At 34.0% G+C, this 72,089-nt stretch overlaps 2 protein-coding genes, 1 long non-coding RNA gene, 1 other non-coding gene and 5 pseudogenes across 4 annotated transcripts; 8 read left to right on the forward strand and 1 right to left on the reverse strand.

Moving 5' to 3' along the window:
* Positions 1–3,668: 3,668 nt before the first annotated feature.
* LOC149491582 (L-type lectin-domain containing receptor kinase SIT2 pseudogene) lies at positions 3,669–5,668 on the forward strand (annotated as a pseudogene).
* Positions 5,669–10,208: 4,540 nt separating this feature from the next.
* Positions 10,209–18,009, forward strand: LOC149491583 (L-type lectin-domain containing receptor kinase IV.1 pseudogene; annotated as a pseudogene).
* A 2,920-nt stretch (positions 18,010–20,929) lies between these two features.
* On the forward strand, positions 20,930–34,322 carry LOC149491584 (L-type lectin-domain containing receptor kinase SIT2-like; annotated as a pseudogene).
* LOC149491585 (uncharacterized) lies at positions 26,705–32,964 on the reverse strand. The gene has a single exon (XM_089717200.1). It carries the CDS (start codon positions 32,254–32,256, stop codon positions 26,881–26,883), a length of 5,376 nt encoding a protein of 1,791 aa, XP_089573326.1. The 5' UTR covers positions 32,257–32,964; the 3' UTR covers positions 26,705–26,880.
* On the forward strand, positions 31,565–31,671 carry LOC119371555 (small nucleolar RNA R71). Its single transcript, XR_005179192.1, has one exon. It is a non-coding gene; the product is annotated as a small nucleolar RNA R71 (small nucleolar RNA).
* Positions 34,323–44,371: 10,049 nt separating the features above from the next.
* LOC149491586 (L-type lectin-domain containing receptor kinase IV.2 pseudogene) lies at positions 44,372–46,372 on the forward strand (annotated as a pseudogene).
* Positions 46,373–58,382: 12,010 nt separating this feature from the next.
* On the forward strand, positions 58,383–59,852 carry LOC149491587 (putative L-type lectin-domain containing receptor kinase I.5 pseudogene; annotated as a pseudogene).
* Positions 59,853–61,043: 1,191 nt separating this feature from the next.
* LOC119369864 (L-type lectin-domain containing receptor kinase SIT2) lies at positions 61,044–63,336 on the forward strand. The gene has a single exon (XM_089717201.1). It carries the CDS (start codon positions 61,162–61,164, stop codon positions 63,193–63,195), a length of 2,034 nt encoding a protein of 677 aa, XP_089573327.1. The 5' UTR covers positions 61,044–61,161; the 3' UTR covers positions 63,196–63,336.
* A 4,202-nt stretch (positions 63,337–67,538) lies between these two features.
* Positions 67,539–70,109, forward strand: LOC149491588 (uncharacterized). Its single transcript, XR_016319365.1, has 2 exons — positions 67,539–67,817; positions 69,894–70,109. It is a non-coding gene; the product is annotated as an uncharacterized LOC149491588 (long non-coding RNA).
* Positions 70,110–72,089: the final 1,980 nt, after the last annotated feature.

Genomic DNA, 72,089 nt, shown 5'->3' on the forward strand with positions numbered 1-72,089 from the left:
TATTAATTCTTAAATTTTAAATTCATTGGTTTAATTCAAAACTTGGATAAAAAAATGAACTTATATTTCATTTTACCAAACACAATTTCTTTTTATCATTCACATTTTCATTTTTTTCATAATTTTCGATGTGGAATCTATTGATGGACAAAATTAAAAATATTTGGTAAAATTAAAAAAAATCAAAATTGAGACTTTTTTATTATTAAGTTTGTATATTATAATAAATAAAGCAATCAATGGTTTAAACCATCAAATTCGTTATTTTTCACTTTTAAAATATTTCATATTTATCAACAAATGATTAGATTAATAGAAGTAATTACATTTCTATGCGAAGTTTATTTATAAGATCAAGTGATTTAAAATTTGAAATTATCGAAAGATTGCTCTAATCCAAAAGTGAGGATAAGAAATTTATTTCAAAAACTCCACAGTTAAGTCCACCATAAATAGCTAGACATACAGTACTCAGTTTTCATAACTCAATGGTCTATAAGAGCGTGTATTTCCCGCGCAGCGTGTGGAAAACGTTGACACATTAGCTTAAAAGCTAATGCTTTTTTCTTTTTTCTTTTTTTTTTTTTTAAGGTACAACTAAGGATGAAAGTGTCATTTTATCGAGCATAATGATGTGAGTCGGACTTTAATGAGTTCTAATATGCAACATCAGGTTATTCATACTCATTTTCTTTTTTATTATTCGTGTTTGTTGAAAATTTATTTAAGTACTCGTATTTGAATTCATTCAAAATTTTATTATACATACTCATTTCAAAATTCAGCTAAAATAATATTCATAAATTTTAAATTATTCAAATCCAAGATTATTTAAAATTTTATTAATGATGGTAAGATATAATGAGTACCATGACCAGATCTATTTAATATAGCGGGTGATGAATAACATGTATCAAAAGACTTATATATATGTACTCTAATTATCCGTATCTGACATGAATGTTAATTTGATTATCTGAATCTATTCTGAATCCACTTATAACTATCGTACTCTTATTAAATGGATTGAAATAGAGCAAACACCCTAAAATTCATGTCCACTTACATCTTGATCTTCCTTATGTGAATGAAGATTGTTTCAAAAACTCCACATTTAAAGTCCACCATAAATAATTAAATAGTACTCAGTATCATAGTTATTAAATTTGGCATGTCAATACAAAGAACCAATGAATCAGTTTCAAAGTCGAGCCGATTTTTTTTTTGAACTATTTAAAAAAGAGAAATTATATTGAACCAATTAACTTATGGTTGAATTAGTCAATCCGCGAAACCCGATTAGACTGATTTTTTGATATTTTAAAATTATAATTATTTAATTAATATAATTATTAATATTTTATGATCCACTAATTGAACTACTGACTTATTGATTAAACCAATGACTCGTTCACCCAATTCTTTAACGAGGTCAATATATGAGCTGGATTTAATAACACTGCTGAGTATCACAAGTCAATAGTCTATCGAGTGCATTTTCTCTGCAGCCTAAGGAAAAAACTATTTGTTTAATTATCCTAATTTATTCACTAATTCAGCTTTGATGTTATTCTTGCAAATTATTTTATCACCAAAAAGGACACTAAAGTTATCGTCCCCTAAATCACAATCGATTTACAATTTTTAATGCAATTTCAATATTTTGAAATAAAAATTATAATTATAATTCCTTAGTTACCTATTTATTGTTTTATATAAAATTTTTTTCATAAAATTTTAAGCACTACAAAAAAAATTAGTATTTACCGAAAAAAAAATTTTCGGTATTTAGTGATAAATTAACAATAAATTACTGATAAAATTTAATTTTAAAATTAAAAAAAGATCATTTAATATTAGTGACAAACTAGGATCAAATTACCTACAAAATTTATCTTCTCATATGTATATTTATTGAATATTAATGTCAATTTTATTTTGCAATTTATAGAAAAAAGGAACTTACAAAATGTAAAAAAGAAAAGTGTTATAAAAAATTAAATTGATTGATGGGTAACTTTATATTGATGAAAATTTGGTTTTCAAATTATACATAAATTTTTATTATTTTAAATATGTTAATTTTTATCAATTTAATTAAGTAATGATTTTTTTTTTGTAATAAAAAACATATATATATATATAATCCTAAAGTAAAAAATAAGTTCAAGATGCTCTCTGCGTTCAGATTTTTATTTATCTTTTTTTATAAATTTTTTATTTTTGTAAATTTTATTTTATTTTGCTATGATTTAATTTGTTTACAAATTATCTACAACAAAACAATATATATTTTGAATTTAAAAGACTATGTTAAATGAAGAACCCTATCCTATCCTTTTATTTATTTTTATTTTTTTTGGTTTTTTATAATCTCTTTATAATAATCTTTTTTTTCTCTATTCAGTGCCTTTTTTCAGTTTTTTTCTTCTTTTTTTTAAAAAATTGGGGAAAGGGATTTGAATTTTGCTTTTAGTGAGTATTTGTATGTTATTGTATATGATGATTACTCATCATGTGATTCTGATAAAGAGAACGTTGGGATTAAGACTTGTACGGTATACTATTTATGTAAAAAAGCTAATGCACCTAAGCTATTCCCAACAAACAACAAGCTAATTTAGTATTTTGATTGATGCTATGCAGTAATATGGATGATAGTTTTGCGGGTTTAAGATTGTTCTATCATTTTGACAAACGAGAAAAAAAGAGAATGAAATCAGTGTAATATAGATGTGCATATAATTTTTATTATTTCATATATAGAGAATTGATTCTTTTAGGGTATTCATAAGTTCATAATTGATTTATAAATAATATTTATTTATATTGAATTATTTTGAACTGTAAAACTTTATATGTACATAATTATTTTTTTTAGGGGATTTATATAGAATTATTTATAATAAGATATAATGTTTAAAATTTTGAATTATAAACTTTAACTAAAGCTAGACATGATTAATTGAATTTTATTTAATATAAATTAAAGATATTACAATTTCTATAACAAAATAATTTAGTATAATATAAAAATAAATATTTTAATAATATATTAAATACAATTTATAAAATACAATGTATAGCAACAAAAAAATAAATTTTTAATATGTATTTATAAATTATAAATTATGAAAACAATCCGTGTAGACCGCGTCTTCACTTAGTTAAAAAACTAAATTTGAAAAATATTTTCACAACCAAACATTTTGTAAAACAAAAAAGGAAAAATATTTTTAAATAAACTAGAAATATTTGAACTCAATTAGTAATCTTAATATTCAAAGAAGGATAAATATTTTAATTCAATGATGAGTACTAATATTTAAAAGAAATAAACAAAAATATCAAGAAACTTATTATTACATACTCATAAAAGTTAATAAAATATTTTAAAAAATAAATATTTTAACTCAATTAGAAATACTAATATTAAAAGAAAACATGTATTATGAGGTTTATTATTATGCTTATAAAAATTAATCAATCGTAAAACAACTTTTTATTGGACGGTGGGTCATGCAAGGCACGCGTTTTAAAAAACTAATAATTAGCTAAAACTGTTCTAACCTTGACTTCTGGGTAGCCTGCTGGTTCATTGAATTTACAAGATATCCTGATGTAAGTAAACAGGCTAGATAACAACATAATTCCTTCTTTTACTTTCTTCAATGGCAAAATTGATTAAATTACTTATCATTTTGCTAGCTTTTCTTGTTTTCTTGGCCTTATCAGAAGGGATAACACAATTCATCTACAATGATGGCTTTATCAAAGCCAATCTAAGTCTCAATGGTATCGCCAAAGTCCTTCCTAATGGTTTGCTAGAGCTAACAAACACTTCACGCCGACAAATAGGTCATGCTTTCTTTCATCTCCCTTTGCAATTCAATAACAATTCAGATTCTTTCTCTTTTTCTACCAACTTTGTGTTTGCCATAGTTCCTGAGCCTTTAAATGGAGTAAGTGGCGGCGGCCATGGCATTGCCTTTATTATCTCACCATCTACACCTTTCAAAGGAGCACTAGCAACTGAATTTCTTGGGCTTTTTAACGCTTCTACAATAGGCTTACCATCCAATCATTTACTTGCCATTGAATTAGATACTGTAAAGAACCTGGAATTTGGAGATATCAATGACAATCATGTTGGAGTTGATGTTAACAATTTGACATCTATCGAATCAGCTCCTGCCTCCTACTTGCTGCCAAATGAAGCCAAAAACAAAATCCTAGCACTTAACTGTGGGGATCCAATTCAAGTATGGATAGACTATAATCAAATGGAGAAGCTAGTTAATGTAACACTAGCTCCATTACCAATCAAGAAACCAGAAAAGCCTCTTTTGTCAACAAGAATTGATCTTTCTTCAGTTTTCTTGGATTCTATGTATGTTGGTTTCTCTGCATCTACTGGTTCTAATTATGCAAGTCACCATTATATTCTTGGGTGGAGCTTCAACGATAGCGGGCAAGCGCAAAGTCTAGATCTTTCAAAGCTTCCCAAGCTTCCTCGTGAAAGAAAATCAAAATTAAAAATTGTACTTCTATTAGTGACAGTAACTGTTTTGTTTATCATTAGTATATTAGCAACTATCTTTGCAATGAGGAAGAAAAGTTATGGAGAAGTTCTCGAAGATTGGGAACAACAATATGGTCCTCAAAGAATTTCCTATAAGGATCTTTACAAAGCTACTAAAGGTTTTAATGACAAAGAGCTTCTCGGGTGTGGAGGTTTTGGAAAGGTTTATAAAGGAGTATTACCTTCAAATAATGTACAAGTTGCAGTCAAGAAAGTTTCGCATGATTCTAAACAAGGCATCAAGGAATTTGTAGCTGAAATTGCAAGCACAGGAAGGCTAAGGCATAGGAATTTGGTTAGACTTTTAGGCTATTGTCGGCGAAAAGGAGAGCTTTTTTTGGTTTATGATTATATGCCTAACGGAAGTCTTGATAAGTTCTTATTTAGCAATGGAAAACAAAATCTTGATTGGATTCATCGATATCAAATCATAAAAGATGTAGCATATGCTCTTCTATACCTTCACGAAGAATGGGAACAAGTTGTTTTGCATAGAGATGTTAAAGCAAGTAATGTTTTATTAGATTCTGAACTTAATGGAAGATTAGGGGATTTTGGGCTTTCTAAGTTTTATGATCACGGATCAAATCCTCAAGCAACTTGTGTAGTAGGAACGGTAGGGTATTTAGCACCGGAGCTTATAAGAACTGGCAAGCCTACTACTAGTAGTGATGTTTTTGCATTTGGGAATTTTATGCTTGAAGTAGCTTATGGAAGGAGACCTGTAGAGCAAGAAAGACAAGAGAACGTGGTTGTTTTGATCGATTGGGTACTCAGTTGTTGGAAAAGAGAGGTTATTCTCGAGTCTGTTGATCCAAGATTGGGAAGTAACTATGTCGTTGAAGAAATGGAGTTGGTTTTAAAACTTGGTTTGGTTTGTACACATCGTTCCCCGGCAGCTAGGCCTACATTGAGGCAAGTTCTGCAGTATTTGGATGGAAATGCTAAATCGCCTGATATCAGTTTAGTTTCAGGTAGCTATATAGCATGTACAGATTCAATTACTTTTGTAGCGTCTACCAATGATGGTGCTTCCTATTCCTTGTCTGATATAAATTCAGTTCTCATCAACGGCCGTTAGGTCTTTTGCGGATCAATATATATATTCAAATGAACGAGGTAAAATATTGATTTGTTTGAACAGAAACGAAATTATTGAAATAGATTGAACAGAAATGAAAAAGGAATTCTTATTCATAATAACGAAAGCGACATTGAAATTTCCTCTAGGCTTAGGACACCAGAATATCCAACCATGAACGGAATTTTTTTTTTTTTAATATTTAATACCAATCTAAATTTCTAATTAATACGTTTCATTTTAATTTTATTCTCAGTATCTCAAAAATTTCCACGTAAAAAATATCAATTTAACATATTAAAATTCATAATCTCACTATAATTAAGAGCATAGTTTCAGTCTTTTTGGGCTGATGGTGGTATTTTAAAGTTAGATCATCGGAAATACTTATGTAGAAATCTGGAAGATTTTTTACATTAAGGCTTTGCTCATGGGTTCTAACCTTGGGCTTTTACCTTTTGGACTTGTTTTTGAGTCGGCATCAACATTATCCTCTGCACATGGACCATTTTGGTGGCTTCTTTTTAAAAGCCACGTATACACTCGGGCTATATTTAGTTAGATTTAATGCTATATAACAAATGTTCCGTTTGTTTTTAAAAAATAAATTGTAGGAAAATAATTTATTGAAAAATATTTTTTATTTTCAAATGATTTATTTTTCATTATTTAGTTGTAATATTGAAAATTAATTAAAAATATTAAAGTTTTTATCTCATAAAACCATAATAAATATTAATAATAATAGAAATTTTATAATTTAAAAATTTTATTATTAAATATGAGAAGAATGAAAAGAAAATATAAATTATGAAAGTCGCCGGTGGCCGGCGGTGGTGGTTAAATGATGGTCGGTGGTAAATAGTGACTAGTGGTAGTGACTGTGATGATTAATAAATTAAAAAAAATATGATAAGATTTGTCAATATCCGGAAAATGTTTTACCCTCTCGAAAATGGAAAGTTATTTTCCTTAAAAAATGACTTAATTTTTCTTTGACCAGGAAAATATTTTCCGTTGACTTATTTTCCTGAACGCCACAAACAATGAAAAATTATGAAAAATATTTTTTTACAAGTTTATTTACGGAAACGAAAGGAGTCGTGGTAAAAAATGTAATGCAACGAAAAATGTATTGTAATGGAATGTAATTAATATTTCATTATTATATTTAGTCGTGTGATTAAAAAAACTTTATAAACGCAATCATCATTCCACTTTTATATTTTTTTATAAATATATATTGTAATCAGTACACCAACACTCCACCACTACTAAGGATCGGAACAGGTCGAATACCTGCTAAAAATGCACTACTCGTACTTGAATCCGATTATAAATTGGATGCTCGAACCAACTTAAAAATTCACCTTTACTACTTGAACTCGTCCCGTACCTGATTACAATTACAGTTTAAATATCTGAACTCGTTTAAATACCTGTTTAGCATTAAAAAATTTTTTGTTTTTATTTTTCAAAAATAAATATTAAGTAAAAATTATAAATTATTATTTTAACTTAATAAAAAAATAATATAATATTAAATATAATTATAACATTAATTATAATTAAAAAGGTGTACATAATTTTTTTTAAAATAATTATTTTAAATATTTTCAGAATATTAATTTATTTCCACCAAACTTTATTTATTTTAGTTATAAAGAATTAATTACAGGATAATTTAATCAATTATCATTATTTTTTATAGAATTGAAGTGGTTGAATTTTTTTTTTTCCTAATCTTGTGAAATATCAAAAAGTGTAAAAAAAAATTAATGAAACGGTGATAGTAATAAATTTATAGTATCAATGAAAAAAATTTTGATTTCTTTTTTTCAATAATTAATAATCCGAATAATAAATTTATTACACTGATAATACAATTCTTTAATTTATTTTTCAACAATTAATAACCACATAATAAATTGGTATATGCCATTTTTCTTAAAACTTCTCTATTTTTATTTTTAATTTAATTGTCTCTTAATTTAAAAAATTATTTTAAAATTGTAAAACTTTTCATTTTCTTTTTAATTTATTTCACTCATTCACTCTAAACTATAGACTATTACATTATTGTACCTAAAATTTAATTTTCATATAAAAATATTCAAATTTCTATTAGCATATTGTAAAAAAGGATCTTACAAAATGTGATTATATGTTATAATAACCTTAATTGTTTCTCTTCTCCTTCCCTCTCCTTTGATTTTCTTTTAGATTTTGTTCTTCGAACCACCTTTTCGTACTTTTTCTTAATTTATTTAATTTTTTTCCAATAAATTCTAAATTCCTTATCTTTTATAACAATTATTAGATTCAGTGTAATACCCCGAATTTTTATTTTCGAAACTTTTGCATTTTTATTAAATCAAAAATCGCAAATTTTGACCGCGTGGGCTGCAAATATAACACAGTCTTAATTCGAGCCCAAATTTTTGAATTGGGCCTAAGCCCAAAATAATTCATTCGGAAATTTTCGATTTGAGAACAGTTAAAATTTTCAAGAAATAATATAAAACACCAGCGATTAATCTATTAGAAATATATATAAATTAATTATTCTAAATTTAAAATCATTACTATTAATATTTTTATTATCATTAAGTAAATGGAGGAAATGTTACAGAACCTAATAAAAATAATTAAAATAAATCGAATCGGACCCGGGAATTAAATTGATTTTTCGAAAACTACACGAATAATCCGAAAACCAAGCGAAAAACCTGCAAACCGAGCAAGAATCGAGTCAAATCATTGAATTAGACCGAACCGGTTCGAATCGAACCAGAATGGTCTAGAAGCGTTAGCCTTCTTTCTTTTCTTTCTTTTTCTTTTCCTTTCTTTCCTTCTTCTTCTCCAGTCGCGCGATCCCTCCCTCCTTCCTCTCCTTTCGTCTCCGGCCACCAGATCGACAGTGAGAGGTGGCGATCGCCATCCCTGGAGCCTGCGGTCCATTTTCCGGCCTCCTTCCACGCTGGTAGAGCCTCTAGTGACGCGAAACGAGGCTGTCTCCATCGACAATCCTCATCCTTCGATTTCCGGCGATTCTGGTGACGTGAAGCTTCAAGGTGAGCTCCGATCGATTCCTCTGTCTTGTGTGAACATTTTCCATCCAAGGAACTATGGTTTTGGTGGAAGGAACTGGAACCACCATGAACGGTGGTGAGGGGCGGCTGTCAGCTTGATTCGACCGACTAGAGGGTTGATCTCACTAAACCAACGCCTGAAATGGACTCCTTGGGGAATTTTGAGTTGAATGGTGTGATCGTTGCAAATTTCTGGGCAAGGATGATTTTTCCGGCCACCGTGCACGGCGACGACGGCGGTGGTCCAGTGACCGGCCTGCGAGACTCCGGTGAGCCTTCAAGAGGCAGAATGATCTCCTCTTCGCGTGGATCACGAAAATAAAATCCGATGTTCGATCAGTACATTATAAGGCCTCGTTACTCATTTTAGGTATAAAGTTCAAAATGTGAATTAATTAATTAATTGAATATAAGATTAATTGAATTAGTAAAAAATTGGAGTTTTATGAACTTAAATACAGATAATTGAGAAATGTAAACATCCAGTAAGAACCGGGCTTCAGTATAATTGATGGACAATAAGGAAAATAACAATTAAAACATATGGGTGGTATAAATCATTTATATCCTAATGTGTGAGTATTAGAACAAATCTAATTGTTTTAAGAAATGGAAATAATTCTTAAAATTGTTGGTATAACTAATACTACGATTAATGATACGTTTATTTTGATTTACTAATATTATCATTATTATGAACTATTAAACTTACTAAAGACACTTATATTAAAGAAGTGAATAAAATAAATGAATAAACAAGACTACTGTAATTAAATAGCTTAATAAATTAAATAACGACTGTAATTGTCTAACGATTAAAGATTTAATTTCTTGAATTAGAATTCTTACTTAGAATTTCCTTTTAGATACTGTGAAGCTGCTGAACGTCGAAACAAAAGCTGAGAACGGGCAATAGTAAAGAGGGTTCTATTAAGAACAATAAAGAACTGTGAGTAGTGTTAGATAATTCGCATCATCCGCCTGCATTCATGCATTCACGGCTAAATGTTATCATGCATTATTTTGCTTAATTGCCATATTGTGCTGTATTACTGTTCTGATTACGAATTGCTTGATTACTTGTGTTGTGTATATATATACTGTGCTTTGTTTGTGTGGAATTGGGATGAAGTGGGTCACCATGGGTTTGTGAGGATGGTCGGTAAATTATGGATCCTGATTATGATGAAATTGTGAAATTGGACCGTCGGCCGGGTAAATGGGAGATCGGCGCCCCCGTGTGCACCTGATGATATGATATGAATGATATGCAAAAGAAAAGAGAGAATGTAAAAAGAATGAGAGGACTAGTCATGTGAGGATTAGACCGGTCGGTCAGATATGGGGGATTGGCTCCCTGAGTGCACACGTTTGAGAGGATGGGCCGTTTGGGAAGACGGCTCGTCGGGGGTTTAGGTAACGCCACTGACTAATTTCCACGTGATGTGATTATATGAAGGTGATAATAATTGTGATTGTTGTTGGACTTTTTAACTCTACTACGATAGGCTTACCTTCCAATCATTTACTTGCCATTGAGTTAGATACTGTTAAGAATCCTGAATTTGGAGATATCAATGACAATCATTTTGGAGTAGATGTTAACAATTTGACATCTATTGAATCAGCTCCGGTCACATATTTTTCAGAAAATGAAGCAGAAAATAAGAGGTTGGAACTCATTAGTGGGAACCCAATTCAAGCATGGATAGAATATAATCAAATGGAGAAGCTACTTAATGTAACAGTAGCTCCTCTAAAAAGTAGAAAGCGAGAAAAGCCTCTTTTATCAACAAGTATTGATCGTTCTTTAGTTTTCATGGATTCCATGTATGTTGGTTTCTCTGCATCTACTGGTTCTGTTGCAAGTAACCATTATATTCTTGGGTGGAGCTTTAACAATATTGGGCAAGCACAAAGTCTTGATCTCTCAAAGCTTCCTTCACATCCTCATGAAAGAAAATCAAAGGGTAAACTGACAATTATGCTTCCATTGGCAATTGTAATTATTTTTTTGGTAACTATTTCTGCAGTTATTTATATGGTAAGGAAGAAGAGATATGGAGAAATTCGGGAAGTTTGGGAACAACAATACTGTCCTCAAAGATTTTCTTACAAGGATCTTTATAAAGCAACTAAAGGTTTTAAAGACAAAGAGCTTCTTGGTTGTGGAGGTTTTGGAAGGATTTATAAAGGAGCACTACCTTCATCTAATGTACAAATTGCCGTAAAGAAAATCTCACATAATTCAACACAAGGAATGAAGGAATTTGTAGCTGAAATTGCTAGCTTGGGAAGGCTAAGGCATAGGAATCTTGTTCATATTTTAGGGTATTGCCGGCGAAAAGGAGAGCTTTTCTTAGTTTATGATCATATTGTTAAATAATCTTTAATATAGCCCAAATCTATTATTCATAGAATTTGTTTGATAGAAATAGACAATAAGCGAAAGCGTACCTTGATCCATAACAGCAGATCTATGTTATGGGTTACCTCGTTGCGGCAATTCGATTCTCACCGTAACAACAGATCTATGTTTCTTTCTCTGGCCTTTTGTCCGTAAGTTTTCCCTCAATGGTCAGAGAATAATCAACAGCTACGGGAGTTTCTTTTATGAGCTCTCTCAAACAAGCTATCACCGTATATGTTTGAGGCAGCCGTCACACTCTCTATTTTGTTTTCTTTTCTGTGTACACCTTAAGCTGTCGATTACTTTTACTTTTATAAGGCAGAGGAATGGTATTAAAACCCTAACTGGCTCTTATTCATTAAGTCCAATAACCATCATCTTGGGCCACCTTAATTAGAACCAGCCCTTTAATCACATGGGCCACATATAGATTATTAAATAATCTAACAATCTCCCACTTGGCCCATGTGCATTTCTTGAGTCTATCATGTTTACCTTAATTAGAATTAAGATGATCAGATTATGGCGGTCACAAGTCATTAATTGACATGATTCCTTCCATATATCACAAACCACTTCAATTCATAAACTTTAATGGAGAAACTATTCAACAAACAATACATTGTCACAATCAAATGTTATTGTTATCTCACTCAAACCATTATTGTATACATCTATAATGTGGATAACACATAAATAAGCAAAAACACATTTTTAATTGAATTCACAAATGTCACAATAATATGAGCAAAATAACCATATGTATATATATATATACAAGTTTAAACATCATGCTAACAAGGACTTGTCTATAATGCCCATCCTATCAACATGGCCAGTGAAGATTTTGGGCGGTAAGCCTTTAGTTAGCGGATCCGCTATCATCAGATTAGTACCGATATGCTCAATTAACACTTTGCGTTTTTGTACTTCTTCTTTCATAGATAAGTACTTCAAATCCATGTGCTTTGCACCCTTAGAGTACCTATAATTCATAGAGAAGAAGACAGCTGCGAAATTATCACAGTAAATTCTCAATGGTCTAGCTATACTGTCGACAATGCCTAGACTTGAGACAAAGTTTCGCAACCACAATGCATGAACAGTGGCCTCAAAGCATGCCACAAATTCTGCCTCCATTGTGGAAGTGGCAATGACAGACTGCTTTCCACTTTTCCATGATACTGCTCCTCCAGCTAGGAGAAACAAGTAGCCAAATGTAGACTTTCTTGAATCTACACAACCGGCATAGTCTGAATCCGAGTATCCCACCACTTCTAGATGGCTGAACTTTCTATAAGTGAGTATATGATCCTTAGTGCCTTGTAAATACCTAAGTACTTTCTTTGCAGGTTTCCAATGGTCCATCCCGGGATTACTTTGATATCGCCCTAACATTCCTACGGCGAAACTAATATCCGGTCGAGTACATGTCTGAACATACATTAAGCTCCCAACCACTGACGCATATGGAATAGACTCCATCTCTTTACGTTCCAAATCATTTTTAGGACATTACATTTCGCTGAACCTATCTCCTTTCTGAATTGGAACTATTCCTGCGGAGCATTTTTCCATTCTGAATCTCTCTAATACCTTATCAATGTAAGCTCTTTGAGACAATCCTAACAGTCCTTGTGATCTATCACAGAATATTTCTATTCCAATCATAAAGGATGCCTCTCCCATATCTTTCATTTCAAAGTTCTTAGAGAGAAAACCCTTTACATCATGCAACAACCCAACATCATTCGTTGCAAGAAGAATGTCATCAACATATAGGACTAACATAATGAGCTTGCTCCCACTAACCTTCATATAAATACACCGATCAACAGTGTTTTCTATAAAACCATATGAAGTGATGGTATTATTGAACTTAAGATACCATTGACGGGAAGCTTGCTTCAGTCCATATATTGACTTCTTTAACTTACACACCAAGTTTTCCTTTTCTGTGTACACAAAACCCTCTGGTTGGTCCATATATACTTCCTCCTTTAAGTCACCATTAAGAAAGGTTGTTTTTACATCTATTTGGTGAAGCTCTAGATCATACTGAGCCACCAAAGCCAAAATAATTCTTAAAGAGTCCTTTTTGGAAACTGGAGAAAAGGTCTCTTTATAATCAATGCCATCCTTCTGAGTATAACCTTTAGCAATAAGTCTGGTCTTATATCTTTCAATGTTGCCCTTAGAGTCCCATTTGGTCTTAAAAACCCATTTACAACCAATTTATTTTGACCTCTCAAGCAACTCGACTAAATCCCAGACTTGATTATCACTCATTGATTGCATTTCTTCCTTCATGGCATTAAACCACTTTTCAGAATTATCACATTCCATGGCTTTCTGGAAAGAGATTGGATCCTTATCAATGCTCAATTCACATTCATTCTCAAGTGAGTAAACCACATAATCACTAGAAATAGCTGGCCTTCTTTGTCTTTGTGACCTCCGTAATGCTATTTCTTATGAAACCACTTGATCATTCGTGAATTGTTCATTATTTGCTGGTTCATCATTTATATGGTCATTTTGTGGGGTCGGAATGTTGCTTTATTATTCAACCATGTTGTTAAACCGTGATACAACAAGTGGAACAACAACCAGAGAAGAGACATTAGGAAAATCCATTTGAGTTGGATTTTCAATCTAAATCTCTTGCACATTCACCTTACGTGGTTCACTGCTCCCACTAATTTGGCCATTTTCAATAAACCGAGCATTACCAGACTCAACAATTCTCGTACTATGGTTAGGACAATAAAATCTGTACCCTTTTGACTTTTCAGGATATCCTATGAAAAATTCACTAACCGTTCTAGCATCAAGCTTCTTTTCATATGGATTATATATCCTTACTTCCGCTGGGCAGCCCCAAACATGAAGATGCCTCAGACTAGGTTTCCTTCCCGTCCACAGTTCATAAGGGGTCTTAGGAACTGCCTTACTGGGAACCCTATTAAGTAAATATGCAGTAGTCTTTAATGCATGCATCCATAATGATAAAGGTATAGTACAATTACTTAGCATACTCCTAACCATTTCCATAAGAGTACGATTCCGCCTTTTAGCTACACCATTCTGTTGAGGTGTACCTGGCATTGTGTATTGCGCACAAATGCCTCGACTTTCAAGGAGCTTTGCAAATGGACCTGGACATTGTCCATTTTCATTAAATTTACCATAATATTCACCACCTCTATTAGATCTCACCACTTTAACTTTTCTATTTAACTGCCTTTTTACCTCATTAATGAATATCTTAAGGATATCCATTGATTGAGTCTTTTCATGCAGTAAATATACATAACCGTACCGTGAGAAATCATCGATAAAGGTAATAAAATATTTTTCACCACCCCAAGAGGGAACATCAAAAGGGCGGGCCACATGTATCAGTGTGTATAAGTTCAAGCAATTCACTGCTTCTTGTGGCTGGATTCTTTAATGTGTGCTTAGTTTGCTTATCTTTAATGCAATTTATACACAAATCCCAGTCAGTGAAGTCCAATTGAGGTAAGATTTCACATTTCACTAACCTCAAAATCCTTTCTTTGGATATGTGATCTAACCTTTGATGCCACAAGAAAGCAGAACATTCATTATGTGCACTACGTTTATTACCTATATTGTGTTCAACATTAAACAGGGATTCAATAAATTCAGCATCAAGATTAAAACGATACAAACCATCAATCAAAGTACCAGAACCATAATAGTACTTAAGTTTGTATTAATGAAAATGTACCATTACAAATCTTAAAACTGAAACCAACATAATCCAACCTCCCTACAGAAACTAGATTTCTAGCACATTCGGGAACATAGAGACACTTTTCAAGATCCAAATAACAACCAGTGTCCAGGATCAATCTATAAGTCCCAATTCCTTCTATTCGTGCCTTCATTATGTTTCCCATGAATAGGAACTTTTCAGTTTCATTTATGAGTTGATCGAAAGAAATCCATGTATAATATGAGACACATGAGTAGTTGCACCAGAATCTAACCACCAGGTATTATTAGGCACTTCAATAAGATTTGATTCAAAACATACTGAAACATAAAGTATACCTTTCTTTTCAAACCAAATCTTCCTTTTAGAACAGTCCTTCTTGAAGTGACCATTCTTCCTACAAAAGTAGCACTTCAATTCCTTACGGATTTGGCCCTCATTAACCTTCATTGGGGCATGTCCCTTTTCTTGCCTTTCTTCCCTGATTTGTTGTTGCTGCTGCTTGTTCCATTATGAAATTTGAGATTGACGGAGTGTTTCTTCAATTTCTTTAATCTCCTTTCCTCTTGTATCAACATGGCCTTGATTTCCTGAATGTTCCATTTTTCCTTAAGGGTGTTGTAATTCACCTGGAACTGACCAAACTCAAGAAGAAGTGAGTTAATAATAAATTGAACTAAAAAGGATTCACTCACATCCATTCCCATTGATTTTAGTTTAGCTGCCAAATTCTGCATGCCAATCACATGATCATGAATGGATTGTGACCAATCAAACTTCTTGGTCGTCAGCTCACTCATCAAGGATCCTACGATGGATTTGTCAGCTATGTCCGATTGGGAGTATTCCTTAATTTTCAGCATGTACTCTTTCGCATTGTCTGTTCTGGGCATTGATGGCTTAACATTTTCAGCCATTGTCATCCTCATTAAGTTCAAGCTTAGCCTGTTAGACCGCTCCCAAGCCTCATAATGAGACTTGTCAGCTTCAGTGCTGGTCTCTGTAATGGCTGCTGGCTTTTTAGAGACTAATGCTAGATCTAAGTCCAGAACTCCTAACTGATAATGGATTTGTTCAGACCAATCAACATAGTTCAATCCATTGAACTTAATCAACCTAGTGCCCATAGCAAACATGTTAAAGGAAGCTGCAACATTACACATATACTCATACGTTAATGCTTTGAGTAAACATAAAATGGATTCAAACAAATAACAACTTTAATTATGCATTTAGATTCACCTTTGGGTTATATTTAAATGCATAGCTTTAATCAATAATAATGCCAAGAAGAAAAATACTTTAATAGACTTTCATTGTGGAGCAACTTACGAGCCTTTATGTAAGTCAGAGAGAAGCACGCCCGTGCTACATTACAGCACGCCCCATGCTCCTTTCTGGAATCTAGTTATGTTTTTTTTTTTTTTTATTCCATTCAACTATTCAATAATGCTCCATACAATATGCATGTTATCTTGGATATACATTCATATTAATTAATCCAATGATAAGTCTCTTTAATGTCATTGATTATAATTAATGGTCTACCTTTGGGTAACCTAACAAATCATAATCAATGATCTCAATTGTTCAATTTTAACTTTCATGTCATTTAAGGCATCACACAAACATGAACAATTGAAAGCTGCATAATCAATGTCTAAACTAATCCAGACAAGGCCACTTTGGTGACTAACAAGTTTTCCATTCATTAAACATTGATTTATGGAAAACTTTTATGAGATTGAATTAAGATCTCAAAACTTTAACGACATAACCTAATAATATGCCATAACCATCTCTATAAATAACAGCATAATAATTTATAGAGCATAAAGAAAACAAACAGTTTTCAAATTTCTATAATTTGGGCTTCGTTCAATCATTACAATACGAAATTAATTTTCCATAAATTAAGCCAAACAAAATGCTATCAAACAAATCTAGAACAGGTACAGGCTCTGATACCACATGTTAAATAATCTTTAATATAGCCCAGATCTATTATTCATAGAATTTATTTGATAGAAATAGACAATAAGCGAAAGCATAGCTTGATCCATAACAGCAGATCTATGTTATGAGTTACCTCGTTGCGGCAATTCGATTCTCACCGTAACAGCAGATCTATGTTTCTTCCTCTGGCCTTTTGTCCGTAAGTTTTCCTTCAATGATCAGAGAATAATCAACAGCTATGAGAGTTTCTTTTATGAGCTCTCTCAAACAAGCTATCACCATATATGTTTGAGGCAGTCGTCACACTCTCTATTTTGTTTTCTTTTCTGTGTACACCCTAAGCTGTCGGTTCCTTTTACTTTTATAAGGCAGAGGAAGGGTATTAAAACCCTAATTGGCACTTATCCATTAAGCCTAATAACCATCATCTTGGGCCACCTTAATTAGAACCAGCCCTTTAATCACATGGGCCACATATAGATTATTAAATAATCTAACACATATGCCTAATGGAAGTCTTGATAAGTTTTTATTTAGTAATGAAAAACCTAGTCTTGATTGGTTTCAACGATATCAAATCATTAAAGGAGTAGCATATTCTCTTTTCTACCTCCATGAAGAATGGGAACAAGTTGTTTTACATAGAGATGTGAAAGCTAGCAATGTTTTATTAGATTCTCATCTTAATGGAAGGTTAGGGGATTTTGGACTTGCTAAGTTTTACGATCATGGATCAACTCCTCAAACAACCTCCCTAGTTGGAACCATAGGATATCTTGCACCAGAACTAACTACAACAGGAAAGCCTACTACTAGTAGTGATGTTTTCGGTTTTTGGATCTTTGTGCTTGAAGTAGCATGTGGAAGGAAGCCTGTAGAGTTAAAAAGATCCCCAGAGGAGGTCGTCTTAGTAGATTGGGTTCTTGAATGCTGGAAAAGAGAGGAAATTCTTAGTGTGTTGATCCCAGATTGGAAGGTAGTTATGTTGTGAAAGAAATGGAGTTAGTTTTGAAGCTAGGTTTGCTTTGTGCACAACGAAAACTAGCTTCTAGGCCGAAGATGAGACAGGTGCTGCAATATTTAGATGGAAATTCTATTCTGCCTGATATACCATTGTATGGTTCAGGTTGTTGGGATTATAACTGATCCCGAGTGGGGCCTGCAGAAAAATACCGATGGTAAAAGTAAAATAAAATTACTATTACCACATATACCTCCAATAATTTCGTATTGGATATTGACGATCGAATCCACCAGAAATAATAACAACGGTAAAAATTAAATAATTACCATAAATGCCAGATGAAAAATAAGAACACCGAGATTTACGTGGTTCACCCTTCAACTGTTATGGGCTACATCCACGGGACAAAAACTCCGAATAATTCTTTCACTAAAAAATAGTAGGTACAAAAGAGATTACAAAAATAGTGACACTTTAAGTGTTTCCCAAAAACACCCCAAAATTACAATCCTTATTATTTTCTCTCTTTCCCAATTTTAGAAACCCTTTCCTAAAATTTTCTACACTTAACTGTGTAGATCTTTTCATTTTATGTTTTTGTACATAGTTTAGGAAAATCCTTCTCCTAATAGGAGAAGGGGACGTGTCATTAACGCGTCTACCGAATGGACGCGTTAATCACGTGTCCAAAATTTCAACAATTTTTTTTTCTTCTTTGTTCGGCAGTCTTCTTTGTTTTATTTTATTTTTTTCTTTTCAAATGTGTGTGGATCCCACATGTTGGAGGGACCCCACAACACAAGTATTGGTTTATTTCCAGGTGGCCCATGACCAGCTAGAGATTGGCCTTTTCTTGCATCTAGAGAGAGTATTTCTTCTTATTCCTTTTCTGATACTGACTCGATCCTTCTCGATGGTCGTTGAATCTCTCATAGCTTAGTTGCTGGCTAGTCTTGAGTTTCAATTAATTCTGCTAAATGGGTTCTGAGCACATATTAATTTTTGTAATTTGCTTAAGATAAATGTTCAACTTTTCATGAATGTTGGTAAGCCAGATTTTTAGCTGACCAAATATGCAAAATTGTTAATGACTAGCACAAATCTATAAAGTGCATACCAAAAAGAAATAGCAGAATGAATGTCAAAACTCAGAACATGTCTAATGTAATGAAAATTTTTTAGTTCAATTTTTATTCTGAAACTTTTATTTTATTCGAATCCCATGTATCATTTAATTTTATTCTACTAAAGCATGTTTTTAGTTCTTGAAATTCAGATGCAACCATTGCTTCATGAACAAGATCCAAAAGGCTAGATTAAGCTTTGGATTTTCTTCTTGTCTCTCTGTTATTGATCCCAGAGGTTGCATCAAACAAATTCAATTAATGGGAAATAAGTAATTTTTTGATTGAAAAGAATAAAACTCGCTTAGATCTGATAATATGTATCTACCTATGATCAAACCAATCCCTAAATTTTTTTTTTACAAGTTGCTCTCACTTTGTCTTTTTTTTTTCCCCAGTAAGAAAAATTGTTGTTTCAAAAACAATTTATTTTTCATTGGTTTGATCAATATTTCAGCTCATTACTAGGTTTAGTTAAGTCAGTCTAGATTGAAAATTAAGATTCCTAAGCTCTAACATGTAGTCCTAGACCTATTAATGGACTGGGCCCGTATTTTGAAAATACCAAATTTCCCAAACGCCTGGCCTATCCTGCAGCCAAGCCTGCAAATAGGTTTGCCTTTTCTTTGTTTTTGACATTTGCAGCTTAGGATTCATGGCTTATTTTTATTAGTACCATTGGATGTGTTACCTGGTGTAGATGTTTCCAGGGAAGTTAAGCCACTTGCTATATATATATATATATATATGACTTGAGTAATAATGTTCTAATAAAGCCTGGACAACTTGTCTCTAACAATTGGAAGACTTCTAGGAACCCATTGACTTGACGTTAATTATATATATATATATATATATATATATATATATATATATATATATATACAAAACAGAAAAAGTAATAGCAAATTAAGTTAAAATTGAAAGAAACAGGACTCTAGGAATATGCATATTCCCTGAAAATTGGTGAAAATGAAAGAATCAATTAAATTTTGGACTGAAATAAAAATTATCATTTTCAATCATCTATTAAAACTCATTATCCTGTCATTAATTTGCGAAGGTGACATGCTTCTTCTTGTAATAGCAAATTAAGTTCAAATTGAAAGAAACAGGACTCCAGGAATATGCATATTCCCTGAAAATTAGTGAAAATGAAAGAATCAATTAAATTTTGGACTGAAATAAAAATTATCATTTTCACTGAAATAAAAATTATCATTTTCAATCATCTATTAATAGCCATGTTAGAATGGCAAAATGACTACATAGGATAAGCCAGTATTGCTTGAAACTGGATGACAGTGAAAGAAAAGTAGTTGATGAATTTTGGTATCAAACAAAGAAATATAGAAATATCATTTTCGATCACCCATCAAAATTTCTCACATTTGTCATTCTTCATTGATTTTAGAAGCAGCCATCTTTTTTCTTGTAGTATGTTTAACTTTTTCTACCTAATAGGATCAATGGTATTCAAATTTTCATTTTGTTAACCAGTGGTGTTCAATGGTCATTTAATAAGTTTCTGACCCTAATTACTAATTAGCATCGTGCATGAACTTATTTAACTTGATTAGATGACTTGATTATAAGTTATATATAGTCAATATTTGAAAAAAAAAACAAATTGAAAGATGATGACTTGATTATAATTTAAATATAGTCAATATTTGAAAAAAAAAAAAAAAAAAAAATTGAAAGATGATGACTTGATTATAAGTTATATATAGTCAATATTTGAAAAAAAAAAAAAAATGAAAGATTCAAGTAATAGCTTTTAATATGTAATATTATTATTGTTATTACCTAAAGCATTCTTTTGCTTTGACCTTCCACTATCTCTGAAAAGTCTTTGCTTTCCCTTGAAAATAGATGCTTGTTGATATTTTAGACTAAGAATATTAACATAAAAGAAGAAGCAAAAACCACACAGCAAAAGCTTTTCTGTTAAACATTTTTCTCTCCCCCTGTAAACATGATTTCACTGGTTAAATTGCTGAATATCCTATTTTGCCTCTCTGTTACCTTAAAATTTTTGGCCTTTGCTCAACCAGAAAACCAGTTCATCTACCATGGCTTCAATGGAGCTAACCTAAATCTTAATGGAGCTGCAAAAGTCCATTCAAATGGTCTGCTAGAGCTAACAAACATTTCACACCACCAAATTGGTCGTGCTTTCTTTCCAGTACCTTTCAACTTTAGTAAATCTTTCTCCAACAGTTCTCAGTCATCTTTCTCATTTTCTACTAACTTTGCGTTTGCTATTGTTCCTGAGAGGCCTGATATTGGCGGCCATGGAATTGCGTTCACTATTTCTCCATCTGTGCAGTTCACAGGAGCATTAGCAACGCAATATTTCGGACTATTTAATTCTACAAGCAATGGCTTGTCTTCAAACCATGTTTTTGCTGTTGAGCTTGATACTTTACTTACTACTGAATTTCAAGAGAAAGATGACAATCATGTTGGTATTGATGTGAATGGCTTGACATCAGATGCATCAGCTCTTGTAGCTTACTATTCGGAAGAAGAAAGGCAAAATAAGAACTTGAAGCTCATTAGTGGAAATGAAATGCAAGTTTGGATTGATTATCATGATGTAGAGAAGTTAATCAATGTTACCTTAGCTCCTATAGCAATCAAGAAACCAGAAAAGCCTCTCTTGTCAAGAAAACTTGATCTTTCTCTAATTTTCTTGGATTCTATGTATATTGGGTTTTCTTCTTCTACAGGAGCAGTGGCAAGCCACCATTATATTCTTGGATGGAGCTTCAACAAAAATGGGCAAGCTCAAAATCTTGATATCTCAAAACTTCCCCCACTTCCTTCTCAAAGAAATTCGACCAAAACACGAAATTTAAGAATTATAATCGCATCAGTAACAGCGATTATTTTACTGATGCTAATAACTGGAGCTTTTTATATAGTTAGGAGGAAAAAATATGAAGAACTGCGTGAAGATTGGGAAAAACAATATGGTCCTCAAAGATTTTCTTATGAAGAACTTTATAAAGCAACGAAAGGTTTCAAAGACAAAGAATTACTAGGATTTGGGGGTTTTGGAAGGGTTTACAAAGGAGTTTTACCTTCGTCAAATACACAAGTTGCTGTCAAGAAAGTATCTCATGGTTCTCAACAAGGAATGAAAGAATTTGTAGCTGAAATTGTTAGTATGGGGAGGCTAAGGCATAGGAACTTAGTACAACTCTTAGGCTACTGTCGAAGAAAAGGAGAGTTGCTCTTAGTATATGATTACATGCCTAACGGAAGTCTTGACAAATTTCTATTTCGCAGAAACACACCCGATCTAAATTGGATTCAGAGATATCAGATTCTAAAAGGAGTTTGACGGGCGTCGAATCCGCCAAAAATAATTAACCTGCTCCCCTACAAAATAAAACTTGTAAATATGGTGAGAAGGATCGAACCCTAGGGATTAGCTTTGTCGAAAATAGACCAAAACTGAAAATAAAATTAAAAATAGATATTGAAACGGGGGAATTTAATAATCGAACTAAACGAATTAAAATTAAATCAAAGAAATAAATGCAATAAAATTAAAAATTGAACCTGAACAATTGATAGAAAATTCAGCCAAGGCATACCGCGGATCGAAAATTTGATTCGAGTGATCATTGATTCAAGATTAATTCCTTAATTCATATTACAGACAAGTTATAGCCAGAAAGAACGTCAACCCAACCAATTCTACCGTAGGAATAGGTTGCTAAGATACGATCTAATAACAACCCCTAATCAACTAGCAATCCTAAGTACGACGAAGGATTTAACTGTTAACCGCTTTAAAATCTAATAGAACCCTGTCCAGATTAACAGAAACTACGAGCATCCATTTAAATCTGATTATATTCTTTCTTAATACAACCTAGAAAGTTCTACCCAATTAAGTTATATTAATTACTACTGCATCAACCTAACCAAACAATTACGGATTTGATTACGCCGAATAGCTATGGAAATTTCTACCAAACAACATAACGGGCCCTGTTAAATCATTCAATAGAATTTCGCTAGGGGATATATTTTCCCAATAAATCACAGAAAGGATATAAATGCAATAGAATAAAGAAATTTAATTAAGTTCAATATAATCTCACAATCGAAATCAAACTTCTACCTTGGTTTAGCCTTAACTGAACAGAACGTTTAGCCACACATGACTATGGAAGAAAACATCCTCACAAGAATTGAAAGTTCGGTAGAAATCTCTCAAAAAATTCTGTCAAATTCGTCACAACCCAAGGGAGGCGGAAGATAATCCACAAAAAGACCTAATTTCGACTTAAATAGCCCCTAGAAGGTGGGGTCCACTAATACAATAAAAATACCCACTAAAACCTGTGTCTAATATCATCCTGTGGCTGTAAAACGTGCTGGAATTAGTTGAAGAAGTCGTGACCAGCCAATAATGTCACAATCAGTCCGCTGGTCTGATTTCCTGCTTAGTCTTGCCCAAGGCTAAGAGCCTAACAACTTGCATTTGTGTTCCAAAATTCCAGCAGCTCCTTCCTTGCTCCAAAACATTTCAATTGTGCTCCTTTTTGCTTCATTCATATCAAATCCAACTTTTCCTAGCATAAAAACAATAAATCAAGTTAAACCACTCTTTTAAGCACAAAATGACACCAAATCAACACAAATATAACAATAAAAGAAAATTGGATTTGCAAGTTATCAAATTTCCCCACACTTATCCCATGCTTGTCCTCAAGCATGACTTAGAATTCGACATCTATTCTATATAGGAGACCACAACTTCACAACGAAACTCGATTCAACATATGCAAAAACCGCAAACAACGCAACATCGCAATTGGATATCAAACCGTCAAAATCATCCCATCATCGTGAACTCAATCGAAAAAGGTTACACTAAGAATTCTGAAAACACTCACGCACACATACGAAGCTTGAATCAACAAATGTTTTATCGAGCAATAATCAAAGCATATAAAATACATTTTCGTAGCTTCAAGAAAACAAGATAATGAACAACCATAAGCTCTCCTCGCGGTTCCCTCTCCACTAATGTAGGACAAGTCTCAACTAAGGATCATCAGGTCTTTTATATGGGTTAGGCTAGGGTAATGGTTACAAAAGAAAAGGATAATGTAAGGCTAGAGAGTAACAAGAAAATAAGTCTTTCACATTAAGTTCAAAGAGCAATGCACGTTATTAACTTTAATGTTTAGATGGCAACAAATGCAACTTCACAAAACAAAACATAACATTGTAGCCTTTCCCTCTATTTTTCTTTTTTTTTTTTTTATTTTATTGCTGCTGTTTATTTATTCTTTCTTCCTTTCTTTTTTTTTCTTTTTTCTTTTTTTTTATTTCTTTTCTGATTTTCTTTTCCTTTTTTTTTTTTTCGACATCACAACGACTAATTACATATAAGTCGCTATGACTATTTATTCCAAAACACAAACATAAACACGAAACAAAAATGCATTCGCGCCAAAACTTGAAACTTAAACATGCATGCTCAACAACGATTAAAAAGAGTATTTCCTTGTTCAAAGGTGGTGGGCAAAGAGCTTTTTGTGTTATATGGTTATATTGGGGGTTATGAAAAGAATTTGGAAACACGCATTTAGCATGCTTCGTTGGCTAGAAGGGGTAAGAAGGATGGTAACGTCAAGGTGGGAAAACGTAGAATTTTTTTTTTTTTTTTTTTAGATCGACCAAAGAATGCCTAGATCATTTCCAAAGTCGAGACTCACCTAGGATTTCGCCTCAAGGGAACGTAGAAGAGAGTTCTAGTGTTCGGAAGCTATCCTAAAATTTTTTTTTTTTCAACGATTGCTCTCAAAAACACTTATCAAAAGAGGCTAAGTTTCGAAAACCCGATTTGAGAATTCAAAGTGTAAACAATTTAAACCAAGATTCACGAGTGCAATGACGGTCAATTTCAAGTTATGGTTTTCGCTTGCTAAGTCTTGTCGTCTAGGGCTCTCACAATAGTCAGACCAAGTTTCAAAAGCAAAGTTATCCTCTCTAGATATCCTATAAATTCTAAATCATGTTTAAAGACACAATTAAGTCCCAGAGTAATCCCAAATGCAGCTCAAAAATAAAAAATTTTACTCAAAATATTCATGGGATAAGTGGTAAATAAAAACTCTAGGAGCATTTTTACAAAACAGTCAAAACCGGTCAAGTTTCATACCAAATATGCACATGGCAGCAGCATAAACATAAGCAAGTACTAAGAACAACACATGGCAGTAAAATTAAAAATTTCAGCAAAGATGGTCACATTCCCCTCCCCACACTTACTCCACACATTGTCCTCAATGTGGACTCAAGGCTTAAAATGTAAATAAAAGGTAAAGTTGAAGGAAACTGCCCTGTTGTGAAGGAAACTGCCCTGTTCTAGCCATTAAGAATATTGCTCTTGCTCATCCTGAAATGCAACTGAAAACACAAAAACACAACCAAAAGAAAAACAAAAGAACAAAATGCAAACCAAATGGTTGTTAGTCTGCAAATGTTATTCAGCTTTCTATTACCTCAAAGATGTTAACCAAGCAAAGAGCCAGCAAAGCAAAATCAGTTCAACTTAATAAACAATTCTGCTCAACTATCAATCAAATTTCCAATACTGAACATGGCATTAAAACAACATAGCAAAACAGGCAAGCAAACTTAGTTCAAACAATGACAACAGATTCTAAGTTTTAAGAGCTCATATTCAAAATACTAATTTTAAACCCAATAAATTGATCCCAAATCGCATTGAACACTGAATTTAGTCAATAAAAGCCTAGAATTAAACCCAACTCATAATATTCAGCGATCGAACTCCACTCAGTTATCAATTCCAACTCCAATTTAAACAAAATTCGAATTATCAACAAGCAAGAAAATTATAAAAACGTCCCCTTCAGCAAGTATTGCAAAGTTAAACAATAAAACCCAATAAAAACTTGCGAAACAACAAAACCCATAAATCATAATGTGCTCAAATAACTTCAGCCAACAATCTATAATATAGCTAAGTTCTTCCCTAATTCAAATTCAGCAACAATTGATTAACTAAAAAAAAAAACCCAATTGAAATCAATGACAATGCAGTAAATTGGAGCACAGACACTATCTTAAATCACGATTTCTATTCTAATAGGAAGTAAATTAATACCTGTTGCTGAAGTTGGCACGGAGAGGAATCAGATGAGGAAGGAAGACGCTGCTGTTGGGTTTTGCGTCGCGCTGTAGAGTGACGTAGGATTGGGCTAAGGACGAAAAGAAAGTCTGTTTGGGTTTTAGATCGTCGATCGGAGTGACAAAATTCTTGTCGTCGTTCTTCAGAACTCTTGCCGTCGTTCAAGACTCGCAGCCAACGCAGATTTCGTCCAAAGAGCGCCTGCTGCCCCTGTTGTGCCTGCTGCCCCTGTTTGGGTTCTCTTATTCTCTCTTTTTTTTTTTCTTTTTGTTTTCTTTGCAGTTGCCGCACAAATATAACCAGTTATTATTATTATTATTATTATTATTTTTTACTCAGTATAATAACAAAGTAGCTGAATAAAAAAATAAAAAAAAGTCAAATATACCCTCTTGCTAAAATGAATAAACTCTCTATACTCACCCCAACGAACACAATAAAATACAAAATAAAACAATTTTAACCATGCCATTTAAAAACCCCATAGAAGCTTTGCTATAGACTCTTGAACCCAGAAAAACACAGTATCCCCAGGTTAGGGACGACACCCTTCATGAAAATTTTTTTTTTTTTTTTTTTTTTCAAAAAAAAAAAAAAAATGAAGAAGAAAAAAAAAAATAATGAAAATTCAGAGAAGAAAAAAAAATAAAATAAAATAAAATGAGGCAAAAACTAAATGCTGGGTTGCCTCCCAGTAAGCGCTTGATTTTAACGTCTCCGGCTAGACTTTCTTGAGCTAATCAGCTGTACTCCCCAGACTCTTCGAGCCTCAAATTCTCTGATTGAGTAGCTCCAAAACCTTCATAAAATGGCTTCAATCGATGCCCATTCACCTTAAAAATTTTATTGGTCTCTAGACTTTGAATTTCCACTGCACCATGAGCAAAAACATTAGTAACAACAAATGGACCAGTCCATCTGGACCTTAACTTACCAGGAAATAATTTGAGTTTAGAATGAAATAATAGAACTTTTTGACCAACTACAAAGCTCTTCCTGGATATCATGCCATCATGGAAAGCCTTAGTCTTCTCTTTGTATATTCTGGAGCTTTCATAAGCTTCATTGCGAATTTCCTCAAGCTCTTGCAATTGTAATTTTCGGTTATCACCAGCTTCACCATATTGCATATTGCAGCGCTGAATAGCCCAAAATGCGCGGTGCTCCAACTCGACAGGCAAATGACATGGTTTGCCATAAACTAAGCGATAAGGTGACATTCCTATCGGTGTCTTATACGCTGTCCTATAAGCCCATAAAGCGTCGTCCAGCCTGACGCTCCAATCTTTTCTATTAGGACTCACAGTTTTTTCCAGTATAGACTTCACTTCCCTATTCGAAACTTCTGCTTGTCCACTTGTCTGCGGGTGGTAGGCTGTAGAGACACGATGCGTAATACCATACTTTTTGAACAGATTCTCCATAATCTTGTTACAGAAATGAGTTCCTCGATCACTTATAATTGCTCTTGGAAGTCCGAACCGAGAAAAGATATGGCTCTTGACAAAATTCACTACTGTCTTCGCATCATCAGTCCGGGTTGCCTTAGCTTCAACCCATTTGGACACGTAATCCACTGCCAACAATATATAGCTGTTCCCGAATGATGATGGGAATGGCCCCATAAAATCTATACCCCACACATCAAAAATCTCACAAATAAGAATAGAGGTAAGGGGCATCTGATCTCTACGACTCAAATTACCTGTCTTCTGGCAATTTTCGCAAGATTTGCAATAAATGTACGAGTCTTTAAACATTGATGGCCAGAAAAGTCCACACTCCAGAATCTTGCGAGCTGTTCGTTGAGGACCAAAATGACCTCCACAAGCTGATGAATGGCAGAATTTCAGAATGGATGGCACTTCCACATCCATAACACATCTTCTAATCACCTGGTCAGAACAAAACTTCCACAAGTATGGATCATCCCAAACAAAATACTTAGCATCTCTCTTGATTTTATCTTTTGCAGCTCTAGTTAAATTTTCCGGTAAAGTACCTGCAACTAAATAATTCACTATATCAGCATACCATGGAACAACTTTTTGGAAGCTAAAGAGTTGCTCATCTGGAAAATCATCGTCCAATGGTGATGGCTTTTCATTCAAAATCAACCGGCTAAGGTGATCAGCAACAAGATTCTCGGACCCCTTTTTATCTCTTATCTCTATATCAAACTCTTGAAGCAAAAGAATCCAACGAATCAAACGGGGCTTGGAATCCTTCTTCTTTAACAAATACCTCAATGCTGCATGGTCAGAGAAAACTATCACCTTTGTTCCTAACAAATACGGCCTGAACTTCTCCAAAGCAAACACGATCGCCAAAAGCTCTTTCTCTGTGGTAGAGTAGTTGCATTGGGCATTGTCCAGCGTTCTTGATGCATAGTATATGACATGAGGATTCTTCTCAATACGCTGTCCAAGAACAGCCCCTACAGCATAGTTACTCGCATCGCACATAATCTCGAAAGGATAGTTCCAATTCGGTGGTTGGACTATTGGAGCAGAAATGAGCTTCTCCTTCAACATATCAAACGCTTCTCTACACTCCCCATTGAACACAAAAGGCACATCTTTTTGCAAAAGCTTGCAAAGCGGTTGAGCTATCTTTGAAAAATCCTTAATAAAGCGTCTGTAGAAACCTGCATGGCCAAGGAAAGAACGAATCTCCCGCACACTTGCAGGGTAAGGTAAGGATTTAATTACATCAATTTTAGCTTTGTCAACCTCAATGCCTCTTGATGAAACAATGTGTCCTAGAATCAAACCTTGGTCCACCATAAAATGGCATTTTTCATAATTTAGCACTAGGTTTGATTCTATACACCTCTTTAAGACTTTTGTAAGGTTAGTTAAGCATTCATCAAAACAATTACCATAGATAGTAAAATCATCCATAAATACCTCAATAATCTCCTCTACAAAATCTGAAAATATACTAACCATACACCTTTGGAATGTAGCTGGTGCGTTGCAAAGACCAAACGGCATCCGTCGATAAGCAAATGTACCAAAAGGGCAAGTGAAAGTCGTCTTCTCTTGGTCTTCGGGTGCCACTGGTATTTGAAAGAAGCCTGAAAAACCATCAAGACAACAATAATGAGAACGACCAGCTAATCTTTCCAACATTTGGTCAATAAATGGAAGTGGGAAGTGATCTTTTCTTGTGGCTGCATTTAACTTCCTGTAATCTATGCACATCCTCCACCCATTTTGAACTCTTGTAGGAACCAACTCTCCTTCAGCATTCTCCACTACAGTAATTCCTGTCTTCTTAGGCACTACCTGTACGGGGCTTACCCATTTGCTATCAGAAATCGGGTAAATCATACCAGCATCTAACAACTTCAGTATTTCCTTCTTCACCACCTCCATCATAGGTGGATTCAACCTCCTTTGAGCTTCTCTTGTGGGTTTGCTTCCTTCTTCTAGAAGAATCTTGTGCATACAAGTTGATGGACTCAACCCTTTAATATCTGCTATTGTCCATCCTATGGCCTCTTTATGCTCCCTAAGAACTTGAACCAAGCACTCTTCTTCAACCTCACTAAGTTTGCTTGAGATGATAACAGGCAGTGTGTCTCCATTCCCCAAAAATGCATATTTTAAGTGGCCGGGCAGCGGTTTCAACTCTAACTTGGGTGCCTGCAAAACAGATGGTAAAAGCTTCTCATGGTGAGAAGGCAAAACAATATGGCTGTGGCTGCTTGTTAGGGGCTGATTTGTCTCCATCTCACACACAATTTCCTGTACATTTTCATTAACCAAGAAGGTTTCCTCAATCTCTTTAATACTGTCCATATTAATATTCCTGCAAAGCACTAAATCAAGCTCGTCAACAGCATTTAATTCAAACATTTCTTGTGCTAAAGGATCAATTGCATCAATAGAACAAATACTAGACACATCACTAGGGTACTTCATAGCCTCATAAACATTAAATTCGACTTTCTCACCATCGAACTCCATAGATAATGTGCCTTCATAAGCATCAATTTTTGTCCTTGCAGTGCGGAGAAAAGGTCTCCCAAGCAATAAATCAGCTACAGTCGAGGATTTATCATCCTCCATATTAAGTACATAAAAATCTGCTGGAAAAATTAAATCACCAACCTGAACCAAAACATCTTCTAGCAATCCCACGGGATACACTATAGACCTGTCTGCCAATTGAATAATAATACGCGTTTCTTTCAAGGGACAACCCTTGAAAGATGAGTAGATAGATAAAGGCATGACATTTATAGAAGCTCCTAAATCACACATAGATCTCTTAATCCCTACATTGCCTATTTTACAAGGAATAGCAAACATACCTCGATCTTTACACTTTGGTGGGAGTCTCTTCCTTTGAATCATGGCGGAGCAAACTTCACCCATCTCTACCTTCTCAACACTATCTACCTTCCTTTTGTTGGTACAAAGTTCCTTGAGAAACTTTGCGTACTTCGGTATTTGCTTAATAGCATCCAATAATGGAATATTCACCTCCACCTTGCGAAAGGTCTCCAAAATGTCTTTCTCTTCACTTTCCTTCCTTGTTTTAACCAATCTCTCGGGAAAAGGAGGCTGAACAGTAAAGGTTTGGGGCTGCCGTACTTCAGGCTGTTCGGAAGGCCCATTTCGGTGAATTTCTACCTCCTTTTCAGCTTCTTCCTTAGAACTGCTGCTGCCTTTTTTAGGGGCTGCTGTGTTTAGCTCTTTACCACTCCTCAAAGTGATCGCACTTGCATTTTCCCTTGGGTTTACCACCGTTTGGGAAGGAAGCTTCCCTTGTGTTTCCAATCTACTCAAGGAAGATGCAAGTTGACTAATTTGTTGTTCCATATTCTGCATTCCCTTTCTTGTTTCTTGCTGGAATTCTTGTTGAGAAGTGGCAAGTGACCTCACAATATCTTCCAATGGTATTTTTGGGGGAGGAGCTTGTTGAGGAGGTGGTCTAGCTGGTTGGTATCCTTGGAAATTTTGGTAGTGGCTTCCATAGCTAAGATTAGGATGATTCTTCCAAGTACTATTGAAGGTGTTACCCATCGGTCTTTGGGGCTGCCCGAAATATCCTCCCATAGCGTTAACTTGCTCTTGATCACCATACCATGATGGACATGTGTCAGTTGGGTGATCGCTGCAACATACCTCGCACACACTTCTCTTCACAGGTTGCCCTGCAGCAATAGATTTAACAATAGAGGTTAGTTCATTCAGTTGAGACTGAATGGAAGAATTACATACCTGATATAGCTTCCTGGAGGGTTCTTCAACTTGGCCAAATTGTTGTGAATTGGCGGCCATAGTGGAAATAATTTCTCTTGCTGCGAGTGGAGTCTTGTTAACAAGTGCTCCCCCACTAGCTGCATCAACCATCTTTCTTTCCATGTCAAGCATCCCTTCATAAAAGTACTGTATTAGGGACTGTTCAGACATCCCATGTTGCGGGCAGGCTGCACATAACTTCTTGAATCTCTCCCAATAGTCATAAAGACTCTCTCCAGCCTTTTGTCTAACCCCACAAATTTCTCTTCGTATGATGGCTGCCCTAGAAGCGGGAAAATACTTGTCCAAGAATGCTCGGGCCATATCAGGCCATGTGGTGATGGAACCTGGAGGTAGATTAAGCAACCACTCCTTAGCAGCATCTTTAAGAGAGAATGGGAATGCTCTCAACTTAATTTGCTCTTCAGTTACCCCCTGCGGTCTCATGCTAGAACAAACTCCATGGAATTCCTTCAAGTGATTATGCGGGTTTTCAGTCTTTATTCCATGGAAAGCCGGAAGTTGATGAATCAGACCCGATTTAAGCTCAAATGGCACTTCCAACTCCGGGTAAGTAATACACATAGGCTGCTGCTCTACAGGGGCAGCCTGTAGCTCTCGAACAGTGCGGTTTTCAGCCATAACTTCCTCTTGGTCAATTTCTGCAAGAATCTCTTCCTGCTCTAGACTTTCTTCTTTGGTTTCAGCTGTAAAATCAAGGTGACCAGCTGCTGGACTTTCCGGTTCAGTTCCGGAAATCGATTCGGCCCACTTTCGCTCTTTCGCTTGTCTCCTTAGTGAGCGGGCTGTTTTCTCTATCTCAGGATCAAATAATATTGGCAAATTTTCAGACCTGGTCATTCAAAAAGACAACAAACAGTAAAGTTAACTAGTCCCCGGCAACGGCGCCAAAATTTGACGGGCGTCGAATCCGCCAAAAATAATTAACCTGCTCCCCTACAAAATAAAACTTGTAAATATGGTGAGAAGGATCGAACCCTAGGGATTAGCTTTGTCGAAAATAGACCAAAACTGAAAATAAAATTAAAAATAGATATTGAAACGGGGGAATTTAATAATCGAACTAAACGAATTAAAATTAAATCAAAGAAATAAATGCAATAAAATTAAAAATTGAACCTGAACAATTGATAGAAAATTCAGCCAAGGCATACCGCGGATCGAAAATTTGATTCGAGTGATCATTGATTCAAGATTAATTCCTTAATTCATATTACAGACAAGTTATAGCCAGAAAGAACGTCAACCCAACCAATTCTACCGTAGGAATAGGTTGCTAAGATACGATCTAATAACAACCCCTAATCAACTAGCAATCCTAAGTACGACGAAGGATTTAACTGTTAACCGCTTTAAAATCTAATAGAACCCTGTCCAGATTAACAGAAACTACGAGCATCCATTTAAATCTGATTATATTCTTTCTTAATACAACCTAGAAAGTTCTACCCAATTAAGTTATATTAATTACTACTGCATCAACCTAACCAAACAATTACGGATTTGATTACGCCGAATAGCTATGGAAATTTCTACCAAACAACATAACGGGCCCTGTTAAATCATTCAATAGAATTTCGCTAGGGGATATATTTCCCCAATAAATCACAGAAAGGATATAAATGCAATAGAATAAAGAAATTTAATTAAGTTCAATATAATCTCACAATCGAAATCAAACTTCTACCTTGGTTTAGCCTTAACTGAACAGAACGTTTAGCCACACATGACTATGGAAGAAAACATCCTCACAAGAATTGAAAGTTCGGTAGAAATCTCTCAAAAAATTCTGTCAAATTCGTCACAACCCAAGGGAGGCGGAAGATAATCCACAAAAAGACCTAATTTCGACTTAAATAGCCCCTAGAAGGTGGGGTCCACTAATACAATAAAAATACCCACTAAAACCTGTGTCTAATATCATCCTGTGGCTGTAAAACGTGCTGGAATTAGTTGAAGAAGTCGTGACCAGCCAATAATGTCACAATCAGTCCGCTGGTCTGATTTCCTGCTTAGTCTTGCCCAAGGCTAAGAGCCTAACAACTTGCATTTGTGTTCCAAAATTCCAGCAGCTCCTTCCTTGCTCCAAAACATTTCAATTGTGCTCCTTTTTGCTTCATTCATATCAAATCCAACTTTTCCTAGCATAAAAACAATAAATCAAGTTAAACCACTCTTTTAAGCACAAAATGACACCAAATCAACACAAATATAACAATAAAAGAAAATTGGATTTGCAAGTTATCAGAGTTGCATCTGCACTTGTTTATCTGCATGAAGAATGGGAACAAGTTGTTATACACAGAGATGTGAAAGCTAGCAATGTTCTATTAGATGCTGATCTTAATGGAAGATTAGGAGATTTTGGACTTGCAAAGCTTTACGATCATGGATCGGCACCTCAAACAACTTGCATAGTTGGAACTGTTGGATATCTAGCTCCAGAAGTTGCAAGAACTGGAAAGGCTACTACAAGCAGTGATGTTTTTGCTTTTGGAACTTTTATGCTTGAAGTAGCTTGTGGAAGGAAGCCTGTAGAAGCAGAAAGACAGGGCGGGGAGATTATTTTAGTAGATTGGGTTCTTGATTGTTACGGAAGAGGAGTAATTCTTGAAACAAGTGATCCTAAATTACAAGGTGATTATATAGTTGAAGAAATGGAATTGGTTTTGAAGCTGGGTCTTCTTTGTGTTCAGCCTATACCAGCAGCTAGGCCTATTATGAGGCAAGTAATCCAATATCTTGATGGAGATGCTATCTTACCACAAGGAACAATGGATGGTTTTGCTAATGGTTTGATTACAGTTAGCCAAGAAGCTGCTAGAGATTGCAGTTTGTCATTTCCTGAATCTAATGACTATTCTGGTTTGTCTAGCACAGATTCTATACTTTGCTATGGTCGTTGAATCTGCAAAACTTGTAGCCTAATTAGCTAAACCTTCTTTAAGTTCAGAGAAAAAAAATTTCTTTAGCAGAATATGTGCATATTTTTGCTGCTGATTCTGAGCTTCTGCTAATTGTTCTCTAACGTTAGAGAATTTTTGTAAATGTGATGTTTCAGATAACTCAGTTATAAAAAGTTTCTAGTTGATAAATTTAGAAGGGTAAAATTAATTATCATTTCTATATTTCTTGTTTGGATTTGGATAATAGATATTCCCATGTTTATATGGACATACTCAAGTTGGAATCATTTTGATAATAATCAGTTTGATCTATTTTACCGGGAAGGTATACGGTTCGAGTCCGTACCATCCAGAATTAGTCATAATACATAAATTTAACTTTCAACTTTAGCCCGTTTTTTTTTGTGGCCCCTTAAACTTCACAGTGTAATTACAACCGCACATTTTCACATTTGAGTAACAATCATGTCTCTCCCGAAATGAAATAACTTTGCAAAGGATTCAATCATGACCTTGCACTCTTATATTTTATTTTAGCGAGGGCATAGTTATTACTAAAATGCGTCCATATAAAATTTAAGGTACTATAAGGATAATTACCGAAAGTATAAGTTCACATTTATACATTAGGCCGCATAGATTATTTTTAAGAAGTATGATGAGGAGGAAATTGGGCTGAGCAGATATACTGGACCAAATTAACTTGCTCAGTTCGATTTGCTTTGGCTTTAATTTTAATTAAAGAACCAAAATTCTTTAGTTCAGTTCCATTTTCATTAATTGAAAATCAATGCAAAATAAGTCTAATAACAAGTTAAAATCAAAAAATCATACTCAACTAAATTAAATTAAATCAAACCAAATCGGTTCAATTTAGTTGACTTGGATTCGGGATTGCTTGTGATTTTTTCGGTTTTGATGGTCAACTTTTTGCACACCCCTAGATGGAAGTTGTAAAATAAACTGGAAGTCTCCCTTGTCAGCTTTCACTATTGTCTTTTTGTTTTGTCAGCTTTGACCATTCTTTGTTAGAATACAAGAACAGTCCAAATTAAATTTAAATTTCAAAGACCAACTATTCAACATTTTTTTTTTTTTTAAAGAGTAAAACTCATAGCCTTTCATTCATTATCATAAATCTCGGACAAACAATGAGGAATATAATTCCAGATACGTAGATGCGCAAAGCGAATAGAAACTCGAGCTAGGGTATGAGCCTTTAAGTTCGCTTGCCTACGAATCCATCTACACGAAACCAAAGGGAGTTCGAAAAATAAGTTCTTACAATCATAAATAATACTCCCCACATCCGATCTGAATAAAATAGAGAAGCTCAAAGCAAAAAATAAAACCTGCGAGTCTATGAAAATATTACCTCCATGCTCAACATAATTTTGCTTGAGAAATAATAAAAAACTACGAAGAGCTAAAGTCTCAGCAATAAAAGGGTCCGTACCACCTGCAAAGTGGCCTGAAACTGCTCGAATAAAAATGCCTTCCTCTGTCTCCATCACCGCTCCAAAGCCTTGCATGTCTTCTTGCTCAAAAATAGAACCATCCACAAAAGCTTGCCATGATTGGTCTCCACTGTTGCTAAGACGTCTGGGTGGAAATATTGCAAGCCGCTACCGACTTGTATTTGAGGATGCACTAGCCATGCTCCTTTGCACCAACTTTGTATATTCCCAACTAATCATGTATTCTGTTGCCTTCAAGAATGTAGTGTAGCACGTGTCTCTTATATTGTTCCAAAGAGCATTATTTCTGGTCATCCAAATATATCTAGCATACACCAAAAACTTTTGGGATTTTAGTTTATCACCATTAGCAAGTACCTGCAAAAAGAAGTTAGTAAAAGAAATATTTATATCACCTACTTCATACCCCCCCTTGCCTCCAAACTCCCTTAGCCTTGCTACATAACACTATTGCATGATTAATATCCTCTTCCTCCCCACACCAAGGACACCCAATATCAATCTCCACCCCTCTCCTTCTCAATCTCTCCTTCGTAGGCAACACATTCCTTAGAGCCCTCCACATAAAATCTTTGTCTTTAGGGGAAGCATCTAAACCCCACATCTTACCCCACCATCCATCTTCTACCTCATGCATCCTCCCCCTCAATAACCTCCTTGCCACGTAGTACCCCGACCTAACTCTATAAATGCCTTTTTTATCCCAATGCCACATAATTTGGTCCCTATTAGCGTTAATACTAATAGGAATCCCTAATATAGCTCTAAACTCTCTCAAGCTAAAAAGAGTCATCACCCTCCCCACATCCCATCTCCATTCCCCCTCCACAAAAAGCTCCCTCACTTTCATATTAGGATCAACAAAGTCCCTACTATCCTCCACCCAAAAACTATGATCTAGAGGCATCCACAGATGTGATAATACACTGATAGTTTCCCCATTCCCTACTCTCCACCGTACCCCCTGTTTTAATACCCCAATAGCAGCATGAATACTCCTCCACACATAACTAGGACACCTACCAAGAGGAGCATCCAAAAAATCCCTATTATGGAAATATTTGGCTTTGAAAAGTTTAGAAGAAAGATTATCGGGCTCCGTCATAAGACGCCACCCTTGCTTCGCTAGCATGGCCATATTAAAACAATGAAGATCCCTAAAACCCATACCACCTTCCCTTTCGCTACAACACATCCTCTCCCACGCTAACCAATGAATCCCTCTACGCCCTCCTTCCTTCTCCCCCCACCAATACTTGTTCATCCTTTTTTGCATCGCTTAACATGTAGAAAGAGGTATTTTAAACACTCATACAGTAACAAGGAATAGCTTGCGCAATCGACTTAATTAATACCTCATTTCCGGCTCTAGAGAGGAATCTGTTAGACCAATTGCCAATCCTTTTTTCAAGTCTGTCCTGAAGGAAGCCAAACACCTGTTTTTTCGATTTGCCAATGAGAGACGGAAGACCAAGATAAGTACCCCCACCAATTGAACCAGCAACATTCAAAATAGTAGAGATATTAGTCATCAATTCTCTACTCATATTCGGGCTAAAAAAGATACCCGATTTGTTCAAATTAATGGCCTGACCCGATGCTCTCTCATATTTCTTCAAAATATCATTGACCTCCTCTGCTTCCTGTAAAAAACCTTCAAAAAAGAAAAAAGAATCATCCGCAAATAGCAAGTGTGTAATGCTCGGACAATTCATTCCCACCTTCACACCTTGCAATCTACCTCTCCTTTTAACATCCTGAAATAATAAAGACAAACCCTCCGCACAGAATAAAAACAAGTAAGGCGACAAAGGATCGCCCTGTCTCAAACCTCTATCAGAACGAATAGGGCCCACCTCCTTACCATTCAATAACACAGTGTACTTCACATCAGTTACACATAACATCATCCACTTCACCCACTTCTCACAAAAACCCATTCTCAGCATCGTACCCCTCAAAAACTCCCAATTAACCCTGTCATATGCTTTCGAAATATCAATTTTTAAAGCACAAGCCCCCCCCCCCTGATTCTTCCTACTTTTAATGTTATGAATTAATTCAAAAGCCATCGCCACATTATTAGAAATTAACCTCCCGGGAACGAAAGCAGATTGACATTCATCAATAATTAAAGGAAGAATTTTTTTCAACCTATTTGCTAAAGATTTTGCTACAATTTTATACAAAACATTACAAAGCGAAATAGGTCTATAATCTTTTACCGACATAGGATTATCACATTTAGGAAGCAACACAATATGGGTATCTGTCAAAGTTTTTGGGAAGGTACCTGTGTCAAGCCATTGTTTGCATTCCCTCCAAATATCATCTCCAATCACATGCCAAAATTTTTGAAAGAATGCCGGATTTAGGCTATCTGGTCCAGGTGATTTGTCAGGTTGCATATCAAATGCAGCTTCTCTGATCTCATCCAACGTAAATGGAGCCGTAAGAATATTGTTCTGAATAGCTGTCACCTTTGGTTGAACAAGATTAAAAATTTCAATGCAAACTGATTCTTCTACACTATAAACAGTAGAAAAATAATTCAATGTAAGTTGTTCCAAACTGTCATTATCTGTAACTATCTCGCCATCCTCATTTTCCAACTTCATAATTTTTGCTCTCCTTTTTCTAGTCTTTATTGAAGCATGGAAATACTTGGAGTTTTGGTTTCCACAAGAAAGCCATCTCTGTTTTCCTATTTGTCTCATTCGACACTCTTCTTTGAATAGAATAGTATTCCATTCATTTTTTAGTCTTTGAACATCGACACATCAAACCCATGACATTATATATTTTGTATACACTGTTAATTTTTTTATTTTATTGTTTAACCAATATTATTTATATTTACATATAAAACTAAAGTAATTAATCAAATAAAATTATTTTTATTTTTCAATTAATAAAATTAAATTTTTTAAAAAATATTTTTACATAAATTTATTAAAGTATTTTTATGGATTACAATATTTTCACATTCCATTTTATGTAGATATCAATGATATAGTAATTATATATTTTGAAAAATAATAAAATATAGCAATTACTATTTTTGCCCATCTAACAAAATTATATACTTATAGTCAAATCTCATCAAATTATATAATTATCGTATGGGAAAATAATAATTTGATATATGAACTTTGGATTTTTTTTTTTTTTTTTTTTTTCTGTTTTGAGTATCTGAAAACTTTATCAATTCAGCGTCTATATTTATAAAAATTTGCAATTAGGTGGTTGTATGCCAGAATGCTTAGTCAGCGAAAGTGGGGGCCCGTTTCCTAATATGTGGCAGCTGACTTGAAAATTAATGCCTGGAAAATCACTCTTTCGCCTCTTTCGTCCTGCCTTGAAAATTATAATCAGAGTTGAGTGCTTGTGCAACTCCTCTTCTGCTCGTGACTGCCATGGACAGTGGCCGGAATGTCGCTTTGCACCGGAACTCGATGGGTGACACACCAACTCAGTCGGAATCCTTCGGGGAGTCCGAATATGTGATTAATTTGAAGAAATAATGGTCCCCTACTATCGAATCAGTCATGGCAGTCACGCCCGTACCACTGTTCATGGCGGTTTCGCTAAACGAAGGTGTGCATGGAAATCGAAGGGGAAATATCAGGAGGCTATTTCGAACAGATCGAAACTCATCCCACACCTGAGCCCACCGGAAACCGTGTATTATTACTAGAAAATCGAAGCTACTAGGGTGACGCAGCGTTCAAGCTTCAATATCTCGCGTACAATGCCTAATCAACACGATCCAAGGCCAAAATAGAGCTCCCCTTATCGAGTAATAGGGTCTAGAGTCGAAGAGCATTGGTTTCCATGGAGTTTTGGCCGGAAAACGGAAAGGAATGGTGGAGAAGATGTCGGCGCCGAAGGGAGAAGGAGATAGGGAGGGAAATGAGTTTTCTCTCTCCTGATCCTATTGGTTATGCCATGGGTTTGGTCCAATTCAAAGGGTGGTTTGGACCGATTATGATTCTAAAAAGTTTCCTTGATTTTTCAATGATTTGATCATGGTTTAAACCAGTTTTCAAGTTTTTTTTTAGTTCGATCACATGTTTGGCGTGAAGTGGATTTAATTAAATCCACATCAGCTTCCAGCTATTAAAAAATAGACCCCATATTTGCTGACTCAACATTCGGCAATTAAAATCGGTCAAAGCCACCTAATTGCAAATTTTTTTTTAAGTATAGACACTCGATGATAAAGTTTTCCGGCGAGACACCAAAATAGTAAAAAAATACAAGTTTAGGTACCAAAATTATAATTTTTCCCTTATTATATACACTCTAAAAAAAAAAAAAAAAAACCGCTATTAAGCGACAGACAAATCGGTCACTAATTCTTTTTTATCTGTAGCTAAAATGGATATAGCAGCTGATTTGCGACCACAGTAATTGATCGCATAATTTCTTGTTGCTAATTTTTAGCGACTGAATATGTCATTAGTCGCAACTTAGCGATCGATATTCCAGTCGCTGAATCACTTACTCCCATTAACTATAAAGCAGTCGCTATTCGGTTGCTAAATATCTCGGTCGCTAGTCCGTCATTAGAGTCGGTCGCTACATCTGTCGCTAATCGGTTGTTGTATATAGTTTTAAATCTTTGACGTTCTGTCGTTAAGCCGTCGCAACTGTATCACTCAATCCATCTCTAATCGGTCGCTATATTTTTTCAATTAAATTTTAAAATATTAATTATCCGTGCTATTCTGATGCTTAGTGGTCGCTATTTTTTTTTTTTTTTTGGCATACAAAAATAAAATTTAAATTTTTTGACAACCAACAATTTTCACCTATAAAGAATCGCATTATATGTTGATTCAAGTAATTCACACAAACAATCACAGCAATGAAAAAATATTGAATTATAAAAAAAATTATTATTAATGTGTGAATAAAATTGTACAAATTATACTATAATATGTACAAAATAAACAATGATAACAAAAAGAAGTCTAAGGTGCGGTTTGATCTGTAATGGGACTCTGAGAAGCAAGCTGAGTTAAAGAAGCCGAGAGATCAGAGTGATGTGTCGGTGTAGAGGGAGCTGGCAATGCAGTAGGTCGATCTCAAGCATACATTTCCATCAGCTATTGCTCATGCAATATAAGCTGTAATATCTGTTGCTGCGCCTGAAGCTGAGCCCGTAAATTTTGAATCTCCTTGGTACGTGCATCCGGCTCAACTGTTGTGGCTCTACTCGCTGAAGCCCCATGCGTGTGACTATAGAAAATATCAGACTGCGAACTAATCTAGTAGACTTTTCTCTTCTTCTCGCCTCCTGCAGCCTCGAGATAAACCTGCAACTCATCGATTATTGGCTGCTCCCCAGACTGAGCCTGAGTTGCAATAGCTCGCTCTTTCCTAGTATTTTAGTTATCCTTACAAATATAGAATATAACAGGATCAGAACTCAATTTTTTATAGAATATAACAGGATCAGAACTCAATTTTTTTTATTATCCTACTGCACATGTGAGAGCATGGCCACAGGAAATGACTTGATAAATTGAGAAAATAGTTTGTTCTAATTTAACCTCATTTAATCATGATTTTTTTGAAAATTATAATTGTGCCCCTGGAACTTCTGAAATTGATGAAAGAGGACCTGAATTTGTTGAAAATTGCAATTTAGTGCCTGCTTTGTTTACAAGAAGTAGAGATGATCCTTTAGAAAGTAAAAATGTTGAAAGAGAACAAAATTGGCTTTTAGATAGTGGGGCTACGGATACAATGTCTTATGATCCATTGGACTTTAAATCTAAGATAACTCCTCGGAAAACTGGTATTCGGACTGCGAATGGGGGTTACTCATCTGTTGAAGGGGCAGGAGAAATTGAAATCTCTCCAAACCTTAGAGTTCCTAATTGCTTATATGTGCCTAGTTTATCTCATAAACTCTTATCAGTAAGTCATGTTACTAAAGAGCTAAATTGTTCGGTACTGATACACCCAACCTTTTGTATTCTGTAGGATATCCAGACAGGGAGGATTATTGGGCGTGGCACTGAACACGGAGGTCTGTACTACGTGGACGAGGTGGACAAAAAAGGTACCATAATGCTGGCTCACGGGACTGTGGATCGGCAAGTTTGGTTATGGCACCGACGACTTGGACATCCATCTACGGGGTACCTTAGAATTTTATTTCCTAAGTTTTTTAAGAATAATAATCATGTTTCTTGTGAGACTTGTATCCTAGCCAAAAGCCATAGACAAGTTTTTCCCCAGAATAATACTAGAATTGATATGCCCTTTGAACTTATACATTCTGATGTCTAGGGTCCTGCACCCATACCTAGTAACCATGGTTTTCTATATTTCCTTCTATTTATTGATGATTGCACTAGAATTACTTGGGTTTATTTTTTGAAAAATAAATCAGAGGTTTCTGAAAAATTTGCTATGTTTTATAACCTTGTTCAAACGCAGTACCAAAAACAAATTAAGATACTACGTTCTGATAATGGAGGGGAATACATTAACCATAATATGCAGGAATTTTTTAGCACCCATGGTCTCATTCACCAAACAACCTGTCCTTACACTCCACAACAAAACGGGGTGGCTGAGAGGAAAAATAGGATCCTTTTGGAAATGACCCGAGCCCAAATGATAGAATCTCATGTACCAAGAAACCTATGGCCAGAAGTCATTTCCACAGCTGCTTACCTCATAAATCGCTTACCCACAAAAATTTTAAACTTCAAAACCCCACTAGATACCTTAGTCCAACTTATCCAGATTCCATCCGTCCTCACCCTTCCTCCTCGAATTTTTGGGTGTACAGTCTACGTCCATATCCCAAAAATTAATCGTACAAAACTTGATGCTTGTGCGGTTAAGTGTGTTTTTGTGGGGTATGGGGCACACAAAAAGGGATACAGATGTTATGACCCTATTAATCGACACTTGTACACAACTATGGACTGTAATTTTCTGGAAACAGAATATTACTTTCAACCTCAATCCAGTGGTCAGGGGGAGACATCAAAACGAGACCCACTGAATTGGCTCATCAGTCCAAACTTATCTGCTAGTCCAGACTTGTCAATTCCGGTCCAAACAGAGCAAGCAGGTACTGAGTCTACCACGGAACACGAGGTACTACTTCCGGAATCAAATTCTCCCATATCTTCTCTGTTTGATATTCCTGAGGTAAGTACTCATAGTACAGAACCTAATGCTTCTACTAATATTCCTACTAATATTACTAATACAAGAGACTAAGTTAGACATCATATGCCATACAATGGGTATTTCAAAATAATATATTCACAAGGGTTTCTGGGCAACCTGTAAATAAAAATTAAACAACAGTGGCTTACACAATATCACAAAAAAGAGTGCGGAAGCACATCAAGCATAAGAATTACAGGTACACACAAACAAGTTTCTAGATACCATTTTTGTTATCTCCACCACCAATGATATACCAGTTCTCATCAATGGCTATACCAGCATGACCAGCTCTAGGGGTCACCAAGTCACCTTGAATTTCTGGTTGGGACCACTCCATCTGCAATGGATGGAGCCCATTTCATAATGAACAGAAGATAAGGCACAAAGATCTGTTATGTATGCAAATTTGGCTAGTCTTAATTTGATTGGTGCTGGCTAGTATGTAGTTCGTAATCTACTTGTTTCAGTCTCGTGAAATGTTGGGGTGTTTCACAACCTTATTTCTGGTATGCTTAAATTGTTTATATGAATGCAGGTAATTTACATAGCACCATTGAAGGCTATTGTACGAGAAAGGATGCATGATTGGAGAGGATTTACCACGGAACACGAGGTACTACTTCCATAATCAAATTCTCCCATATCTTCTCTGTCTGATATTCCTGAGGTAAGTACTCATTGTATAGAACCTAATGCTTCTACTAATATTCCTGAGGATAGAAAATTTAAAACACATATTTAGAGAATTCAATATGATCCGAGCGATTATTTTTAATTGATAAGTTTACCCTGATTCTTGATGCAATTAGAAAATTAGTGTTCGAAAGGATTAATTTAGGAGTTGTTTAGTAATTCATATGCCTAAATAATCTCTTTCTATTTTGGTAATATTTTTAAATAAACTAGAAATATTTGAACTCAATTAGTAATCTTAATATTAAAAGAAGGATAAATATTTTAATTCAATGATGACGACTAATATTTAAAAGAAATAAATAAAAATATCAAGAAACTTATTATTACATACTCATAAAAGTTAATAAAATATTTTAAAAAATAAATATTTTAACTCAATTAGAAATACTAATATTAAAAAAAACATGTATTATGAGGTTTATTATTATGCTTATAAAAATTAATCAATCGTAAAACAACTTTTATTGGACGGTGGGTCATGCAAGGCACGCGTTTTAAAAAACTAATTAGCTAAAACTGTTCTAACCTTGACTTCTGGGTAGCCTGCTGGTTCATTGAATTAACAATTTTGGTTCATTGAACCAGAGGCTTGGGGTCTCTTGGTCTTTAAGATATCCTGATGTAAGTAAACAGACTAGATAACAACATAATTCCTTCTTTTACTTTTCTTCAATGGCAAAATTGGTTAAATCACTTATAACTTTGCTAGCTTTTCTTGTTTGCTCCAAATTCTTGGAATTATCAGAAGGGATAACACAATTCATCTACAATGATGGCTTTATCAAAGCCAATCTAAGTCTCAATGGTATCGCCAAAGTCCTTCCTAATGGTTTGCTAGAGCTAACAAACACTTCACGCCGACAAATAGGTCATGCTTTCTTTCATCTCCCTTTGCAATTCAATAACAATTCAGATTCTTTCTCTTTTTCTACCAACTTTGTGTTTGCCATGGTTCCTGAGACTTTAAATGGAGTAAGTGGTGGCGGCCATGGCATTGCCTTTATCATCTCACCATCTACACCATTCAAAGGAGCACTAGCAACTGAATTTCTTGGGCTTTTTAACGCTTCTACAATAGGCTTACCATCCAATCATTCACTTGCCATTGAATTAGATACTGTAAAGAACCTGGAATTTGGAGATATCAATGACAATCATGTTGGAGTTGATGTTAACAATTTGACATCTATCGAATCAGCTCCTGCCTCCTACTTGCTGCCAAATGAAGCCAAAAACAAAATCCTAGCACTTGACTGTGGGGATCCGATTCAAGTATGGATAGACTATAATCAAATGGAGAAGCTAGTTAATGTAACACTAGCTCCATTACCAATCAAGAAACCAGAAAAGCCTCTTTTGTCAACAAGAATTGATCTTTCTTCAGTTTTCTTGGATTCTATGTATGTTGGTTTCTCTGCTTCTACTGGTTCTAATTATGCAAGTCACCATTATATTCTTGGGTGGAGCTTCAACGATAGCGGGCAAGCGCAAAGTCTAGATCTTTCAAAGCTTCCCAAGCTTCCTCGTGAAAGAAAATCAAAATTAAAAATTGTACTTCTATTAGTGACACTAACTGTTTTGTTTATCATAAGTATATTAGCAACTATCTTTGCAATGAGGAAGAAGAGATATGGAGAAGTTCTCGAAGATTTGGAACAACAATATGATCCTCAAAGAATTTCCTATAAGGATCTTTACAAAGCTACTAAAGGTTTTAATGACAGAGAGCTTCTCGGGTGTGGAGGTTTTGGAAAGGTTTATAAAGGAGTATTACCTTCAAATAATGTACAAGTTGCAGTCAAGAAAGTTTCACATGATTCTAAACAAGGCATCAAGGAATTTGTAGCTGAAATTGCAAGCACAGGAAGGCTAAGGCATAGGAATTTGGTTAGACTTTTAGGCTATTGTCGGCGAAAAGGAGAGCTTTTTTTGGTTTATGATTATATGCCTAACGGAAGTCTTGATAAGTTCTTATTTAGCAATGGAAAACAAAATCTTGATTGGATTCATCGATATCAAATCATAAAAGATGTAGCATATGCTCTTCTATACCTTCACGAAGAATGGGAACAAGTTGTTTTGCATAGAGATGTTAAAGCAAGTAATGTTTTATTAGATTCTGAACTTAATGGAAGATTAGGGGATTTTGGGCTTTCTAAGTTTTATGATCACGGATCAAATCCTCAAACAACTTGTGTAGTAGGAACGGTAGGGTATTTAGCACCAGACCTTATAAGAACTGGCAAGCCTACTACTAGCAGTGATGTTTTTGCATTTGGGAATTTTATGCTTGAAGTAGCTTGTGGAAGGAGACCTGTAGAGCAAGAAAGACAAGAGAACGAGGTTGTTTTGATCGATTGGGTACTCAGTTGTTGGAAAAGAGAGGTTATTCTCGAGTCTGTTGATCCAAGATTGGGAAGTAACTATGTCGTTGAAGAAATGGAGTTGGTTTTAAAACTTGGTTTGGTTTGTACACATCATTCCCCGGCAGCTAGGCCTAAAATGAGGCAAGTTTTGCAGTATTTGGATGGAAATGCTACATTGCCTGATATCAGTTTAGTTTCAGGTAGCTATATAGCATGTACAGATTCAATTTCTTTTGTAGCGTCTACCAATGATGGTGCTTCCTATTCCTTGTCTGATATAAATTCAGTACTCATCAACGGCCGTTAGGTCTTTTGCGGATCAATATACATATTAAGGAGAACGAGGTAAAACATCGATGTGTTTGAACAGAAATGAAACTATTGAAACAGATTGAATAGAAATGAAAAGGAATTCTTATTCATAATAACGCAAGAGACATTGAAATTTCCTCTAGGCCTAGGACATCAGAATATCCAACCATGAACGGAATTTTTTTCTTAATATTTAATACCAATTTAAATTTCTAATTAATACGTTTCATTTTAATTTTATTCTCAGTATCTCAAAAATTTTCACGTAAAAAATATCAATTTAACATATTAAAATTCATAATCTCACTGTAATTAAGAGTATCGTAGGTGATAAGCTCCAAACATTTTAGTCTTTTTGGGCTGATTGTGGTATTTTAAAGTTAGATCATCGGAAATACTTATGTAGAAATCTGGAAGATTTTTTTACATTAAGGCGTTGCTCTTGGTTCGAACCTTGGGCTTTTACCTTTTCGACTTGTTTTTGAGCCGGCATCAACATTATCCTCTGCACATGGACCATTTTAGTGGCTTCTTTTTAAAAGGCACTTATACACTCAGCTACATTTGGTTAGATTTAATGCTATACACCCAATGCTCTGTTTGTTTTTAAAAAATAATTAATTAAAAAATATTTTTTATTTTTAAATGATTTATTTTTCGTTATTTGATTGTAATATTGAAAATTAGTTTAAAATATATATTGTAATCAGTGCACCAACACTCCACCACTCACTACAAAAAAAAACGCAAAATTGCGACCGATTTTTGCGACCGACTTAATTCGGTCGCAATTTTGAGACCGATTTGCGACTTATAAGCCACCGGTCGCAAAATTTGGCGCTGAAAGTTCCTGCGAGAATGGTTAATGATTTGCGACCTCTGTACTACGGATTTGCGACCGATTTGCGACTAAATGTTCTTCTGTCGCAAAACTTCGCGCGTAAAAAATGGGCCAAAGTTCTGAGACCGATTGGAGACTACATTGCGACCGATTTTTTGCGACCGATATAGTTAGTCGCAAATCGGTCGCAAATTTTGAGCCTAGTCAAACGACGTCGGCTCATTAAAAATTGCGACCGATAGTTATAACATTTGCGACCGATATGTCGGTCGCAAAATTTAGGGCTTTAAGCGTCGGGCCCTCTCTTTTTTCTTTCTTCTTCTTTCTCTCTTCTCCTTTCTCCTCTCCTCTCCTCCGTCCGCAGCGCCACTCCGGCCCCTCCTGACACCGTTCCAGCCCGCCTGACGCCGGCAGCCCCGCTCGCTTTGCACTCCGGTCAGCCTGTTGCGAAAATCTGAGGTTAGTTTTATTTTGCGATTAATTTTTCCAATTTTTTTTTTTCGATTTTATTTGTTTTTATTGTATTTATTTATGGTTGATTTTGTATATAGAGTTGCGATTAGAATTTTTTTATGGTATTATTATTATTATTATTATTATTATTATTATTATTATTATTATTATTATTTGTATTATTGTTGTTGTTATTATTACTAATATTATTAATATTATTATTATTATTATTATTGTGATTGTTATTATTATTATTATTATTGTTATTATTATTATTATTACTACTGTTCTTATTATTATTATTATTATTAGTATTATTATTATTATTATTATTGTTGTTGTTGTTATTAATATTATTATTAATGTTATTATTATTATTATTGTGATTGTTATTATTATTATTATTATTAGTATTATTGTTATTGTTATTGTTGTTGTTATTATTATGATTAGTATTATTATTATTAGTATTATTGTTGTTGTCATTAATATTATTATTCTTAATGTTATTATTATTATTATTGTGATTGTTATTATTATTATTATTATTAGTATTATTGTTATTGTTATTGTTGTTGTTATTATTATTATTGGTATTATTGTTACTGTTGTTGTTGTTATTATTATTATTATTGTGAATGTACTTGTTATTATTATTATTAGTATTATTGTTAATGTTGTTGTTGTTATTTTTTTATTTTAATTTAACATATATATATGCAACTTAAATAAATTAAAAATTGAGAGTTTCAGTCAACAAAAAGCCGTAATTATATATTGTTACATATTTTATTTAAAAAACGAAAAAAAATTTAAAAATTGTTGCTATATATAAAATTAATAACCCTTAATATCCAAGCAAATAGATAAATATCATTTTATCATACAAATTTGACTAAATTGAATTGAATAAAATAGAACGCGCTATTAATATTTAGGAATAACGACATTTGGAGATACATTCGAGTGATATCGAGCGATAAAAATTTTAATTTTCAAATTACATTAATTTCTGCAATTTTACCGATGGGTGATAATGAAATTTAGCAACAAAATTGAATGTGATTAGTGAGAACGCCAAATTTTTTTCCTTATTCAATCTCTATTTTTATTTATCTTTTCTAAAAAAACATTTTATTCATTAAAAATTGCATTTTCTTTTTGCTTTAAAGTTCTATTTTATTAATATAAAATCTAGTAATCAATACATATAAAACTATTGTAAATATATAGTAGAATGATTTTTACAGTTGTTATTAGGAGAGAAAAACAATATTTTAAAGGTTCTAAATATATTGTGGTTGATTTATTATATATATTTTTTGTTAGGACTTTTAATGAAAAATGTGAAATTAACATTTAGTAGTTTTTCTTATTTCAACATTTATTTACTAAAAAAATTGTTGAATGTATAAAAAAATAAACTCATTTTATCCATCAAAATTTCTCAAATCTAATAAGTGATCTAATTTTTAATAACTTATAAAATACCTTTCACAAATTCATCAAAGTTTAAAATTGAACCGAAATAATTAAATTATTAAAAAAATTTAATCAAACTTTGATAGATACTTTAGTAGACCATTTCAAAGTCTGCAACCAGTTCGGAAAAGTTTCAAAGTTTCAAAGCAAGTGTCATTTCAAATATACAGAATATAAATATTATGGGATTGAAAATGAAAGCAATTTTCTTTTTATTATATAATATTTTACATTTTATTCAAGTTAATCGAAAAAGAAATATAAAAGAAATATGCAAATGCGATGTGTACTTAAGAGTTTTCAGTTTTCAATATATGCTCCAAACTACAAAAACTAATTGTAAATATCTTAAAATCAGTGTATACGTAGTTGATGCATAAAAACTAACTCTGTGAAAGTACTGAACAAAACTAATAACAAGTACAAAAACTAATTGCTCCAATTTTTTTTTTTTTTTTTTTTTGAAGAATAATTGGAATGTATATAAATAATTTTTTGTGTGTTTAGGTTATTACATGTTCTTAATTATTGGCAACTCTTTCTTGAGAAGTTTTGGCTGTGTTTTTCTTTATTTTATATTATTGTCGTTATTTTTCTTAAATATGTTTTTGACTTAAATGAATGATGAGTTTGGATTGGAGGCCTAGTAGTGGCCATTTTGCCTTTGGAGAATGTTGGTATGATATAGAAGTGTTTATTGATTTGTTTTTGTATTTGAGATTTAATTGTGTTGTGCCGAAATGCTGCCGAATTTTTTTCCCAAAAATTCAATATGTAGAATAGTACACTTACCTTTATTACAGTAGTCTTTGTATTCAATAAATGAACTTAGTGATTTTACATTTATATATAGTTACCCTTATTATAGAAATAACCTTAGTTACTTATAAGTATTGTAAATTGAACATTACATTAGGTGCATGTTTTAAGGATGATTTAGACTAATGCAATTACATGACACGACCCTTTATAAACACATTGTTAATTAGGTAAAAAAAAATGCAAAATAATCGAGATTGGATGTACTGGAGGTTCGAGGTCAATGGGATATTAAGACAAGAGTTTCTACAAGGATTGGAGGCGTTTATACAGTTTGCAGTTGGTAATCCCAGTTTTATGGATGGTAATAAGTTGAGGTGTCCATGTAATCACAAGAAGTGTCGAAATCGAGCCTTCTTAGACATCGATACAGTGAAACTTCATTTGTGCAAACATGGGTTCGTGGAAAATTATTACGAATGGATACATCATGGTGAAGCTCGAGTTGCCAGTGGATCAAGCCACTCCATTCCGGTAAGTTTAGAAGTTCAGCCTTATCAATTTCTGTATGGTAATCAATGCAATGATATGGTAATCGATGCGAGTAGAGTACAATGTGAATGGGATAATATGGAGGAATCGCCAAACGTAGCAGCACAACAATTGTTTGACATGCTAAGTGCAGCTAACAGTGAACTGTGGCCTGGATGCAAGAATCATTCAGTTCTGTCTGTTGTTGCACGATTACTACACATGAAAGCGGAGCACCATTTTTCAGAAAGGTGTTACGATGATTTTGTGCAGTTAGCAAAAGAAATGTTGCCTGAAGGCCATTCAATGGTTGATAATTTTTATCGGACAAAAAAATTAGTTCGGGGGTTGGGACTACCGGTAGAAAAAATTGATTGTTGTCGTAATAATTGTATGATATTCTGGGGTGTTGACTCGGAATTCAGAGAATGCAAGTTTTGTAATCTTCCAAGATATCAACGGCGAGGTCAAGGGACTGGTAGAGAACAGAAAGAGAAGGCTTTCAAGAAGATGTATTATTTCCCTCTTATTCCTCGCCTTCAAAGATTATATGCATCTAAGGCGACAGTTGAACACATGACATGGCATGCTTTGCATGAATATGAGGATGGTATAATGACTCATCCGTCAGACTCTGAAGCGTGGAAACATTTTGATAACATTCATCCTGTGTTTGCTGCTGATATGAGAAACGTGAGATTGGGGCTTTGTACTGATGGGTTTCAGCCGTTTGGCCAATCAGGACAGCAATATTCATCATGGCCTGTCATTGTGACACCGTATAATCTACCACCGTCAATGTGTATGAAAGATGAATATATGTTTTTGTGTGTTATTGTTCCTGGGCCTACTAATCCAAAACAGAAAATTGATGTGTTTCTGCAGCCTTTGATTGCTGAACTTAATTATTTATGGGAATATGGGGTTGAAACATTCGATGTTTCGACCAATCAGAATTTCATAATGCGAGCTGCTTTGCTTTGGACCATCAGTGATTTTCTAGCTTTTGGAATGTTATCTGGGTGGAGTACGGCTGGCAAATTGGCTTGTCCTCACTGCATGGAAAACACTAATGCATTTACACTAAAGAATGGAGGTAAACAATGTTGGTTTGATTGTCATCGCAAATTCTTACCAGAATCTCACCCTTGGAGGAGAAATCGACAATGCTTTAGAAAGAACACGACTATTGTTGAACCCCCTCCACTTGTGAAGTCTGGAGCACAAATATTACAAGAAATTGAAGATCTGGGGCTTATGAAAGTTACAGCGTTAGGTGCAGATGAGGTAAATACAAGAATTGGCAGGAATAGCGGGTGGAAAAAGCGAAGCATCTTCTGGGATTTGCCATACTGGAGTTCACTTCTTATTCGTCATAACCTTGATGTCATGCACATAGAAAAAAATGTGTTTGAAAATCTGTTCAACACTGTCATGAACATTGAAGGGAAAACCAAGGATAATGCAAAAGCGAGAGCAGACATGAAGGAAATTTGTCGTCGACCGGAACTCGAGCAATCTGTACTTACTGGTAAGTTTCCGAAGGCATGTTATTGTTTAGATAAACCCCAAAGGCAATTATTGTGCGAATGGTTACGATCATTAAGGTTTCCAGATGGCTACTGTTCAAATATGGGTAGATGTGTGGACATGAGGAAGTACAGATTGTTTGGCATGAAAAGCCATGACTGCCATGTTTTCATGCAAAGATTGATCCCTGTGGCATTCCGGGAATTATTACCAGGAAAAATTTGGGAAGCAATGACAGAATTGAGTCTCTTTTTCAAGGAATTGACGATGACTGTTATCCGATGCGATGATATGGACCAATTAGCGCGAGAAATCCCAGTAGTGATGTGCAAGTTGGAGCGAATTTTTCCACCCGGCTTCTTTGATTCTATGGAACATCTGCTGGTTCATTTGCCCTATGAATGTCGTTTAGCAGGACCGGTACAATATCGATGGATGTATCCATTTGAGAGGTGATTCACTAACATTTCATTCTAATGATTACATCATTTTTTTGAACTTATACTTACATATTGGCATTGTACAATCACAGACACCTACAGAAAATTAAAAAGAATGTGCGCAATAAGGCAAAGGTCGAGGGATCCATTTGCAATGCATATTTGGTGGAAGAAGCTTCCACATTCTGTTCACACTACTTTGACCAACATGTTTTCACCAAGCATCGGAGAGTGCCACGTAACGATGACGGAGGAGATCGCGTTCAATCTGAGTTTGAAGGAAATCTAAAAATTTTCACCTACCCTGGGCGTACGATTGGTAAATAAAAAAAAAGACGATTGACTGATGCAGAGATACAAGCGGCTCAAACCTATATTTTATTGAATTGCGAAGAGATCACACCATATGTACAGTAAGTATAAATAATGTAAAGATTCAAAACTTGACGTGGGCCGTTGTTAAATCGTACTTATGCTAATATGGTTCGTTGATAAATAGGAAATATATCAATCTTCTGCGGCTTCAAAATCTCAATTTGACTGATACTGCAGTTGATGCAAAGCTGGACACGGAATTTGCAGAATGGTTCAAATATTATGTAAGTTACTTTCAATGTACACAACACGGAATGTACATTTATTAAATCTGACTCATGTCATTACTATTTCCCATAGGCTCGAAGCTCGGAAAGCGATATTCGTAACAGATTTATTACGGATCTGGCAAAGGGGCCATTACCGGTTGCTAATGCATAAAGGGATCAAACTACAGTGACGTGTCAAACGATTTTTATGGGAAATTGGTTGAGGTTTTGGAGTTAGAATATCCAGGCCTACCAATGAAGTGCACAATCTTATTCAAATGTGAATGGTTTGATCCTACGCCAAACATTGGCACGAAGGTTCATCCTAAATATAATCTGGTTGATATTAATCAAAGAAGAAGATATACAAAGTATGAACCTTTTGTTTTGGCAATGCAAGCTGCACAGGTGTACTATGTCCCATATCCATCGTTTAAACGAGATAGATGCGATTGGATGGCAGTGTGTAAAATCAAGGCTAGATCAGTTGTTCATGCACTTGAAACGAAACAATCTTCTTCACTCGCACTATCGGAGGCATTTCAAGAAGTTAGGGTTGAAACGCAACCGATGCAAGTTATTGAAGATTTAACAGATAGATTGGATGATGAAAGCCGATCTTATGTTGAAATAGGACCATCAGATGATGAAGAGGAAGAAGATCAAATCATCATGGGTTCCTCAGAAGACGAATATGAAGAAGAGGAAGCTGATGAAGAGGAGGAGGAAGCAGATGATATTCAAGACACTTAAAACTTAGAGCAATTTTACTGTTACAAATTGATAAATGTATATGTAATTAATATTATTAATGAAGAATTTCAATGGTATTAACTTTCTTTACTCATATTTACCACATGTTCTACAATTCATATAATTGTATAAATTCATTTTATCTAGGTTCTGATATCTGCAGTACAGATGGCTAGAGGCAGACCGTTTGATTCTGACGTGTCCGGCAGTGGTTCGCGTGGAGGTCATGGCCCTGGACGCACTGCCCGTGGACGAGGAGGGTCGATCCCTCGTCCTTCGTCAGGTACGTCTGGGGCTTCGTCATCTGCTCAGCGACCAGTACTGCCGCCATCACATCCTTCTTCAGGTACGTCTGGGGCTTCATCCTCTGCTCAGCGTCCAGTACTGCCGCCATCACAGCCTTCTGCTCCTTCCTCTTCTGCTCCTTCCTCTTCTGCTCCTTCCTCTTCTGGACCAGTACAGACTCCACCAGCTGCACAGTCACCTACTGTGCAAGGTAATCATAAATGTCATAACTGTCATTTTAATTATATATTAATTATCTAAAAATTTATAACATTTGTCATTTCTTTTGCAGCTTCATCAGATCCACGTATCACCCTCAGTTTGGTAGCGGGACAGTAAGTACTTATTCAAATTTTCTGCAGGCATATTTTGTAATTATATTTTGTACTTATTCATAACTGTGATGCTTTCGTGTAATTATATTTCACTTCTGTTTTTTTTTTCAGCATATATCCGTCTTCTCGAGCAGCGAGGCAAATTTTGAAGATAATCAAGCTACAGCTGCATAAAGAAGGATACACATGGGATGCCGTACCACAAGAGGCGAGAGACTTTTATTGGGAGGAGTTCCAGGTACTCTTTGGTTTAAGTTATATCATCATTCAATGTTTACAATTCAAGATATATCCTTAGTGTTTAAACGCTATATTTCATTTTTTTTTGCAGAAACATTTCATATGGGATGAGGCCATTACGGCTATGCTGAAAGTAGCCTGGGAGAAGATATGCGCCGATCGATACGCTGACTTCACCTATAGGATGAGAAAAAGCGGTAAGAAGCAGCAGTGCGTGTCTCAGGAGATATGGGAGAGCTGGCAAAAGGCTTGGGAGGATCCTGCATTCAAGAGAAAGCGGGAGATATTTGCACAAAACAGGCGCAGTGAGACTGGCGGTGATGGAGCAGGACCTTCGCGACACACAGGCGGATCTATATCTGCTATAGAGACAGCTCGATTATTAGTAAGTGAACTAGTCCCTTTACAAGAAACTGATGTTTAATGAAAGGACACTATATATATTAATATATCATGCATAAAAATTCATTACAGGCTAAAGAATTAGGTCGTGAGCCCACACCGATGGAGGTGTTTACATACACTCACACGAAAGACCACGATCGTAATACCTTTGTCGACAGACGTGCGCTGAGCGTCAATGTAAGTAACAATGAATAATATTTACATTTACCCTCTAATCATTGCGAAGATGTACAAAGTTGAATATAATAAAGCTTGCAATTGCATTGATTAATTAATTTTTTGTTTTCAGGAGAACTATACTACAGCTCGGGAGCGTATTGTTACTTCTCAGACCGATGAATCCGAAGCTGAGTCAAGAATTGACGAGGTAGCGCTTTATCTCGAGGCTGTAGGGGGCGAGAAGAAGAGGAAGGTATACGGCATCGGGTCTCAGGCATCACAGTTTTACACTGGCTCAGCAACTCACGCTTCTACAGCCAGCGCAGCACGACAGCCGGAGCACAGTGACTCGCACTGTGATGATGATATACGGGCTCAGCTTGCTGATCAGCAGAGACAGATTGCAGAGCTTAGAGCGCATGTGATGCGGCTGTCCGGTGAGCACCGTGCTGGTACTTCTCCCTCTGATCCTGCGCCTGCTACAGACCGACATGTTTCGACGTCTCAGCAGCAGCCACTATCGGCTCCTGATTCCGATGCTGCAGACGATACCTTGGTCACCCCTCCTGGCGCTACATCACATCCAGCAGGTACTCCTCCCGGCGATCCGACATCGGGAGATCCGACATCGGATCCTGCAGATGAGCAGCAACATATATAGATTTGATTTTGGACTTTTATTTTTTCATTTGTATTTTCATATTTTAATTTGTTCAGAACAATAAAAGTTACATTTTTATACTGTTCTTGAATAGGTTGTGTGATATATATGCATTTATGTCAACTTTCACAGGTGCAGAAATATTTTGGTTTCAAAATAATATTTAATTTTTTTTATTTTTTTTTTCATTTTTGCGACCGATTTGCGACTGATTTGATACCAAAAGTAAAAATTATGAATTTATTATTTGCGACCGATTTGCGACCGATTTAAAACAATTGCGACCGATATTCTGCGACCAAATTTGCGACTGAATTTCCAATTAAACCACGACCAAAAATTGCGACCGATTATTCAATTTTGCGACCGATTTTATCGGTATCTAATTTGCGACCGATTGTCTCATCGGTCGCAAAATTATTTTGCGACCAGTATTTTTGCGACCGACAATTGTCGGTCGCAAATCGGTCGCTACATGAAATTAGCGACCGATATTGGCCATTTTGCGACCGATTTGTCGGTCGCAAAATGGCGTTTTTTTTGTAGTGTGCTAAGGATCGTAACAGATCGAATACCTACTAAAAATGCACTACTCGTACTTGAATCCAATTATAAATTGGAAGTTCGAATCAACTTAAAAATTCACCTTTACTACTTGAACTCGTCCCGAATCTGATTATAATTACAGTTTAAATATCAGAACTCGTTTAAATACCTGATTAGCATTAAAAAAAATTTTTTTCAAAAATAAATAGCAAGTAAAAATTATAAATTATTATTTTAACTTAATAAAAAAATAATATAATATTAAATATAATTATAGCATTAATTATAATTAAAAAGGAGTACATAAAATTTTTTTAAAAAATAATTATTTTAAATATTTTCAGAATATTAATTTATTTCCACCTAAATTTATTTATTTTAGTTATAAAGAATTAATTGCAGGATAATTTAATCAATTATCATTATTTTTTATAGAATTGAAGAGGTTGAATATTTTTTTTTTTTTCTAATCTTGTCAAAAATCAAAAAGTGTCAAAAAAAAAATTAATGAAACGGTGATAGTAATAAATTTACAGTATTAATGAAAAAAATTTTGATTTCTTTTTTTGCAACAATTATATAACCCGAATAATAAATTTATTACATTGATAATACAATTCTTTAATTTTTTTTTCAACAATTAATAACCACATAATAAATTGGTATATGCCATTTTTCTTAAAACTTCTCTATTATTTTTTTAATTTAATTGTCTCTTAATTTAAAAAAATTACTGAAGTATGCAGCGAGGGATCGAAGGGATGATACCCGATTCAATTCTTCCCTTCGTTAGTTTACCAACTGTAACTGACTGTTTTAAAATTATAAAACTTTTCATTTTCTTTTTAATTTAATTTTACTCATTCACTCTAAACTATAGACTCTATTACATTATTGTACCTAAAATTTAATTTTCATATAAAAATATCCAAATTTCTATTAGCATATTGTAAAAAAGGATCTTACAAAAAATGTGATTATATGATATAATAACCTTAATCGTTTCTCTTCTCTTTCCCTCTCCTTTGATTTTCTTTTAGATTTTGTTCTTCGAACCACCTTTTCTTACTTTTTCTTAATTTATTTAATTTTTTTCCAACAAATTCTAGATTCCTTATCTTTATAACAATTATTAGTTTCAGTTTCTCGGATTTGAGTATTTGCAGTATCAAGTGGTATATTTTCTCCATTTAAGGAGTTGTTCTTCCTTATTAAGAAGTTTTTGTACGTGTGTGTGTTTTTTTTTTTTTTTTTTTTTTTTTTTTTGATAGTTCAAAATACAAAATAGACCGTTGATTACATATGATTGTGGATTTTATATCTTTAAATTGAAATCTAATAGTGTGGACCATTTCTCTATTAATATTTGATATTTTACACTTTTGTCCTAGGTATAATAAGTTTCCAAAAGGACAAAATTGTAAAAATTTCTTATCGTTCTATTTAAAAAAGATTTAATTTCTTTTGCCAATATCAATCTTCAAACAAAAAATTTCAATTTTTTATGTTTATATTTCTTATTTTCCTAATAATAATATGATATATTTACTTGATAATGAATTGTAATTTCAAAAAAAAAAAAAAAAAAAAAAAATCTTACCACATACCGTCCCAACTGCCACCGGAATGTTGATATGGACCAGTCAAATGGATTAATTTTGACCCCTCCTTCTTATTGGCTCCGCCGTTGCAGCCCACAGTACCTAGCATTTCTTTTTTTTTTTTTTTTTTTAGCAATTTTTCGCATAAAATTAATTCAATAATTTTTTTTCTTCTTCTTTCTTCTACATTTTTATGCTATTGACCGCCTACAAAGCCTCCAATAACAGCAACTTGATTCTGAGATCATCAAAGCTTTGTTGTCATCATTTTTGTTTCTCATGCCTGATATTGACACTTGATTGAGTTGGAAAATGTTAATATTTTCGCCCAAGAAATTAAAATTCATATGCAGAATACAAGCACATTCTTTCTGTTTTCTGTTTTCTAAATCTTCCTTCAATGGCAGCATTTCTTAGATCACTTCAACTTTTCCTAGCTCTTTCTGTATGCATAAAACACTTGGCCTTAGCTCAAGAAGCAAACCAGTTCATCTACAATGGCTTCCAAGGAGCAAATCTAAGTCTAAATGGGGCACCAAAAATCCATCCAAATGGTCTATTAGAATTAACAAACACTTCAAAGCAACAAATCGGCCATGCTTTCTTTCCTTTCCCATTTCATTTCGACAAATCTTTGCCCAACAATTCTTTCTCATCTCTATCATTCTCTACAACCTTTGTGTTTGCTATAGTTCCTGAGTCGCATAATCGAGATGGCCATGGCTTAGCCTTCACTATCTCACCATCAGTAGTGTTTAAAGAAGCAATAGCAACTCAATATCTTGGACTTTTTAACTCTACTACGATAGGCTTACCTTCCAATCATTTATTTGCCATTGAGTTAGATACTGTTAAGAATCCTGAATTTGGAGATATCAATGACAATCATGTTGGAGTAGATGTTAACAATTTGACATCTATTGAATCAGCTCCGGTCACGTATTTTTCAGAAAATGAAGCAGAAAATAAGAGCTTGGAATTCATTAGTGGGAACCCAATTCAAGCATGGATAGAATATAATCAAATGGAGAAGCTACTTAATGTAACAGTAGCTCCTCTAGAAAGTAGAAAGCGAGAAAAGCCTCTTTTATCGACAAGTATTGATCTTTCTTTAGTTTTCATGGATTCCATGTATGTTGGTTTCTCTGCATCTACTGGTTCTGTTGCAAGTAACCATTATATATATTCTTGGGTGGAGCTTTAACAATATTGGGCAAGCACAAAGTCTTGATCTTTCAAAGCTTCCTTCACTTCCTCATGAAAGAAAATCAAAGGGTAATCTAGAACTGACAATTATGCTTCCATTGGAAGAGATATGGAGAAATTCGTGAAGGTTGGGAACAACAATACGGTCCTCAAAGATTTTCTTACAAGGATCTTTATAAAGCAACTAAAGGTTTTAAAGACAGAGAGCTTCCTGGCTGTGGAGGTTTTGGAAGGGTTTATAAAGGAGCACTAACTTCATCTAATGTACAAATTGCTGTAAAGAAAATCTCACATAATTCAACACAGGGAATGAAGGAATTTTGTAGCTGAAATTGCTAGCTTGGGAAGGCTAAGGCATAGGAATCTTGTTCATCTTTTAGGGTATTGCCGGCGAAAAGGAGAGCTTTTCTTGGTTTATGATCATATGCCTAATGGAAGTCTTGACAAGTTTTTATTTAGTAATGAAAAACCTAGTCTTGATTGGTTTCAACGATATCAAATCATTAAAGGAGTAGCATCTGCTCTTTTCTACCTCCATGAAGAATGGGAACAAGTTGTTTTACATAGAGATGTGAAAGCTAGCAATGTTTTATTAGATTCTGATCTTAATGGAAGGTTAGGGGATTTTGGACTTGCTAAATGTCAGAACTCAGAACATGTCTAATGTAATGAAATTTTTTAGTTCAATTTTTATTCTGAAACTTTTATTTTATTCGAATCCCATGTATCATTTAATTTTATTCTACTAAAGCCTGTTTTTAGTTCTTGAAATTCAGATGCAATACCATTGCTTCATGAACAAGATCCAAAAGGCTAGATTAAGCTTTAGATTTTCTATTTGTCTCTCTGTTATTGATCCCAGAGGTTGCATCAAACAAATTCAATTAATGGGAAATAAGTAATTTTTTGATTGAAAAGGATAAAACTCGCTTAGATCTGATAATATGTGTCCACCTATGATCAAACCAATCCCTAAAAATTTTTTTTAGAAGTTGCTCTCACTTTCCCTTCCCCCCCCCCCCCCCCCCCCCCCCCCCCCCCCAGTAAGAAAAATTGTTGTTTCAAAAACAATTTATTTTTCATTGGTTTGATCAATATTTTAGCTCATTACTAGGTTTAGTTAAGTCAGTCTGGATTGAAAATTAAGATTCCTAAGCTCTAACATGTAGTCCTAGACCGATTAACGGACTGGTGCTGTATTTTGAAAATACCAAATTTCCCAAAGGCCTGGCCTTTCCTGCAGCCAAGCCTGCAAATAGGTTTGCCTTTTTTTTTTTTTTTTTTGACATTTGCAGCTTAGGATTCATGGCTTATTTTTATTACTGCCATTGGATGAGTTACCTGGTGTAGATGTTACGCCACTTGCTATATATTATGTTATATATATAAAATTAAGGTCAAGCCAATGGGTTCCTGGAAGTCTTCCAATTGTTAGAGACAAGCTGTCCAGGCTTTATTAGAACATTATTACTCAATTCATATACATATACAAAACAGAAAATGTAATAGCAAATTAAGTTAAAATTAAAAGAAACAGGACTCCAGGAATATGCATATTCCCTGAAAATTGGTGAAAATGAAAGAGGCAATTAAATTTTGGACTGAAATAAAAATTATCATTTTCAGTCATTTATTAAAACTCCTTATCCTGTCATTAATTTGCAAACGTTACATGCTTCTTCTTGTAATTTACAGTCAACTATGGGTGCCAATATAATAAAATATAATTGTCGTTCTGTTCAAGGGATCATTTATTAATCTTTTTATAGTTTTATAATGCAAGAATTTTTGTCAACTTGATTACAGAAATAGATTATTAGTTGTAGTCTATTTTCTTAAACTGCATTTGCTAAACCATCAAGATTTAGAACAGAAATATTTATATTCAAACACTTTATTATCTGCATTCAAAAATTCATAGAACAAGCATTTTGATTAAATTTGTTCAAGCCAACAACTAATTGTGTCTCTCAATGTTTTCTTTGTTTAAATTGTTTCATTTTCTACTCTATAGTTTTGTCTTCTTGAAACAGTTAGCCTTAGCAGCAAAAGATGAAAACCAATTCATCTACCATGGCTTCAATGAAACTGACCTGCACGCTAATGGGATTGCAAAAATTCACAAGAATGGTCTGCTAGAGCTGACAAATCTTTCAGCTATACAAATCGGCCGCGCTTTCTTTCCATTCCCTCTAAAGTTCAATGATCATTCATCAGAGAATTCTCAGTCTCTTTCATTTTCCACCAATTTTGTGTTTGCCATTCTTCCTCAGTTGGCAAATCTTGGTGGCCATGGCTTTACCTTCACTATCTCTCCATCTATCGAGTTAACAGGAGGAGAGCCGATACAATACTTTGGACTATTTAATTCTACAACCATTGGCTTGTCCTCAAACCATATTTTTGCTGTTGAGTTTGATACTATACTGACTCCAGACTTTCGAGACATAGACAACAATCATATCGGTGTTGATGTGAATGGTTTAATATCGAATGTATCAGCTTCAGCTGCCTACTATTCAGAGGAAGAAAGGGAAAATAAGAGTTTAGAGCTAATAAGTGGAAATCCAATGCAGGTATGGATAGATTATGATGATGTAGAGAAGCTAATCAATGTTACTTTAGCTCCTACAACAATCAAGAAACCAGAAAAGCCTCTCTTGTCAACAAATCTTGATCTTTCCTTAGTTTTCTTGGATTCTATGTATGTTGGCTTTTCTTCTTCAACAGGATCAATGTCAAGCTACCATTATATTCTTGGATGGAGCTTTAACAGAAGTGGGCCAGCTCAAAATCTTGATATCTCAAAACTTCCTCTACTTCCTCCTCAAAGAAAATCAAGCAAAAGACCAGATTTAAGTACTGTAATCCCATTAATAATAGCAATTATTTTCTTGATAACAATGATCTTTGGAGTTGTTTATATCATATGGAGGAAGAAATATGAAGAATTGCGCGAAGATTGGGAACAGGAATATGGACCTCAAAGATTTTGTTACAGAGATCTCTATAAAGCTACTAAAGGGTTCAGAGAGAAGGAGTTGCTTGGTTTTGGGGGATTTGGGCGAGTTTACAAAGGAGTATTGCCTTCTTCCAATACACAAGTTGCTGTCAAGAAAGTCTCACATGAGTCTCAACAGGGAATGAAAGAATTTGTAGCAGAAATTGTTACCATGGGGAAGCTAAGGCATAGGAACTTAGTGCAACTCTTAGGCTACTGCCGGCGAAAGGGAGAGTTGCTCTTGGTTTATGAGTATATGCCTAACGGAAGTCTTGATAAATTCTTATTTCACAATCACACACCAAATCTGAATTGGGTTCGCCGATGTCAAATCCTGAAAGCAGTTGCATCAGCACTTGTTTACCTCCATGAAGAGTGGGAACAGGTTGTTCTACATAGAGATGTGAAAGCTTCAAATGTTATGTTAGACTCTGATCTTAATGGAAGGTTAGGGGATTTTGGACTTGCTAAGTTTTATGATCACGGGTCGATTCCTCAAACAACTTGTGTTGTTGGAACTGTAGGATACCTTGCACCAGAGGCTACAAGAACAGGAAAGGTAACTACAAGCAGCGATGTTTTTTCTTTTGGTATTCTTATGCTTGAAGTAGCCTGTGGAAGGAAGCCTCTAGAGCCAGAAAGACCACCTCAGGAGGTGATTTTGGCAGATTGGGTTCTTGAACGCTGGAAAAGCGGGCAAATTCTTGAAACAAGTGATCCTAAATTGGAAGGTAAATATATGGTGGAGGAAATGGAATTGGTTCTGAAGTTAGGCCTTCTCTGTGCTCACCCTATACCAGCAGCTAGGCCTATCATGAGGCAAGTGGTGCAATATCTAGATGGAAAGGCTAGCTTGCCAGAAATACAAATTGAAGCTTCTGGTCCTGGAATTGGTTTGGTCACAATTAGTCAACAAGTAGCTGGAGATTGCAGTTTGTCATTTCCTGAGTCTAATGATTATTCTACATTGTCTATCAATGAATCCATTCTAAGTTGTGGTCGATGAACGCGAAAATTTTGCTTAGTGTTTGCATCAAATGAATGAGGAATTCATTTCATTTGCAGAGAATGCCACTTGTAAATGAATCCTAATGTTTAGTAGTATAATAACATTGGCCAAGTCATCTAAGTTTTCTATAGTTCAAAATTGCAATCTTACTAGTTATAGTTCATTTGTAAATGTTGATTTAATAGGATTTGGTTCAAGCATGACTAGTTTCATGGATAATGAGATAGAAATCCAAATAAGTTTTTCATTTGTTTTGATGAATCTTTGCTGCTAAATATCAGATCTTGTTTAAGTTCACAAGAACCATACACAGGTTTGATCCCCAGCAAGTGCACTTTGCTGGAGAACCATAAACCTTTAGGCTTTACGATCCAAAGAGGGGATTCCACGTCCTGGTTATACAAAAAAAAAAATAAATAAGACTGTCAGAATTTTATTACAAACACTATAAAGCAAGAGGAATCAGGACAGCAGAATACTAATTTGAGTCACTCTAACAGGTTTATTTTCTGCACTATTGACCAATTTGCACCATTATTTAATATATATCACCAGTAATATAATTTCTTTTCTAAATTTGGTCAAGTCAAAGGATTCCCTAAATTTTTACTACTGGTTATTCTATTATTTATGCTTTACAGGAACTCAGAAATTTCATAGCTAACAGAAGGATAATAGCCATGTTAGAATGGCAAAATGACTACATAGGATAAGCCAGTATTGCTTGAAACTGGATGACAGTGAAAGAAAAGTAGTTGATGAATTTTGGTATCGAACAAAGAAATATAGAAATATCATTTTCGATCACCCATCAAAATTTCTCACATTTGTCATTCTTCATTGACTTTTTCTACCTAATAGGATCAATGGTGTTCAAATTTTCATTTTGTTAACCAGTGGTGTTCAATGGTCATTTAATAAGTTTCTGACCCTAATTACTATTTAGCATCGTGCATGAACTTATTTAACCTGATTAGATGACTTGATTATAAGTTATATATAGTCAATATTTGAAAACAAAAAATTAACCGAACTCTCGTGGAAATTCATGCAAATGAAAAGAACATCCCCTTTCACATTACTGGTTGAATAAAGTATCTTGTCCCCACCATCATCAACTAGTAATAATGACCAGTTGGTACCATCAATTCATTAACCTTTGAATTATAATACGTTTAATTTTATCAATTGATACCTTGAATTTACTTTTATTTGTCAATTTGGTCTCCATACAAAGCTCGTAATATATATATATAGAGAGTGGAAAAAGTTATTAAATTTTAATAATTTTAATTCTTAAAATGAATGTGTTTATGTATGTTTTATATTGTAAAATTATATACTTTCACTAAATATTAATTCTTAAATTTTAAATTCATTGGTTTAATTCAAAACTTGGATAAAAAAATGAACTTATATTTCATTTTACCAAACACAATTTCTTTTTATCATTCACATTTTCATTTTTTTCATAATTTTCGATGTGGAATCTATTGATGGACAAAATTAAAAATATTTGGTAAAATTAAAAAAAATCAAAATTGAGACTTTTTTATTATTAAGTTTGTATATTATAATAAATAAAGCAATCAATGGTTTAAACCATCAAATTCGTTATTTTTCACTTTTAAAATATTTCATATTTATCAACAAATGATTAGATTAATAGAAGTAATTACATTTCTATGCGAAGTTTATTTATAAGATCAAGTGATTTAAAATTTGAAATTATCGAAAGATTGCTCTAATCCAAAAGTGAGGATAAGAAATTTATTTCAAAAACTCCACAGTTAAGTCCACCATAAATAGCTAGACATACAGTACTCAGTTTTCATAACTCAATGGTCTATAAGAGCGTGTATTTCCCGCGCAGCGTGTGGAAAACGTTGACACATTAGCTTAAAAGCTAATGCTTTTTTCTTTTTTCTTTTTTTTTTTTTTAAGGTACAACTAAGGATGAAAGTGTCCTTTTATCGAGCATAACGATGTGAGTCGGACTTTAATGAGTTCTAATATGCAACATCAGGTTATTCATACTCATTTTCTTTTTTATTATTCGTGTTTGTTGAAAATTTATTTAAGTACTCGTATTTGAATTCATTCAAAATTTTATTATACATACTCATTTCAAAATTCAGCTAAAATAATATTCATAAATTTTAAATTATTCAAATCCAAGATTATTTAAAATTTTATTAATGATGGTAAGATATAATGAGTACCATGACCAGATCTATTTAATATAGCGGGTGATGAATAACATGTATCAAAAGACTTATATATATGTACTCTAATTATCCGTATCTGACATGAATGTTAATTTGATTATCTGAATCTATTCTGAATCCACTTATAACTATCGTACTCTTATTAAATGGATTGAAATAGAGCAAACACCCTAAAATTCATGTCCACTTACATCTTGATCTTCCTTATGTGAATGAAGATTGTTTCAAAAACTCCACATTTAAAGTCCACCATAAATAATTAAATAGTACTCAGTATCATAGTTATTAAATTTGGCATGTCAATACAAAGAACCAATGAATCAGTTTCAAAATCGAGCCGATTTTTCTTTTGAACTATTTAAAAAAGAGAAATTATATTGAACCAATTAACTTATGGTTGAATTAGTCAATCCGTGAAACCCGATTAGACTGATTTTTTGATATTTTAAAATTATAATTATTTAATTAATATAATTATTAATATTTTTATGATCCACTAATTGAACTACTGACTTATTGATTAAACCAATGACTCGTTCACCCAATTCTTTAACGAGGTCAATATATGAGCTGGATTTAATAACACTGCTGAGTATCACAAGTCAATAGTCTATCGAGTGCATTTTCTCTGCAGCCTAAGGAAAAAACTATTTGTTTAATTATCCTAATTTATTCACTAATTCAGCTTTGATGTTATTCTTGCAAATTATTTTATCACCAAAAAGGACACTAAAGTTATCGTCCCCTAAATCACAATCGATTTACAATTTTTAATGCAATTTCAATATTTTCAAATAAAAATTATAATTATAATTCCTTAGTTACCTATTTATTGTTTTATATAAAATTTTTTTCATAAAATTTTAAGCACTACAAAAAAATTAGTATTTACCGAAAAAAATTTTTTTCGGCATTTAGTGATAAATTAACAATAAATTATCAATAAAATTTAATTTTAAAATTAAAAAAATATCATTTAATATTAGTGACAAACTAGGATCAAATTACCTACAAAATTTATCTTCTCATATGTATATTTATTGAATATTAATGTCAATTTTATTTTGCAATTTATATAAAAAAGGGAACCTACAAAATGTAAAAAAGATAAGTGTTATAAAAAATTAAATTGATTGATGGGTAACTTTATATTGATGAAAATTTGGTTTTCAAATTATACATAAATTTTTATTATTTTAAATATGTTATTTATTATTTTTTTTTTTTTCAAACCAGTTCATCTACAATGGCTTCCAAGGAGCAAATCTAAGTCTAAATGGGGCACCAAAAATCCATCCAAATGGTCTATTAGAACTAACAAACACTTCAAACCAACAAATTGGCCATGCTTTCTTTCCTTCCCATTTCATTTCGACAAGTCTTTGCCCAACAATTCTTTCTCATCTCTATCATTCTCTACAACCTTTGTGTTTGCTATAGTTCCTGAGTCGCATAATCGAGATGGCCATGGCTTAGCCTTCACTATCTCACCATCAGTAGTGTTTAAAGAAGCAATAGCAACTCAATATCTTGGACTTTTAACTCTACTACGATAGGCTTTGTAACGCCCCAAAATTTTCAAATCTTAAAATAATATTATTTTATCGGGTCATGAATGGTGCTGCAGAAAGGGGAATAATATTTTATTTAGATCCGAGGAAGATATTGAGTATGATTAACTATGAATGGGTAGTGATTTACCAGTCTATGAATAGTACCACCGGTCTGTGAATAGTACTACCGGTCCGGGAGTCGGTATTATTTTGGTCCGGAAAAATTACTATATATGTTTTATATTTTCTTTAATATTTTTGGAGTATGTATGCATGATTTTTATGGGTAGAAAGTAAGTAATGAATATTTTTGGAGAATTTAGATAATTAGTGAATAGTGAATTATGATGCTTTATTAATTAAGGAAATTTGAGGGATTATTTTTATGGAGTAATTTGAGAAATTTGTGGAGATAAATAATATTGTGAAAGAATTGAATTGGAGAATATTTTTAGCCATTAGATGAGCTTAATCTTAGCCATCCAATTATGAGGAAAAGACCAAAATACCCTTTGATCACTTTATAAGGTCAACTCCAATTATTGAGCAACCACTTTTTCTCTTCTTCTTCTTCTCTTCAACGCCACTTCCTCTTCTTCTTCTCTTCTTTGTTTTTCTTCACTTCTTACTTGTTAAATCCACCAAATTAAACCCACCCAACTTGATTTGTAATTAATCTTAAAGAATTAAGCTTGAGAAGTGATTTGTGGTGATTATTTTCAAGAAATTTAGAGATTCTCTACTTAAGCCAAAGGTTGGGGAAACATCTACCATGGAGTCCAGGCAAATTTAGAGCTTAGAAAGCTTTAATTGAAGCTTGCTAAAGCTTATTTTTAAGGTTAGTGTTCATAAACACACTTACCTTACTTGAATTTTTGATTTTGTGCATTTATGCTATCATACATGTATTTTGGGATTTTGTATGAAATGATTGATTTGTTGAATTTTGGTTGCAATAACATGCTCTTGGGTGATGTTGATGAGTATTTAGTATGTGGTAGAAATCTCTACCTTGTATCTTTGTTGTTCATGTTCTTTTCATGGTTAAAGTAAACTGAATTTTGGAAAAAGTGTTATTGGGTAAGATTAAGGACTAGTTTTTGACCATTTCTATTTTCCATTTGTGTCTGAGTCCTTCATGAAAGTTTTAGGTCTACTTCTTAGCTTTCCAACCCATCCTCTTGGGTCTAATTGGGAGATATATAGCTCAACTTATGGCTGAAACACCCAAACTGACTCTGTTGTGTCGGGCCACATGCATCACTGAATGGAGTGCCAATTTTGACCACTATAATGACAAGATTATGTTCTGAGTTCTTCATGAGAGTTGTTGCCCTGTGTCTTGAGACTTCTCTGGTTTTGGATTGGTTTAATTTGAGTGTTTGGTGAAGTAGGAAGTTAATAAACATTGGACTTAGTTCTGCTGAATCGGGTCTGGACTGTTGGTCTGTGTTCGTAGCTTCTGTTTACCATCTTACACATTGAACTGGACTGTGGTCCCTTCATAACAGTTGTAGCATTTTGTCTTAGCTTTCTAATGAATCTAATTTCGTTCAATTTGGAGACCTATAACTCAAGTGATGTCTTAAAAACACAGCAAAGGTCAAGGTTATTTTAATGCTGGAAATTTCCTATGCCTTGACTCATAGGTTTATTTGGATAAATGCATGTATGAATCATGTGTGATGAGGTTCTCTTGATTATTTGTATGTTTGAGGATTGATTTGACAAAAATAAGATATAAGGTTGAAAAGTGGTATTGTGGATATGTTTAAATGGATATAAATGAGAAAAATTGTTGGAAATCTTGGGATAAAGTGTGGAATTAGTTTAGATAATGCATGATGAGGATAGAAATGGATACCTTGGTGCATAAGAGTTATGTTAGTATGCTTGGTTGGAGAAGGAAATTCCTCCCCTTGGTTTCATTAAGAGGCCAAACCACTATAAGTATGACATAAGTATGATTATTTTGATAACTGTTATATGTTTAGAGTTTTTAAAAAAAAAAATGAGTATTTAAGGTGTATGTGCTTTGAATTTTGCATAAGGAAAGTATGATAAATTTTATTATGATGTTAAGAAAGTTTTAAAAGAAAAGGAATTGATGAGAAATTTTCTTATATTAAGTATATATATATATATATATATTTGAAATATTTCCTTTGAAGAATGTGGAAATTTTTGTAAGTTGTAAGTTGAGAAATTTGAAATGATGGGTCTTAAGTAATGAAGAGTTTTTGATTAAGAATTATTGCTTTTGTGAAAGAATAATTTTGATTTGGGCTCTACTATGCATGATTGAAACGTGGTATAATGAGATTGATTTTGTTATGTGAAGCTATGATCATATGCTAGGGTTATCAGCCCTTATAATTAGGCAGACGCGCTTATTTGTGTGATGGGGGTGGTGCTTTCATAGGCCACGATTGTGTGATGGTGGTGGTGCTTTCATAGGCCACGGTGGTGCTTTCATAGGCCACGATCAAATATGCTTATGTTCATTCTGTATTAGTACGAGCCTTAACTAAAGAATCAACATATTTGTATTTATAATCGTCTTATTGCTTTCAAAGTATTTGAATTAAACGAATGAGATCATATCATGTTAGTCAACCTTACTTTGGAAATTAATGATATGAATTTTCAAAGCATGATATTCAGGTACATGTGTATTGGTATAATAAATGTGCAAGTAATGATTTAATAAATGTAAATGTAATTTGATATTTCTTTATGTTATTAATTAATAGTTTATTTGACATTTCTTTTGCTATAAATATACATGTATGTTGAAATTTAATGATTTTATGTCATTTGTGTTTTAAGTAAGTTATCATCACAACTTTAGTAAGTATGTGAATTATGAGCACCACTGAGTTTTATACTCAGCGCGTTGATTTATCACGCGCAGGTTAAAGACTGTGGTTGCTGCTCGAAGACTAGAAGAGTAGCATCAGAGCAGAAGTGACTATTGTGGTAGTAGTAGATTGAGGTTTATGTACTTAAGAATTATAGCATGTATAAGTATTATATTTTCAGAGATTGTATTATTTGAATTATAACTTAAGCATGTAATTAGCAATTATGTTGGTGTCTATATTCGAAGATAAGCATAAGATTCATTAAATGATTGAATATAAAATATTTCAAGAGAGTTGGTATGATTAGTTTATTAAGACTTGATATATATACTGAATGCAATTAATTGATGAATATTAAAATGCTATTGAGGATTTATATAGTTATGAAAATATAGAAGTGTTGTTGTGTTATGATGATTATTTGGAGATGTTGGGAGTTTGGAGTTTAATTGGGAGTGTTTTGTATTCACATGTTTGGCGAGCTCAGTTTTTAAAAAGGGAAAATTCTTATAGTATTTATGTAGGATTTGTCCCAATCTATTTTTCAAAAAAAAAAAAAAAAAAAAAAAAGATAAAAACGAAATGAAATGATTATCTAAAAAATATATATATATATATATATATTACTCGCTACACTTGTGAATACTCAATTACTTCTAATTCATAATCTTATTTAATGATTTGTATGTTAAGTTAAGACGGTGTCTCTGGCACCGAATGTGGCATCCGTAGTCGGGTCTCACAGGACTGGGCGGAGAGTGTTACAGGCTTACCTCCCAATCATTTACTTGCCATTGAGTTAGATACTGTTAAGAATCCTGAATTTGGAGATATCAATGACAATCATGTTGGAGTAGATGTTAACAATTTGACATCTATTGAATCAGCTCCGGTCACGTATTTTTCAGAAAATGAATCAGAAAATAAGAGCTTGGAACTCATTAGTGGGAACCCAATTCAAGCATGGATAGAATATAATCAAATGGAGAAGCTACTTAATGTAACAGTAGCTCCTCTAGAAAGTAGAAAGCGAGAAAAGCCTCTTTCATCGACAAGTATTGATCTTTCTTTAGTTTTCATGGATTCCATGTATGTTGGTTTCTCTGCATGACTGGTTCTGTTGCAAGTAACCATTATATATATTCTTGGGTGGAGCTTTAACAATATTGGGCAAGCACAAAGTCTTGATCTTTCAAAGCTGCCTTCACTTCCTCATGAAAGAAAATCAAAGGGTAATCTAGAACTGACAATTATGCTTCCATTGGCAATTGTAATTATTTTTCTGGTAACTATTTCTGCAGTTATTTATATGATAAGGAAGAAGAGATATGGAGAAATTCGTGAAGGTTGGGAACAACAATACGGTCCTCAAAGATTTTCTTACAAGGATCTTTATAAAGCAACTAAAGGTTTTAAAGACAAAGAGCTTCTTGGTTGTGGAGGTTTTGGAAGGGTTTATAAAGGAGCACTACCTTCATCTAATCTACAAATTGCTGTAAAGAAAATCTCACATAATTCAACACAGGGAATGAAGGAATTTGTAGCTGAAATTGCTAGCTTGGGAAGGCTAAGGCATAGGAATCTTGTTCATCTTTTACGGTATTGCCAGCGAAAAGGAGAGCTTTTCTTGGTTTATGATCATATGCCTAATGGAAGTCTTGACGAGTTTTATTTAGTAAAGAAAAACCTAGTCTTGATTGGTTTCAACGATATCAAATCATTAAAGGAGTAGCATCTGCTCTTTTCTACCTCCATGAAGAATGGGAATAAGTTGTTTTACATAGAGATGTGAAAGCTAGCAATGTTTTATTAGATTCTGATCCTAATGGAAGGTTAGGGGATTTTGGATTTTGCTAAATGTCAGAACTCAGAACATGTCTAATGTAATGAAATTTTTTAGTTCAATTTTTATTCTGGAACTTTTATTTTATTCGAATCCCATGTATTATGTAAAGCATGTTTTTAGTTCTTGAAATTCAGATGCAATACCATTGCTTCATTAACAAGATCCAAAAGGCTAGATTAAGCTTTAGATTTTCTATTTGTCTCTCTGTTATTGATCCCAAAGGTTGCATCAAACAAATTCAATTAATGGGAAATAAGTAATTTTTTGATTGAAAAGGATAAAACTCACTTAGATGTGATAATATGTATCTACCTATGATCAAACCAATCCCTAAAATTTTTTTTAGAATTTGCTCTCACTTTCTCTTTTTTTTTTTTTTTCAGTAAGAAAAATTGTTGTT

The sequence above is a fragment of the Jatropha curcas genome, unplaced genomic scaffold, assembly GCF_041381405.1.
Source record: "Jatropha curcas cultivar XTBG-Jc1 unplaced genomic scaffold, XTBG_Jcur_1.0 HiC_scaffold_1176_pilon, whole genome shotgun sequence".
In the NCBI taxonomy this organism is placed as follows: domain Eukaryota; kingdom Viridiplantae; phylum Streptophyta; class Magnoliopsida; order Malpighiales; family Euphorbiaceae; genus Jatropha; species Jatropha curcas.

Coding starts and splice junctions, on each gene's coding strand:
- LOC149491585 (XM_089717200.1), bottom strand. CDS start 32,256: ATGACCAGGTCTGAAAATTTGCCAATATTATTTGATCCTGAGATAGAG.
- LOC119369864 (XM_089717201.1), top strand. CDS start 61,162: ATGTTTTCTTTGTTTAAATTGTTTCATTTTCTACTCTATAGTTTTGTC.